The 72,089-nt window shown below is 45.4% G+C and overlaps 2 protein-coding genes across 2 annotated transcripts; both read right to left on the reverse strand.

The window, feature by feature from the left end:
- Positions 1 to 30,067: 30,067 nt before the first annotated feature.
- Positions 30,068 to 30,787, reverse strand: LOC147975344 (uncharacterized). The gene has a single exon (XM_087520369.1). The coding sequence runs from the start codon at positions 30,785 to 30,787 to the stop codon at positions 30,068 to 30,070; it is 720 nt and encodes a 239-aa protein (XP_087376495.1).
- A 21,676-nt stretch (positions 30,788 to 52,463) lies between these two features.
- Positions 52,464 to 54,370, reverse strand: LOC147975345 (protein FAR1-RELATED SEQUENCE 5-like). Its single transcript, XM_087520370.1, has 4 exons — positions 54,354 to 54,370; positions 53,143 to 53,525; positions 52,572 to 53,029; positions 52,464 to 52,469 (listed from the first exon to the last, which is right to left on the reverse strand). Exons 1-4 carry the CDS (start codon positions 54,368 to 54,370, stop codon positions 52,464 to 52,466), a joined length of 864 nt encoding a protein of 287 aa, XP_087376496.1.
- Positions 54,371 to 72,089: the final 17,719 nt, after the last annotated feature.

The raw sequence follows: 72,089 nt of genomic DNA on the forward strand, positions 1-72,089 counted from the left end.
CCTTAGTTTGAGTAGAGATTGAGATAAGTGCTTGCAAAGGAATTTGTCAAATTGATGCCATTGAGGATATTATGCATAGACCAATTCACCAAAATTGCAAAGTGAACTTATGTTTTGATTGGGTGTGCTTTGGCTTGTTAGTTTTCAGAACTTACGTAAGGCCAAATCATGGTTGATTTTATTATTGAGATCATATTGACATCATGCATAATATATTTTTAGCTTGATCTCTCTAGTACCATGGAGATTATATATTGATGGTTAAATTTCTAACAATGGCCAAGGTGTTGGTGTTGTTTATTTATCTCCATATGAAGCTATTTTGTGAAGCCTCATGCCGCTTAAAATATTTTTGCACAATGATCAAAGCCGAATATGCATTGTTATTCGGATTGGCGCTTTGCCTTGCTATAGGTGCTATACATATTGAGGTTTTCGGTGATTCGTTATTAGTAGTGCAACAAATATACAAGGGTTATGAATGTTTTGATGAATCACTTATAGTTTATCTTTTGGTATGTCTAGATGCAAGATTTACCTTGGGTTGCTTTAAAATTGTTCATATATTTAGACATGACAATTCGAAAGAGTTGGCACAGCAAGCATCCGGCTACTATGTTAACCATGGTGTATTACATTTCTATCAATAGCCGATGCTAGGTCTTGTCAATATAGGTAAGGCCGAACCGAAGCCCACAACTTCGGCCACTAATGAAACTTTTATGCAGGCGAAGTAAGGATTGGAGGAAGTTCATTCTTGATTATCTGCAAAATCCTAGCGAAAGGGAGAAGAATATGGTTCGGAGGATGGTTTTGGTCTATGGAACCTTATCATCGGATTGTTATAGAAGCTGAGAAGTTCTCGCCCAAGTTTTCCCCAATAGGTTCAAACAAGCAATGGCCAATATATACTTATCGTCCTAAGAACATACAATCGACAAATCAATATATCTTCTTTTACATTTAGTTTTATCTTCTCCCTTGTTCTTCTTCTTCCTTGTTCTTCGTTCGTTCTTCTTCATTGCAGGGCGGCGAACCTCGAGGCCCTAGGAGCGATAGGTCGACCTAGGGCAGCCCATAGCCGCCGCACGCCCTAACGGAGTCCCTCCCGGGCATGTGGGGTTTCGGGTCCTCAAAAGCACCCACAGAATTGTCTTGCGTACCGCGCTTCCGGCGGGTCTCCTTCGACATGAGCTGCGGTGCATCACCCCCGGCTTCGGAGGTACACGGTGACTTGTTCGTGTGCAAACACACTTTTTGGTGACTCCGTTGGGGAGTGTTGACATCGTCCTTAGAAAAATCATCGTGCAAGTTATTTTTCGGCACACAAGTTTGCCGAAAAACAAGGGGGCATGTGTTGACACCAGATTTTGACACGGCCAAGAACTTAATTAAGATGGCCTCAAATGGAGAAGGGCTCAAAGTGAGAAAGTTCCGTATCGTCAAAAGGAGAAACTTTCATATTTGGTACATAGCCACCCGGTCTCATCTCTACGGCCGAAGTTGTGTTTGAAGTACTCAGATTTTATATTCAGAACACTATTCAGCTGATTACACCCCCAAAGTGGACTCATACGAGAAATGTTTCTACACGGATTGTCTTCATCTCGTCGGGACGATCGATTTCGATATAAGAAACGTCTAAATCGGAGTTTGTATGCAAAAGTTAGAGCCAAAACGGTGTGCTTCATAAGTTTGCCCCGGAAGTTCCGGGCAAAACTTCCGGAGAGGTTCCGGGCTAAACCGAAAGTTTGCACGCGGTGCGCCCCGAAGACTGGAATTTTAACATTGTTTGCAATTTTGTGGGGCCGATTTCGACATCAAGATGACCTCGGATGAAAAAGTGATCAACTGAAGAGTTTTTCACCATTGCAAGATCTACAACTTTGCTTTTGGGACCATCGTCATCCGAAGTAGTATGCGGCCTTCAGATTCAGTGCAAGACGGCTACTTGATATAATTTCAGCCCGGAAGTTCCGGGCCAGACCGGAAATTCCGGCCCTCGTAGTCCGAGTTAGGGTAACTTTTGATGATTTGGACATGATTTGAGTCTTTTTATTGTATGGGAAGTCCAGCCGCCTCATATATATGTAAGCGGTGACGGCCGTTTGAACAACACACAATCGAACTATCAATATATCATCTTTTTACCTTTACCTTTATCTCTCTCCCTTGTTCTTCTTCTTCCTCGTTATTCGTTCATTCTTTGTTTGCAGGGCGGCGAACCTCGAGGCCCTAGGGGCGATCAGATCGACCTAGGGCAGCCCATAGCCGACGCACACCCTGACGGGGTCCCTCCCGGGCGTGTGGGGTTTCGGGTCCTCAAAAGCACCCGCCGGATTGCTTGTGTACCACGCTTCCGTATGGGTCTCCTTCAACGTGAGCTGCAGTGCATCACCCCCGGCGTCGAGGGTACATAGTGACGTGTTTGTGTGCAAACAGATCCATGCAATTGAAGGTTACCGGCCCTAGTTTATATTGTGGGACGGCTAGTTCCGTTGAGTCGCCGTCCCTAAAGGTGCATATCTGGTTCGAGTTGGCAATTTGGGTGGTATTTACCACATTCACCGATTGAATATGGGGGGATTTCTTTTGCCCTCCTGTGTTTGGTGATCTGGGCTCTTCGTCGCTATCGTCGCTTTGAGACCCCTCTTCGTCTTTGGCACCTGCCTTGCCGGCTTGTTTGAAGACCCAACATTCTCTGTCGGTATGGGTGGCTGGCGTTTCTAGGGTGCCATGAATTTGGCATTGGTGATCGAGTATGTGGTACAGACTAGATGGACCCGGATTTTTATTTTTGGGTGGCCCTTTCCACTGACCGGACTTTGAGCCCCTGAACCCGGCATTAACTGCCGTATTTTCGGTGTTTTCACCATATTTGCGGCGCTTGTGTTTGTTGCGTCGTGGTTTGCCGTTGCTATCCCTAGCTTCTGATATGCCAGGTTTGCTTGCTGTATTGGTACTACGAGCCAACCAGCTATCTTCGCCTGCACAAAAGCGGGTCATAAGTGTCGTGAGGGCTGCCATGGATTTTGGCTTCTCTTGGCCGAGGTGCCAGGCAAGTCATTCGTCATGGATATTATGCTTAAATGCCGCTAAGGCCTCTGCATCCGGACAATCGACAATTTGGTTCTTCTTGGTTAGGAACCGGGTCCAGAATTTCCTGGCCGATTCCCCTAGCTGCTGAGTTATATGACTTAAATCGTCAGCGTCCGGTGGTCGCACATAAGTGCCCTGGAAATTGTCCAGGAATGCCTCTGCCAGGTTCTCCCAACTTCCGATGGAGTTTGCCGGCAAGCTATTGAGCCAATTTCGAGCCAGCCCTTTGAGTTTTAGCGGGAGAAACTTGATGGCATGTAGGTCATCCCCGCGGTACATGTGAATGTGGAAGAACACGTCTTCTAACCGTACCGCGGGGTCTGTAGTATCATCGTATGATTCGATGTTTACGGGTTTAAACCCTTCTGGGAACTCGTGATCCATTACATCATCAGTGAAGCATAAGTGGTGTGCGGGGCCTCTATGCCAGGCTATATCACGACGCGGTTCATACGAGTCTTGTCTGCCGTGTTCGGCTCGGCCGGATTTGCTTTTAGTGTATCCGGCGTGACAATCATCGTCGCGTGTTGGTGCGCGCCCCCATGATCCGTAGATCGATCTTGCATGTTTTGCCTTGTTTTCCAATACGTCTCGCATCGTGTTGCCCCTAGCCTTGGTATTTTTGTTTGATTGGCGGCGGGGTGCGGGCTGGACTTCGAGCTGAAATGCCTCTCTGTCTCGGTCACGAGGTGGCCCGTCAGCCGCATCATACGCTGGTGATGTGGGTTTCAATGCTTCCTCCTCGAGGTGAGGTAGCAACCTGCACTTTGGATAACTCTTGGTTGGGCGCTCGAGTTCATATTCCTTAGCCGCAAGGACTTCGCTCCATCCGTCTGCTAGCAAATCTTGATAAGCTCGAAGTTGTTGTTGCTTTTTCTTCAAGCTATTTGTTGTGGCTATAAGCCAGCGCTTGAAGTGCTCCTATTCAACGGGATCCTCAGGCACGATAAATTCTTCGTCGCCGAGGCTCACCTCGTCTTCGGAGAGAGGCATGTAATTGTCCTCCTCCGATTCTCCATCTGCTGCCGCTCTAGAGGGCTAGCTTGTTCACCCTCCCGCTCTAAATCGTGCTGAAGGGGATTGTTATGTTCGGCACTATCCGGAGTGTTATTGTCTCTTGTGCCGGTATCACTAACTTTGCTATGGCGGGACTTAGAGCGGCACCGCTAACGTCGGCGCTTGGGTTGCTTCTTGGAGGGGTCATCCTCCACTGTCTCGTCGCCATTGCCTTCTTTGGGGGTGTCCACCATGTATATATCATATGATGAGGTGGCGGTCCAGCGCCCTGTGGGCGGTGGTTCCTGTTCGTCTCCTGCATCATCGTCCATACCGTCGATGTCTTCGGAGCCAAAGTCGAGCATGTCGGTTAAATCATTGATAGTGGCTACTAAGTGGGTGGTGGGTGGGGAGCGAATTTCTTCGTCGTCCGCATCCCATTCTAGCCGAACATAGTTCAGCCAAGGATCTCCTGACAAGGAGAGAGACCTTAATGAATTTAGCACGTCACCGAAAGGTGAGTTGTCGGAGTCAAAACCGGTGGATCTCGGGTAGGGGGTCCCGAACTGTGCGTCTAGGTCGGATGGTAACAGGAGGCAGGGGACACGATGTTTTACCCAGGTTCGGGCCCTCTTGATGGAGGTAAAACCCTACGTCCTGCTTGATTAATATTGATGATATGGGTAGTACAAGAGTAGATCTACCACAAGATCAGAGAGCCTAAACCCTAAAAGCTAGCCTATGGTATGATTGTTGTTCGTCCTATGGACTAAAACTCTCCGGTTTATATAGACACCGGAGAGGGCTAGGGTTACACAAAGTCGGTTACAATGGTAGGAGATCTACATATCCGTATCGCCAAGCTTGCCTTCCACGCCAAGGAAAGTCACTTCCGGACACGGGACGAAGTCTTCAATCTTGTATCTTCATAGTCCAGGAGTCCGGCCGAAGGTATAGTCCGGCCATCCAGACACCCCCTAACCCAGGACATCCTCAGTAGCCCCTGAACCAGGCTTCAATGACGACGAGTCCGGCGCGCAGATTGTCTTCGGCATTGCAAGGCGGGTTCCTCCTCCAAGTACTTCATAGAAGATTTTGAACACAATGGTAGTGTCCGGCTCTGCAAAATAAGTTTCCACATATTGCCATAGAGAGAATAATATTTACACAAATCTAATCTGCTGACGTATTCTGTAGCATGACATCACACCACGGCCAAGTCTTTATTTGAATCGTTTTACTGTCCCACCTCAGTGCGTTTAGCGAGGCGGTTTCCTTGGCACGTCTTGTTAAAGCAGAGATCATGTCCCCTTATTCCGGGATTCTCATCAATACGGGTGTGGGTAACCCAACCGCGCCATTGACTACGGCGCTTGGGAGATAAGCGAGTTTTACCAGGCTGGTGGGGGCACATAGTCGCGTCCGCCCATGTAAGGGGATAAGGATCCACCTTTTCATCCACGCCTTCTTCCTCCTTTGCCTATCCATTTCCGCGCACTCGAGCTCCAGCGCCCAAGTCCGCACACCCCACCTCAACCTTCTCCAGCCATGTCCGGAGTGGGAGGCAAGTGGATGGTCTCCTCCGTCAGGGAGGGACATATCAAAAGACCGAGGAAGGCCGGATACTTGTCTAACGACATTGTGCACCGGCTTCCCGAAGAGGGGCAGCTCATCCCCACCCCTAGGACCCATGAGAGGGTGGTGTTCCTCCCCCATTTCCTCCGCGGACTGGGCTTCCCTCTCCACCCATTTGTCCGGGGGCTCATGTTCTACTATGGCCTGGATTTCCATGATCTGGCCCCGAACTTTGTCCTCAACATCTCGGCGTTTATCGTCGTGTGCGAGGATTTCTTCCGCATCCGCCCCCATTTCGGCCAATGGCTCAAGACTTTCAATGTCAAGCCGAAGGTGGTGCGCGGCACCCAAGCAGAGTGTGGAGGCGCCATGGTGGGCAAGATGCCCAACGTCCTATGGTTCGAGGGCTCCTTCATGGAGTCCCTAAAGGGGTGGCAATCGGGGTGGTTTTACATCATCGAGCCGCGCGACCCTGAATGGGTCGCAGCCCCCGAGTTCCGATCCGGACCCCCTACGCGGCTCGCCTCCTGGAAAGAGACGGGCCTGTCGTGGGGTAAAAAAGGAGAGATGACCGAACTCCAAACATGCGTCCAAACCCTGGTGGACAGGAAGCTCAAACTTGTCAACGTAGTCCAGGTTATGCTCATCCGCCGGATCCTCCCGTGTCAACAACGGGCTTTCAACCTGTGGGAGTTCGACCCGGCGCGGCACCGAACTCTGAGCAGGCTCTTCGACACGACATACGAAGATGCCTGGAAGGTGCTTTTCAAGGGCGCCGAGGCCCCCACATCCGCTACCGAGGATCGCGGATTCAGCACGCAGCGTCACGCTCGTGCGGTAAGCTGCTTTTACCTTTTACAGGGTATTAGTTTTTCATAGTTTGACTCCATGCGGGATCTAAGCTCCCTTACCTTTGACAGGATTGGCAGGAGACGTCCGAACAGATCAACTGCCCGGCTCCTTTGCCCGAAGGCCCAGCAGACGCTCGCTTGTTGAAGCTGCTGGTTCCGGCACCCTACGTGGTGCCAGAGAAGAAGGCCAAGAAGAAGGCCACGGGTACTCGAAAGAGTGCCCAGCGCCAGGAGGTGTCGGATTCATCATCCGACGATTCGAAGGCGCACTCCTCCCACGAAGACGAGGAGGAGGAGAAGAGACCTCTCCCCCTCCAGCGGGGGGAGGGAAGAAAAGGAAGGCCGCCCCAACCGGGGAGGCCGAAGGGTCCAAGAGGGGGAAGACCCCTCCTCCGGACTACTCCACCAATGCCGATGACGGCGAAGAGGAGTGGCCGCACAGGGCCAAGCCCCTGGCGAGATCATAAGTATCTGGATACCGGAGTGACTCATAGTATTCCCCCATTGCACAGCTTTTCCTTACGTCGAACATGATTGTGCAGTCCACCCAAGGCCGGGCTCGACGAGTCGTCGAGCGGCTCCCTTGATTCGTCGGATGTGAATTCGCTTCCGATGGCTTCCTCCCCCCACCCTACGGACGGCGCCGAGGTGGCGTCCCAACAGGTTCCAAGCCAGGAGGAGGTGGTCCTGGAGGCGCCGCAAGGCAACCTCCCGGACTCCAGGCGTAAAGGGGATAGAACCCCTAAGGGCTCCAAGTCCGGCCTTGAGCCGGACACCGCGCCAGAACCTTCAATGGCTCCAAACTCTAGTAGGCAGCCTCCTTCCAAGAGGAGCGAGCCTCCGAGCCGGTGACCTCCGTCTAACCGGAGGCACCGGACAATTTGCTGGAGACGCTTAACGGCGCCTCCATCGATAAGGAGCACTGCACTATTATAAGTGCGGTGATCCAGAAGGTCCAGTCCGCCAAGAGCGGACTGACTGAAGCCTATGCCAGCCTTCTAACAGGCTTTGAGGTACGTAAAGAATATGTAAAAATATTACCACATAGACAGTAGCCCCTGATGCTCTGTTCGGCGTTCGGAAAGAAAAGCCGAATAGAGGATCTAATAACATTCGTAGGAGTCTAACATAATCAAGTCAATATGCGTATGCAGGCTTCACTGCTGGCCTCCGCTGCACTGACTGCGGAGGTGGATACGCTGAAGCAGACCCTCGAGCGGTCCGAGCAAGAGCTCGGCCTAGCCAAGAACTACCTCTAGGAAAAGGAAGGTAAGAAATACCTTATTGAAATATGTGAAAGGTGCAAGTGCATAAAGTGATATGATTAACGCGGCTATTGTAGGGGCCACAACTGAGGTGGCGACCCTTAAGCAAGCGATGTCTAAGGCCGAAAAGAGGGCGGCCACGGAGCGCACCGAGCGGGAGAAGCATGAGACGCAGGTTGGCGAGGTGCGGCAAGAGCTCCAGGCTCTCATGAAAAAACATGAGAGTTTGGAGCTTGACTCGAAGACGCGAGAGTCTGAGCTCGCGGCGGCCATTGAAGATGCCAAGTCTGCCAAGGTCGAAGCCCAAAAGGCCCTCTAGGAGGTTGAGGCAATAAAAAAGATAGCGGCGGGTAAGGCATTCTTTATGCAAAGCAAGCACGTAAAAGTGAATTACTTGTCACTTACCCGAATCCGGAGCTCTCCAGGAGCATTCGCAGACTTCCCCATAGCGTGTCGGATGCCGCCGCCTTCTATCGAGCCGAGGAGGGAAGATCGACGGAGAAGGTGTTCTGGTCTCAGTATGCTGAGGACGAACACCCGGTGCCCTTAAGCGACCAGCTGAAACAGCTGGTCGAGCTCCATAAGGTGGTCGAACAGGCCATGAAGGGCCTCATAGTCCGGCTGTGGCCTGGAGAGGCCATGCCTGGGAGCTACTTCAGGCTGGTGAGGCGGCTGGTGGAGGCCTGTCCAAGGCTCGAAGTCATCAAGCGCTCTGTATGCATCGAGGGTGCCCGTAGGGCGCTTGCCCATGCGAAGGTGCACTGGGGAAAGCTGGATGCTGAGAAGCTTGTGAAGGACGGGCCACCGCCGGGCAAGGAGCATCGCAAGCCCGAGATGTATTATGAGGGCGTTCTGAAGGGTGCCCGCCTTGTGGCGGATGAATGTTCCATGAATGTAATTTTTCAGTGAACTCGCTCGTTTTGTCCTGTGCGCTGAAAACTTGTTCATGTGCGCTAAGCAATGCTTTTTGAATTTAAAATATTACCTTTTGTGCGGCCGTTTATCAAATTTGAGAGATGGCGAGTCGTCGACTTCTGCCCCCATGGCACGAGTGCTGGGGTGTTCGGGATAAACATGAGCGCTCTTTTTCCCATTCTTGGGTCCTTCGAGGGAGGCGCTCAACACAACGAACAAGGCAATCGGACTATAATGCTTGAACACTCTCACTTAGCCATAGAATTCTATAATTTTAAATTTCGGCGAAGCCCCTAGTGTTTGGAAGACCGAGTTCGGGGCGCTATCCACGCCTAGGCCGGACAAAGCCGACTCTTCGCTCTAAGTGGCATAACTCTTTAGGGACTCGAAAACCTCTCGAACAGCGACCAGCTCTCGCCTCATCATGACGGTCAGTTTTAGCTTTCTCTACTGAGGTGCTTAGCCCAGCTCAACTAGGGCACAATCGCAGTAGTTCTCCTAGTGCTACCTTAGCCGATATAACGGAACATAAGGTACCAAAACATAGGAGCCGGGCAAACCCAACTATTGACCCAAGACATGATTCGGAGCCGATGCATATAATGCTATAAGTTCGGGGTGCCGCACGTGTGAAAGTGTTCGAACTTCTCACACCATGTTGTGGGGTACTTAAGCCCCTGGCGTATTGGCCGTACCAAAGTGTATGGGTGCAACATGTCATTAATGAACATATATTCATAAAAAAGAGGTAATGCAATAATAGGCGGAAGCTATGCATTGTGCATTTAAAAAAGTTGCGATCAAAGCAGAACGATACAAATAGTGCGATAAGCAAAAGATGGGACTATCAAATATGTCCTTTCCAGGGGCGAGCTGCGGAATGTTATGCGAAACAGGCATACTGCTCATTATAGAGACCACCTTAGAGTTCCATAGTGCGGCGTAGCTTTCTGCTTCCCTGGTTATATCGTTTGTGCGGCAATTGTACTGCTGGATAAGCCTTACGAAGAATGGAGTCCTGAAAATAAGAGAAAATTAAGAAATCGACAGCCCCTAGTGCAGTTTAAGCCGCGTTTCGGGCGTGTCGTGATGGTGCCCCTCCCCCTGTGCCCATGGTATTTCTAGAGCGTAGTTATGTACGTGCAACACTGGTTTCGCAGGTTCGCGAGGGCTGGGGTTGGGGCCGCATTGCTACGCTTGCTCGGAACGTGCCAGGCGGTCTAGTTGTAGGTTACTCCGGGCGCGCTTGAAAGTGTTCGGACGTTTAATGGCCGGACTGGAGAATTGCCTTGAGAGGCCGCTTTGTACTTCCGCTGCGATAGCCGACGTATGCTCCTCCGTTCGGAGAGAGCGTTCGGTGTTTCCATTGACCGTGATGACTCCTCAAGGGCCTGGCATCTTAAGCTTGAGGTATGCATAGTGCGGCACCGCATTGAACTTGGCAAATGCGGTTCGCCCGAGCAGTGCATGATAGCCACTGCGAAACGGGACTATGTCGAAGATTAACTCCTCGCTTCAGAAATTATCAGGAGATCCGAAGACCACTTCAAGTGTAACTGAGCCTGTACAGTTGGCTTCTACACCTGGTATGACGCCTTTAAAGGTCGTTCTGGTGGGTTTAATCCTCGAGGGATCGATGCCCATTTTCCGCACTGTATCCTGATAAAGCAGGTTCAGGCTGCTGCCGCCGTCCATAAGGACTCTAGTGAGGTGAAATCCGTCAATAATTGGGTCTAGAACCAATGCGGCGAATCCGCCATGACGGATGCTAGTGGGGTGGTCCCTTCGATCAAAAGTGATCAAGTAGGAAGACCATGGGTTGAACTTTGGGGCGACTGGCTCCATCGAGTATACGTCCCATAGCGCACGCTTCCGCTCCCTCTTGGGGACGTGGGTTGCGTATATCATGTTCACCGTCCGCACTTGTGGGGGAAAACCTTTCTGTCCACTGTTGTTCAGCGGCCGGGGCTCCTCCTCGTCATCGCTATGCAGCCCCTTGTCTCTGCTTTCGGCATTTAACTTGCCTGCCTGCTTGAACACCCAGCAATCCCTATTGGTGTGATTGGCTGGTTTTTCGGGGGTGCCATGTATCTGGCATGAGCGGTCGAGTATTCGGTCCAAACTGGACGGGCCCGGAGTATTACTTTTGAATGACTTTTTCCACTAACCGGGTTTAGAGCCTCTGAATCCGGCATTAACTGTCGTATCCTCAGCATTGTCGCCGTTAATGCAGCCCTTTTGCTTGTTGCGACGCGACCTGCCACTGCTGTCCTTGGTATCCGAATTACCAGGGCTCTTGGTCATTTTATTGCTGCGAGCTAGCCAGCTGTCTTCTCCCGCGCAAAAGCGGGTCATAAGTGTCGGGAGGGCTGCCATAGATTTCAGCTTTTCCTGTCCTAGGTGTCGTGCAAGCCACTCGTCGCGGATGTTATGCTTGAAGGCTGCTAGGGCCTCTGCGTCCGGACAGTCAACGATTTGATTTTTCTTGGTTAGGAACCGTGTCTAGAATTGTCTGGCCGATTCCTCTGGCAGCTGAATTATGTGGCTTAGGTCATCGGCGTCTGGTGGTCGCACATAAGTGCCCTGGAAATTTTCGAGGAATGCGGCTTCCAGGTCCTCCCAACAACCAATTGATTTTGCTGGCAAGCTGTTAAGCCAATGTCGGGCTGGTCCTTTAAGCTTGAGTGGGAGGTATTTGATGGCGTGTAGGTCATCACCGCGGGCCATGTGGATATGAAGGAGATAGTCCTCGATCCATACCGCATGATCTGTTGTGCCATCGTATGATTTGATGTTCACGGGTTTGAAACCCTCGGGGATTTGATGATCCATTACTTCATCTGTGAAGCATAGTGGGTGTGCGGCACCTCTGTATTGGGCTACATCACGATGCAGCTCAAACGAGCTTTGTCTACTGTGTTTGGCCCGGCCGGATTTACTGTATCCGGCGTGACGAGTACCGTCTTGTGCCGTGGGGAGCCCACGTGATTCATAGATCGATCTTGTTTGCCTTGCCTTGTCCTCCAATATATCTTGCAGGTCTGGCGCATTTTCCCATGCCTTGGTGGTTTTTGAGCGGCGCCGGGGTGCGGCTTGAGTGGAGGGCCGAGAGGCCTCTCTGTCGCGGCCACGGGGTGGCCTTTCGGCCACATCATGCATTGGTGATGTAGGTTTAAGTGCTTCCTCCTCTAATTGGGGTAGCAACCTGCGCTTTGGGTAGCTCTTGGAGGGGCGTTCGAGTTCATACTCTTCGGCCGCAAGGACTTCAGTCCATCTGCCGGCTAGCAAATTTTGATCAGCTCTAAGTTGTTGCTGTTTTTTCTTGAGGCTGCTCGCCGTGGCCATAAGCCTACGTTTGAAACGCTCTTGTTCGACAGGATCCTCCGACATGACAAATTCGTCGTCGTCGAGGCTTGCCTCATCTTCGCAGGGAGGCATATAATTATCGTCCTCGACCTCTCTGTCTGCCGCTCTCTCATGAGGGCTGGCTTCTCTATCCTCTTGTGCTGAAGCTTGCTAGAGGTGGTTGTCTTCGGCACTGTCCGGGGTGTTATTATCCCCCGTGCCAGAATCACCGTTTTTGTTTTGGTGGGATTTAGAGCGGTGCCGCTGACGGCGGCGCTTAGGCTGCTTCTTGGAGGGGTCATCCTCCGCTGTTCCATCGCCATTGCCTTCTTTTGGGGTGTCCACCATGTATATATCATACGACGAGGTGGCTTTCCAGTGCCCTATAGGCACTGGTTCTTGATCGTCTCCTGCATCGGCGTCCATAACATCGATGTCTTTGGAGTCGAAGTCGAGCATGTCGGTTAAATCATTGACAGTGGCTATGAAGTGGGTGGTTGGTGGGCTTTGAATTTCTTCATCATCCGCATCCCAAACTTGCTGACCATAGTCCAGCCAGGGCTCTCCTGACAAAGAGAGAGACTTTAGTGAATTCAGAATATCGTCGAAGGGCGAGTGCTGAAAGATGTCCGCGGCGGTGAACTCCATGATCGCAGCCCAATCGGGTTTGATCGGTCGGGGCGCGGAGGGCTCAGAGTCTGGAGAGGAGTCTGGCTCCTTGGAGTCACAGGCTTCGCAGAGAATAGGGTTGGTGTTCGGCTTGATCGCCATAGAGATTGCAGCCCCCGAGGTGGTGTCTAACCACCCATCCTCGGTTGGTGTGGTCGGCTCCGAGCTAGGGGTCGGAGCGAACACAGGTGCGGCCTCCAGGGCACTGTTCGGCGGCAGAGCTAAATCATGCCCATCGTGACAGTGCGGCACGCTCGGCTGTGACTCGAATCCGTCGAAGATCAAGTCTCCGCGGATGTCGGCCGTGTAGTTCAAACTTCCAAATCTGAGCTGATGGCCAGGGGCGTAGCTTTCTATCTGCTCCAGATGACCAAGCGAATTGGCCCGCAGTGCAAAGCCACCGAATACGAAGATCCGTCCGGGGAGAAAAGTCTCACCCTGGATCGCATCGCCGTTGATGATCGGAGAAGCCATCGGGCCTAAAAGTGATGACACAGAGGAACTCTCAACGAAAGCACCAATGTCGGTGTCAAAATCGGCGGATCTCGGGTAGGGGGTCCCGAACTGTGCGTCTAGGTCGGATGGTAACAGGAGGCAGGGGACACGATGTTTTACCCAGGTTCGGGCCCTCTTGATAGAGGTAAAACCCTACGTCCTGCTTGATTAATATTGATGATATGGGTAGTACAAGAGTAGATCTACCACGAGATCAGAGAGGCTAAACCCTAAAATCTAGCCTATGGTATGATTGTTGTTCGTCCTACGGACTAAAACTCTCCGGTTTATATAGACACCGGAGAGGGCTAGGGTTACACAGAGTCGGTTACAATGGTAGGAGATCTACATATCCGTATCGCCAAGCTTGCCTTCCACGCCAAGGAAAGTCCCTTCCGGACACGGGACGAAGTCTTCAATCTTGTATCTACATAGTCCAGGAGTCCGGCCGAAGGTATAGTCTGGCCATCCGGACACCCCCTAACCCAGGACTCCCTCATGAGTGCTGAAAGATATCCGTGGAGGTGAACTCCATGATCGGCACCGCATCAGATTTGATAGGCACGGACGCAGGCGGCTCGGAGTCTGTGGCCGGAGATGAATCCAGTGGTTCGGCAACACGGCTCTCACAAGGGGTGAACTCAGTATCCGGCTCCATCGCCACTGAGAGTGCGGCCTCCATGGCGGGATCTATCCCCCTGTCCTCGGATGGCGCAATTTGCTCCCGATTGAGGGTCGGAGTAGTTGCGGGTGTGATCTCCCGAACACTATCCGATGGCGGAGTTACGTCATGCTCGTCGTGATTGTGCGGCACACCTGACATGGGCTCGAATCCGTCGAAGATCAAGTCTCCGCAGATGTCGGTAGTGTAGTTTAAGTTTTCAAACCCGACCTGATGGCCAGGGGCGTAGCTCTCGATCTACTCCAAATGGCCAAGCGAGTTGGCTTGAAGTGCGAAGCCGCCGAATATGAAGATCTGTCCGGAGAGGAAAACCTCACCCTGGACCGCATCGTTACCGATGATCGAAGGAGCCATCAAGCCTTACGGTGACGGCACAGTGGAACTCTCGATGAAAGCACCAATGTCGGTGTCAAAACCGGCGGATCTCGGGTAGTGGGTCCCGAACTGTGCGTCTAAGGCGGATGGTAACAGGAGGCGGGGGACACGATGTTTACCCAGGTTCGGGCCCTCTTGATGGATGTAATACCCTACGTCCTGCTTTATTGATCTTGATGATATGAGTATTACAAGAGTTGAACTACCACGAGATCATAGAGGCTAAACCCTAGAAGCTAGCCTATGGTATGATTGTCTGTTGTCCTACGGACTAAACCCTCCGGTTTATATAGACACCGGGGGGCTATGGTTACACAGAGTCAGTTACAAGGGAGGAAATCTACATATCCGTATTGCCAAGCTTGCCTTCCACGCCAAGGAAAGTCCCATCCGGACACGGGACAAAGTCTTCAATCTTATATCTTCATAGTCCAACAGTCCGGCCAAAGGATATAGTCCGGTTGTCCGGAGACCCCCTAATCCAGGACTTCCTCAGTTACAATCACTATAAAACCAAAAATATTACTTTTGCTACCGTTACCACTACTATCATATTACTTTGCTACTAAATACTTTACTGCAGATATTAAGTTTCCAGGTGTGGTTGAATTCACAACTCAGCTGCTAATACTTGAGAATATTCTTTGGCTCCCCTTGTGTCGAATCAATAAATTTTGGTTGAATACTCTACCCTCAAAAATTGTGGTGATCCCCTATACTTGTGAGTTATCAGTGGCACTCCTGGAGGTCTTATCCCTTGGTACGGTGCATCTTGCAGTATGACCCGTCGGACTTGCCATCTTTCTCTCCTGCCACGGCAACCTGGCAATCAGTGCATGTAGCTGCTTCCTTGCTGGTACTCTCTGTTTTGGGTTTCTATGCGGGGCTAGAGTTGCCGGATCCTCCTATGGCCATAACTGACTTGTCTTTGCGCTTCCTGTTGTGTCTTTGACCTTTCTTTTTGGGAGTGACCGCATCGTCATCATCAGAGTCGACTTCGACATTGGCCTCCTCCCCAGGAAGCCTTCTTCCTTCCTCTGCACGTGCGCACTTGTCCACCAAGGTGTAGAGCTCGTTGACGGTCTTTGGCAACCGAATATGCATCATCTCCGTCATCTTGTGATTGCGCACATTCATGTGGAATGCGACAATCACAACTGTAGGATGGATATCCGGTATACTATGATGCACACAACTGAATCTCTAGATGTACTTGCGCAGATCCTCTCCTTCCTTCTGCGGGATCACTTGCAAATCACTGGGTACCCCTAGACCTTCTATCCCCCAGTAAAGGCACAAACAAACTCATTTCAAAGATCAAACCACAAAGAAATGGAGTTCTCTGGCAGGTTCATCAACCAGGACCTCATGTTGGGCTTAAGCTCCAATGGGAAGTAGTTGGCTAGTACTTTCTCATCCCTTTCCCGGCAGCCTGTATCGCGATTGTGTAAACACCTAAGAACTCTAGCGGGTTTTGACTGCCATTGTACTTTTTCGGACCTCAGGTCTAAACACGCAGACGGACGGCGAGTGGACTTGCCACAGCTTACATGTGAAGGCGGGGTACCCGACCTTGTGCGGTAAGTGCCCGCCAATAAAAGGCACTAGCTCATCGCTGACTGAACCATTGTGCTCGTTAGATTGACGATGCGCCTCCAGGCGCCCTTGGATGGTAGTGTGAGTGTCTTCCGCTCGTGTGACCAGCAACACTTGCTTCTGATGTCGCTGTGTCTGCGGGGTCTGAAGAAGCCATCAACGTGTCATTGAGCTGTGCGTCCTGTTGGGTCCGCTGGAATGCTAGTGTTGCCGCTGAGGTTGTTGCCGAGGAGGTGATTGCACTGTGGCTACGCCGCCTGCCACACGGCCCTCGGATTGAGGTGCAGGTATAGCTGGTGTATGCCGCAAGGGCTCCATTAACTAGGATCTATTTGCATCAGAAAACTTGATCAAACTCCGTATAGTCGCTCTTCATCCGTCCATCTTGTCGGCCACTAGAGGGAAGTCCAGTAGCATATATGCTCGCCCCATTGCCTCTTTCACCATCAAAAGAGCGTTGGAACGTGAAGAGTGTGACGCCGGTCGACTCCTAGCAGAACCAGCATGAGCACTGTTGCGATCTTGTCACTGTTCCGCGGGGGCGATGACGAGTTGGCATGGCGGGAGCGGCGCCTGAAGATCTTGGGCCTGATCAACGGGCGATTTGCCATGCGGGCGCTGTTGTGGGGGTACAACAACGTCACTTGGCGTCACGTCATGCCCATCATGCAACGGACACGGCGTGTACCTGGATGCCATCTCCCCTGTCTGGGCGGGGTTGCTCCAGTGGATGTGTTCACCATCGCGCAGGGGAAGCGAGAGTTGAGTGTCTGCATCGCCCACGCCATTGCTGCTGCCGCCGCCAGAGGGTCGAGAAAGTCGACCAGCTCCGACGTTTCCATTGTCTGCTCCCGCTGCGGTTGGAACGGAAACCGCACCTCCTGTGCCGGCCACGCCCCCCATGGCGCCTAGACCATTCACCGTGGCAGTGCCGCGTGCGCCACCCGCAGGCGAGTGTGGTGGGAGCTTGGATGAGGAAGGTTCCATTTTCATGGAGCCCTTCTTCTTGGGTGCTTTGGATGACGAAGAAGATGCTGAACTCGATGAAGTCGACGTGCTACTCGCTGTCTTGGTTCGCAATGATGCACCCCCTACCTGGCGCACCAAAGATGTCGGCGTGGAACCGGCGATCTCTGGGGCAATGCAGCCCCCTTCCTAGTTCGGCAAGGGGGAACAACAATGCAAAGAGCAAGGGCAATGAGAGGCACCACAGTTTACCCAGGTTCGGGCCACTGAGAAGCATAAAACCCTACTCCTGCTTTAGTGTATTGGGTTAATGTCGACGAAAGTACACGGAGCGCTCTCCCCGGTAAGTCGCTAGGACAAGGTAGCTGGATGGTTACATATGTGTGAAGATTGGAAAGGGTTCGAACCCATGTGAAAGTTGCCCCGGCCCTCCTTTTATATCTAAAGGTGTTATCACAGTGTCAAAAAGGTCATTACAGGGTGATTAGACTGATACAAAACTATCATACCTAACTCTGCTAGTTTGGACAAAAACACATTAAATGCGCTGTTAGGTGTCATGTGGAGGAGGAGCCTGATACATCTCCAACGTAACTATAATTTTTGATTACTCCATGCTATGTTATCTACTGTTTTGGGCAATATTGGGCTTTATTATCCACTTCTATATTATTTTTGGGCCTAACCTATTAACCTGAGGCCCAGCCCAGATTTGCTGTTTTTTGCCTATTTCAGTGTTTCGAAGAAAAGGAATATCAGACGGAGTCGAAACGGACCGAAATCAACTAGAGAAGTTATTTTTGGAAGGAAAGCTACCGGATGGACTTGGACCCCACGTCAGCAGCCAAGGGAGGTGCTCACGATGGTGGGGGCGCCCCCACCTAGGGCACGCCCCCTGCCTCATGGGGCCCCCGAAGCTCCACTGACGTACTTCCTGCACCCATCTATACTCACGTACCCTAAAACTTCCAGAATAGACAATAGATCGGGAGTTCCGCCGCCAGAAGCCTCCGTAGCCACCGAAAACCAATCTAGACCCGTTCCGGCACCCTGCCGGAGGGGGCAATCCCTCTCCGGTGGCCATCTTCATCATCCCGGTGCTCTCCATGACGAGGAGGGAGTAGTTCTCCCTCGGGGCTGAGGGTATGTACCAGTAGCTATGTGTTTGATCTCTCTCTCTCGTGTTCTTGAGGTGATACGATCTTGATGTATCGCGAGCTTTGCTATTATAGTTGGATCTTATGTTTCTTCTCCCCCTCTACTCTCTTGTAATGGATTGAGTTTCCCCTTTGAAGTTATCTTATCCGATCGAGTCTTTAAAGATTTGAGAACACTTGATGTATGTCTTGCCGTGCGTATCTATGGTGACAATGGGATACCACGTGATTCACTTGATGTATGTTTTGGTGATCAACTTGCGGGTTCCGCCCATGAACCTATGCATAGGGGTTGGCACACGTTTTCGTCGTGATTCTCCGGTAGAACTTTGGGGCACTCTTTGAGGTCCTTTGTGTTGGTTGAATAGATGAATCTGAGATTGTGTGATGCATATCGTATAATCATACCCACGGATACTTGAGGTGACATTGGAGTATCTAGGTTACATTAGGGTTTTGGTTGATTTGTGTCTTAAGGTGTTATTCTAGTACAAACTCTAGGGCTGTTTGTGACACCTATAGGAATAGCCCAACGGATTGATTGGAAAGAATAACTTTGAGGTGGTTTTGTACCCTACCATAATCTCTTCGTTTGTTCCCCGCTATTAGTAACTTTGGAGTGACTCTTTGTTGCATGTTGAGGGATAGTTATGTGATCCAATTATGATATTATTGTTGACGGAACTTACACTAGCGAAAGTATGAACCCTAGGCCTTGTTTCAACGCATTGCAATACCGTTTACGCTCACTTTTATCACTTGCTACCTTGCTGTTTTTATATTTTCAGATTACAAATACCTTTATCTACCATCCATATACCACTTGTATCACCATCTCTTCGTCGAACTAGTGCACCTATACAATTTACCATTGTATTGGGTGTGTTGGGGACACAAGAGACTCTTTGTTATTTGGTTGCAAGGTTGCTTGAGAGAGACCAGCTTCATCCTACGCCTCCTACGGATTGATAAATCTTAGGTCATCCACTTGAGGGAAATTTGCTACTGTCCTACAAACCTCTGCACTTGGAGGCCCAACAACGTCTACAAGAAGAAGGTTGTGTAGTAGACATCAAGCTCTTTTCTGGTGTTGTTGCCGGGGAGGTTAGCGCTTGAAGGTATATCTTTAGATCTTGCAATCGAGTCTTTTAGTTTCTTGTTTTATCACTAGTTTAGTTTATAAAAGAAAACTATTAAAAAATGGAATTGAGTTTGTCTCATACGCTTCATATTTTTAATATCTTTCGTGAGTATGATGGAAAGGAAAATTGTGCCAAAGTGTTAGAAGAAGAATGCATTAAAATGTTTGGCACTAAATATCTGAATGATTAGCATGATTGCAATGTTGTTAGTATGAATTCCTTGAATATCCATGATGCTAATGATATGCAAAGCCACAAGCTTGGGGAAGCTATGTTTGATGAAGATGATATTTTTTGTCCCCCAAGCTTTGACGAGAAAATTTACTATGATGAAAGCATGCCTCCTATCTATGATGATTATTGTGATGACACGTATGCTTTAAAGAATAATGATAACCATGAAACTTGTCATCTTGATCTTAATTTTCAATCACATGATAGTTATTTTGTTGAGTTTGCTCCCACTATTATTCATGAGAAGAAATTTGCTTATGTGGAGAGTAGTAAATTTTCTATGCTTGTAGATCATGAAAAGAATACTTTAGGTGTTGGTTATATTGTTGAATTCATTCATGATGCTACTGAAAATTATTATGAGGGAGGAACTTATGCTTGTAGGAATTGCAATAATATCAAGTTTCCTCTCTATGTGCTTAATGTTTTGAAGTTATGGTTGTTTTACCTTCCTATGCAAGTTAATTCTTGTTCCCACAAGTTGTTTGCTCACAAAATCCCTATGCATAGGAAGTGGGTTAGACTTAAATGTGCTAGTCATATTCTTCATTATGCTCTCTTTATGTTACAATCCTTATCTTCTATATGAGCATCGTTGAAATCATCATGCCTAGCTAGGGGCGTTAAACGATAGCGCTTGTTGGGAGGCAACCCAATTTTATTTTTTTTCCTTGATTTTTTTTCCTGTTTAGTAATAAATAATTCATATATCCTTTGTTTAGATGTGGTTTTATGCTTTTAATTAGTGTTTTTGCCAAGTAGAACCTTTGGAAGACTTGGGGAAAGTCTTGTTGATCATGCTGTAAAAAACAGAAACTTTAGCGCTCACGAGAATTGCTGCCATTTTTATTTGGAGAGTGCTATTTATTTAATTATTTTGCAGATGATTAATATATAAATTCCTCAGGTCCAGAAAGTTATTTGAGAATTTTATGAGTTCCAGAAGTATACTTTTGATCCAGATTACTATAGACTGTTCTGTTTTTGACAGATTCTGTTTTTCATGTGTTGTTTACTTATTTTGATGAATCTATGGCTAGTAAAAGAGTTTATAAACCATAGAGAAGTTGGAATACAGTAGGTTTAACACCAATATAAATAAAGAATGAGTTCTTTACAGTACCTTGAAGTGGTGATTTATTTTCATATACTAACGGAGCTTACGAGTTTTCTGTTATGTTTTGTGTTGTGAAGTTTTCATGTTTTGGGTAAGGATTCGATGGACTATGGAATAAGGAGTAGCAAGAGCCTAAGATTGGGGATTCCCAAGGCACCCCAAGGTAATATTCAAGGACAACCAAGAGCCTAAGCTTGGGGATGCCCCGGAAGGCATCCCCTCTTTCGTCTTCGTTCATCGGTAACTTTACTTGGAGCTATATTTTTATTCACCACATGATATGTGTTTTCCTTGGAGCGTCAATTTATTTTGTTAGTATTTGCTTGCTGTTATTTAGAACAATTTTTTGCATCTTTTATAAAAGTGGCATTGATAGTCTTTACTATGCCTATTTTAGAAGTCCACATGTTGCTGTTTGAAAACAGAAATTTTACCGCTATTGCAATAATTCCCTAGAAAAGTCAGAATGTAATAAAATGTTGAAACCTTTTGCATATTATGATCTAATAACTTTACTACGGTGGGAATTTTCTTTCATAATTTTTGGAGCTAGGGAAGTATGGATGTTGCTGCATTCTTTACAGACTATCCTGTTTAGGCAGATTGCTGTTATGTTTGCATATGTTTGCTTCTTTAATGATTCTATTTGAGGATAGGACTATTAAATATGCAGAGGAATTTAGTATGCAATGTTGAATAATAATTTTAGTGATTTGCTACAGTAGAGTATGATAAGGTTTTTGCAATGGTTTATACTAACTTATCTCACGAGTCCTCGTTGAGTTTTCTGTGGATGAAGCTTTTGAGATTTAGGGAGACCGTGATATGAGAGGAATTAAGGAGACACAAAAGCTCAAGCTTGGGGATGCCCAAGGCACCCCAAGATAATATCTCAAGAAGTCTCAAGCGTCTAAGCTTGGGGATGCCCCGGTTGGCATCCCACCTTTCTTCTTCAACAACTATCGGTTAGTATCGGTTGATCCTAAGTTTTTGCTTCTTCACATGATGTTTGCTATTCTTAGATGCCATTTTATTTTGCTTTGCTTGCTGTTTGAATAAAATACCAAGATATGAAATTATTAAATTTTAGAGAGTCTTCACATAGTTGCATAATTATTCAACTACTCATTGATCTTCACTTATATCTTTCGGAGTAGTTTGTCGATGCTCTAGTGCTTCACTTATATCTTTTAGAGCCTGGTGGTAGTTTTATTTTGAAGAAATAGATGAACTCTCATGCTTCACTTAGATTATTTTGAGAGTTTTAAATAGCATGGTACTTTTCTTAAATAATCCTAATATGCTAGGCATCCAAGAATAGTAAAAACTTTCTTATGAGTGTGTTGAATACTAAGAGAAGTTTGATGCTTGATGATTATTTTGAGATATGGAGGTAATAATATCAAAGTCGTGCTAGCTGAGTAGTTATGAATTTCATAAATGCTTGTGTTGAAGTTTGCAAGTCCCGTAGCATGCACGTATGGTAAACATTATGTAACAAATTTGAAACATGAGGTGTTATTTGATTGTCCTCCTTATGAGTAGTGGTCGGGGACGAGCGATGGTCTTTTCCTACCAATCTATCCCCCTAGGAGCATGCGCGTAGTGCAGAGGTTTTTGATGACTTGTAGATTTTTGCAATAAGTATGTGAGTTCTTTATGACTAATGTTGAGTCCATGGATTAAACGCACTCTCACCCTTCCATCATTGCTAGCCTCTTCGGTACCGTGCATTGCCCTTTCTCACATTGAGAGTTGGTGCAAACTTCGCCGGTGCATCCAAACCCCGTAATATGATACGCTCTTTCACACATAAACCTCTTTATATCTTCCTCAAAACAGCCACCATACCTACCTATTATGTCATTTCCATAGCCATTCCAAGATATATTGCCATGTAACTTTCCATCATTTCGTTCATCATGACACATTCATCATTGTCATATTGTTTAGCATGATCATGTAGTTGACATAGTATTTGTGGCAAAGCCACCGTTCATAATTCTTTCATACATGTCACTCTTGGTTCATTGCATATCCCGGTACACCGCCGGAGGCATTCATATAGAGTCATCTTTGTTCTAGTATCGAGTTGTAATCATTGAGTTGTAAATAAATAGAAGTGTGATGATCATCATTATTAGAGCATTGTCCCAAGTGAGGAATAAATAAAAAAAGAGAAAGGCCGTAAAAAAAGAAGGCCCAAAAAAAGAGAAAGGCCATAACAAATAGAAGGCCCAAAAAAATGAGAGAAAAAGAGAGAAGCGACAATGTTACTATCCTTTGCCACACTTGTGCTTCAAAGTAGCACAATGATCTTCATGATAGAGAGTCTCTTGTTTTGTCACTTTCATATACTAGTGGGAAATTTTCATTATAGAACTTGGCTTGTATATTCCAACAATGGGCCTCCTCAAGTGCCCTAGGTCTTCGTGAGCAAGCAAGTTGGATGTACACCCACTAGTTTCTTTTGTTGAGCTTTCATACATTTATAGCTCTAGGCATCTGTTGCATGGCAATCCCTACGCCTTGCATTAACATCAATCTGTGGGCATCTCCATAGCCCATTGATTAGCCTCGTTGATGTGAGAATTTCTCCTTTTTTGTCTTCTCCACATAACCCCCTTCATTATATTCTATTCCACCCATAGTGCTATGTCCATGGCTCGCGCTCATATATTGTGTGAAAGTTTATAGGTTTGAGATTACTAAAGTATGAAACAATTTCTTGGCTTGTCATCGGGGTTGTGCATGATGAGAGCATTCTTGTGTGACAAAAATGAAACATGACTAAACTATATGATTTTGTAGGGATGAACTTTCTTTGGCCATGTTATTTTGAGAAGACATAATTGCTTAGTTAGTATGCTTTAAGTATTATCATTTTTATGTCAATATGAACTTTTGCCTTGAATCTTTCAGATCTGAATATTCATACCACAATTAAGAAGAATTACATTGAAATTATGCCAAGTAGCACTCTGCATCAAAAATTCTGTTTTTATCATTTGCCTACTCGAGGACGAGCAGGAATTAAGCTAGGGGATGCTTGATACGTCTCCAACGTATCTATAATTTTTGATTACTCCATGCTATGTTATCTACTGTTTTGGGCAATATTGGGCTTTATTATCCACTTTTATCTTATTTTTGGGACTAACCTATTAACCGGAGGCCCAACCCAGATTTGCTGTTTGTTTGCCTATTTCAGTGGTTTGAAGAAAAGGAATATCAAACGGAGTCGAAACGGAACGAAATCAATTGTAGAAGTTATTTTTGGAAGGAAAGCTACCGGATGGACTTGGACCCCATGTTAGGAGCCAAGGGAGGTGCTCACGAGGGTGGGGGCACCCCCCCCCTAGGGCGCGCCCCTGCCTCGTGGGGCCCCCGAAGCTCCACCGACGTACTTCCTGCACCCATATATACTCACGTACCCTAAAACTTCCAGAACAGACAATAGATCAGGAGTTCCGCCGCCAGAAGCCTCCGTAGCCACCAAAAACCAATCTAGACCCGTTCAGGCACCCTACCGGAGGGGGCAATCCCTCTCCGGTGGCCATCTTCATCATCCCGGTGCTCGCCATGACGAGGAGGGAGTAGTTCTCCCTCGGGGATGAGGGTATGTACCAGTAGCTATGTGTTTGATCTCTCTCTCTCTCTCTCGTGTTCTTGACGTGATACGATCTTGATGTATTGCGAGCTTTGCTATTATAGTTGGATCTTATGTTTCTTCTCCCCCTCTACTCTCTTGTAATGGATTGAGTTTCCCCTTTGAAGTTATCTTATCGAATTGAGTCTTTAAATATTTGAGAACACTTGATGTATGTCGTGCCGTGCGTATCTGTGGTGACAATGGGATACCACGTGATTCACTTGATGTATGTTTTGGTGATCAACTTGCGGGTTCCGCCCATGAACCTATGCATAGGGGTTGGCACACGTTTTCGTCATGATTCTCCGGTAGAACTTTGGGGCACTCTTTGAGGTCCTTTGTGTTGGTTGAATAGATGAATCTGAGATTGTGTGATGCATATCGTATAATCATACCCACGGATACTTGAGGTGACATTGGAGTATCTAGGTGACATTAGGGTTTTGGTTCATTTGTGTCTTAAGGTGTTATTCTAGTACGAACTCTAGGGTTGTTTGTGACACCTATAGGAATAGCCCAACGGATTGATTGGAAAGAATAACTTTGAGGTGGTTTCGTACCCTACTATAATCTCTTCATTTGTTCCCCGCTATTAGTGACTTTGGAGTGACTCTTCGTTGCATGTTGAGGGATAGTTATGTGATCCAATTATGATATTATTGTTGAGGGAACTTATAGTAGTGAAAGTATGAACCCTAGGCCTTGTTTCAACGCATTGCAATACCATTTACGCTCACCTTTATCACTTGCTACCTTGCTGTTTTTATATTTGCAGATTACAAATACCTTTATCTACCATCCACTTGTATCACCATCTCTTCGCCGAACTAGTGCACCTATGCAATTTACCATTGTATTGGGTGTGTTGGGGACACAAGAGACTCTTTGTTATTTGGTTGCAGGGTTGCTTGAGAGAGACCATCTTCATCCTACGCCTCCTACGGATTGATAAACCTTAGGTCATCCACTTGAGGGAAATTTGCTACTGTCCTACAAACCTCTGCACTTGGAGGCCCAACAACGTCTACAAGAAGAAGGTTGTGTACGAGACATCAGAGCCCTGGCAAGCCTACCGCACCACATGCACAAATACCTCCTATTAGCTTGACACGCCATTAGGACAGGTGTCAATAAAGATAATTTTCCTTCCCGGCAAGCTGACATGTACGACCTGTCTTCACCTAACCACCTGCAGGCTCAACAACTCACTGATCAGCGACCTGCTGGCCAGAGAGGTGGAGCGCTGACGAGCTTGCAGGGCCTTTTCTTGGCAGCTCATTCTTGCCGTCGTCGGCTGCTTCTATTGTGAATCTTGTAGCTTGTCCCAAGCTTTCGTCTTCCTAATTTGCTCTTTGATCTCATGATGAGCAGCTTCTCTGGTCTGGTTGCGTATGAGTTTGATCCTTGCCATGGGAGCTGCAACACGTCTGTGCATAGGTCAGGATAGCAAACACCCATGTTTGCTGCACCGACAGCGATCTTTTGGTGCACTGGAAAAATCACTTCTTTTTAACTAGAATGTCACAACGAAACCGTTGGTTGATTTCAGTGGAACTACACAAATATAGATTGGTGTTCCAATCTTCATCCACCATATTGGCACTCTAACCTTCCCTTAGGTAAGATTGCGTGGTCAGCGGCAAGTTGGCCCTGCAATTATGTCGACGGTGCGGCGCGGTGAGGCAGAGGAGGGGGGGACGCGGTGCGACCCGGTGAGGCAGAGGGAGGAGGTGGCGTGGTGGGGAAGAGGGGGCCGGTGGTGCGATGGGGAAGAGGGGGCCTACGCGTGGTGGAGGGTGGTCGCCGATGCGCTGGGATGGAGGTCCATGGCGGCAAGTTGGAGGTGGAGGCGTGCCGACAGTCCGGGGTGGACGCGCGTGGTGGTCGGGAGGTGGAGGTGCGGCGGTGCACGGGAGGTGGAGGTGCGCTGGTGGACAGAAGGTGGAAGCACGCGATGGCCGGGAGGTGGGAGGCGCGTGGCGCCCGGAAGGTGAAGGCGCGCGGCGGCCGGGAGGTGGGAGGCGCTCGGCGGCCGTGAGGGGGGACTCGGTGGCCGGGAGGGAGAAGGTGCGAGGCGGGTCGTGGGGTGGGGCGTGGTCGCATGGGGTTGTGGATGAGGATGATGATGGGCTTGAGGAGTTGGGCTCCCGTGTTTTCTTTTCTTTCACTCCAGTACCGCTGGTTCTGTCGCTCCTCTATATAGGGCTGAGGAGTAACAGAATAATATTTTGTTACTAGTAACAGAATAGCCCTATCCTATATATATTGGCAGATCTATTCTGCTAATATTGGCAGAATAGTTATTTTGACAACACTTCCGCATTGCACGCTCAACAGAAGCGAACTACATCGTCTTTACATTGGGAACTGCAATGCTTCACTTGAGAACTGCTTCATTTTCTGGTGTTCCGCCCGCGTTTTCTGTGTGGAATCGGGTGTTGCGGGATGATTTAGTTTGTCTTTGCATCTCATTTTACCCTTATTATTTCTAATTTACAGGAAAATCTACTAGAGTGCTTGCAAATCGAGGGATTTGGCGGACGAGCTTTCTCTGTTCGTTCGTGTTCGCGTCAGATGCGATTTTTGTGTGCTCGGATGTTGTTTTTTAGTAGGAATTCTTTGATTGTGTTTGTTTTAATCGGTCCGTTCACTCTATAATTTGCTAATTTTTAGGAGTTAGTTTTCAATTCCGGTTAAATTGATTGCGCGGGCGAGTGAGCTTGTCCGCTCGTCTGTTCTTGTTGATTTTTTGGATTTTGCGTGCCCATGCGTGTTTGAATATTGTAATTACTGTTGCTATAGGTTTGAATTCATTGTATTGCGGGTATAATTGTCATTTTTTGAATTGAATTTTTTAAATGAAAGCTGATGATGTTCGTCCAGTTGCCATGTTTTCCATGTAATTTTTTGCGGGGGTATTTTTCGAGAGTTTAGTGGTTGGACAAATTTTAGGCGAGTTAGGGAAGTGCGAGTGAAATTGACACCTCTGTTAGTCTACCACATGTCTGGAGTTCTACTGCTTTAATTTTATTTGTTGTAGTTGTGGCATACTTTGTAGTGCACTGCATTTTCGTTAGTAGTGTACTTCGTTGTAGCTGCATTACAGTGGTTATGGCTGCTTATGAGATTTCTCTTTTCTTGAACTGCATTCTATGTTCTAGAGGACTGCATAATATGCACTTTCATACTGCATTATTATTGTGGTTAATGTTCTATTCTGCTATTAGAATGGATGGTCCATTATATGCTTGTGGTTAGCTGAATAGTTATTATAAGAATTTTTTTGAACTACATATTATGAGAATTGTTTTTGAACATCATATGTTAACCGCAAAGTTTCGACCATTAGCATTTCCTTGTTACTGTTCAGAGGACTAATTTTTAATATTTATTAGTACCACACTATGTGTTTGAGAGAACTGCATTACTGTGAACAGCAACTTGTCTAAAAAGGATGATAAAATGATGCAGTTGAGGTTGCATACTTTAAATAGGCATCGTTCAAAGTGTTTGATGGACATAATTTTAAAAGCATACAGCATAAGCAAAGCATTAGAAATATTGGTTGCTTCATATTAGACAGCCTAGAGTGCAAATATTGTAAACTTGAGGGAGTCTTCTTCTTTGTAGAAAAACACCATGGCCACTTCTCCAACCTCAAAGCCATTCTGGGAGACAAAATCTTTCCAACCAGTAGTTATGTTGATGTAGTCTTCAGAGTCGATGTGGTAGTCAGCTTGCATGTCTGCATACCCATTCTTGTGTTGTGTCTCCAAAGTAACCTTCCCTGAACTTGGAGCAGGAAATTTTGTTGTGGATGGCAGTTTCTGCATATTGGAATGGGTGGAAAAAGATTTTTATAAGTAAACAGCAGATGTTTTTCTTTATACTTAGGATGATCTGTTTATGTTGACTTAAATACTTACATATATATGACTGCTATTTTCTGAAGTAGTTGCAATGTATGAACAAACTTATATACGGAATTGACCTCTAGTTTTACTAGGATATATATTATACTGCAACATGCTTGTACTGGAAGGTCAGTTATAGTGTACTTCGCCAGCATGTTAAGAGAACTGCAATGCTGATCTACTGACCCTTTTTATTGTTCATGCGTTGGGGTTCTGATCTAACTAGTGTCGATACCTGGTGTGGTACTGAAGAAAAATAGGTGGAAGCATCTGGTCTTAATAGCTAACCAATCTGAACAACAATACAAATTTTGTTTTGTTTTTTGTTAACACTACTGAACAAATTGATTGAACTATACATTCAGATGTGGATTTGCAGGCTAGATTATGTCCAAAATTGTCAGGGGAGAAACATACCCAACTTTCCTGCAGATCTGCGGTTGTGAGGCGATGAAGAAATGGCGCCCGAAACCCCCTGTTGGGTATCATCAGGAAACCGAGCATGATGTGCCACTCGGTGTTGGTGAGCTCTAGACCTTCTACGTACACGCATGTGTCCGCTACCGGCACCATCCTTGCCAAATACCCGCAGTTACAGTCCATGGCGGGTTCAGTGGAATTCCATAGAAGAGCTGGGGATGGGATGAACCCTAGATCTACGATTTGAAGAAAAAGAGGAGGGGGAGGAGTTGTGTTAGTCTGGAGCACGAATGGATATGTTTTTATGCAACCAATTGAGCAACGGACGTAATAAATGTTTGTGGTTGGTGTTAGGTGGTGGTTTGGTTCTGTTTCAGTGTACGCGAATGCATTTGAGAAGCAAAAGGACTGCTTACTTGAAAATAGCGAACTACATTGTCATATCACGACGAACTGCGGAACATGTGGTTGGGCCTGTGTTTGTGTATGGTATGTGGGATTTTTTTAATTTTTAGTGGCCTCTCTTTTTTGTGTTGGGCCTGTGTTCGGGTAGTGAAGACGCATTGGTCCCAAGTCGGTCTGTGAGCATGGCTGGTTCCATGTGCGTTGTGTGCGGCCTAATGTTTAGTCCCACCTCGCCCGTGGAAGGCGCGCCTGACCTGTTTATAAGCGCTGGCGAGGCAGCCATGTCGAACTCCTCTGGTTTCTTATTTGGGCGCTTATACACGGCGCTTGCTACTCTATCCTCTCTGACCTGTGGGCCCATGCGTGCCCGGACCCATGCATCGTGGCTTAGAATGACTCGCCTGCTGTGGGCGTAGATCTACTATGAGACTGGCTGGGGCCGGTTGCACCGGGGTGGTCAATTTTTTTTATATTTTCTGTCATGTATTTTTTTTTCATTGTCGGGGCGTGCACTGCTTTAGTAAATCATTCATGCATTGCATTGATCAAGGTTCTGTATTGCATGTGCACGCATTCCGTACTACATGTACTGTTCTCATTTTTGTTTTCGTGTTTTTGCTCTTATGTAATCTTTTTTCCAATGTAGGGGAGTGCACTGCTTAGTAAATCATACGTGCACTGCATTGATTATGTTTTTGTACTGCACGTTCATATATTTCCGCACTACATATACAGGTCGCATTTTTCTTTTTGTGTTTTTGCTCTTATGTATTCTTTTTTCAAATTTAGGGGCATGCACTGCTTTGTTGGGTATGTGTAAACTTCATTGGACAAAGTCTGTACTGCATTCATACACAATTTGCACTGCATGCATCCTATTTGCACACTGCATCTTATTTCGTTTTGTGCACTGCTCGAATCTAATGATACATAAGCAAAAAACAGAAAACAAATTATCACAAGCATTATGTATGACAAGTTCATCATCAGCAAACTAAGTTGAACAGAAAGCAATCTAACATAATCAAAGCTCATCATTACAAGCGATTCTGCATGGCAAGCAAACTAAGTTTAGCAAAAGCAAATGATCACAAGCAAACTAATGATACATAAGCAAATAACATAAAGCAAATTTGATGATAATTCTAAAACGACACTGGCATTGTTGGCTCTTGGCCGGCACCATCTCCTTCTTCACTAGTTGGCGTCTCCCCATCCCCAGCTGCTCCTGGCGTGCTTCTTGGGAGGCTCCTCCTTCTCCAGCTTTGCACGGCGAAGCCCGTCCTGGGTGAGGGTGATGTGGTTCCATATCTCATACTTTGTGTAGGCGTCCTTTGCCGCGTACTCGATGTACCACATGGACAGAGGCAGGGTGGCCCAGCGCTTGTGTTCATCGTCGGTGATCTTCTTCTTCATGTTGTTGTAGTAGTCGTCGATGAGCATGCCGGAGACGTCTCCAAGGTAGTCCAACTCCTTGGTTGCCTCGGGCACCCTCCACTCCTCCTGGATGTCGACGAAGTTGGCGACCTCCAGATTGGCGCGCTCTATCCTGGTTTTGTCGCCGTCGATGGAGAAGCCTGCAAGGGTGTACCTGGGGTCGGCGAGGAAGTTGTCGAAGTCGGTGCACCTTTCAGCGGTGCTCAGTTGGAAGAGCAGGACCGGGTGATTCTTGCTGATGGAGAGTTGGTAGAGGGCGGGTTTCTGCGTCACTTCAGGCTCGTTGTTGTACTCGAGATCAATGCCGACGATCTTGTGGTGCTGGAGGCTGAGGTGGCGCTCGTACTGTGCGAGGGAGATCGACATCTGCTTCTTGTCGTTGGTGTGGATGACGTGCAAATTGGTGTTGTTGTGGGCCTCCACGCCCTTGTACTCGTCGGTGAACGCCGTCGCCGATAGTAGGGCTTGGTGTTTTTGCATGGATATCAATGTGATGGAGCGATTTGGTGGCAGCATAATGGATACTTGTATTGCTGTGGATGAGAAGGCCTTTGGTAGGGGTCTGAATTTAAGGGGATGGCACGGGGTGGGATGTCCGCATCAGATGAACTACACGATCTCGCTGACGATGCGGTTGTGCAGATTGTGGGTTGGTGTTGCGTCTGTGATCGTGGGCCTGTGGCGATGGAACCGCTCCGATTTGGTGGTTGTATGCGAACGGGCATTTTGTCACGTTTATATGTATCCTCCGTGATAAAGAAACTACATTGGTTATAGTTCTGTACTGCATCGTCTACAATACAGAACTACATTTTGTCTACACGTGCGTACTTCACCGTTTTTTACGTGTCCTTGCTCCAGCCCCTGAAAAAAGTGTAGCGTATTCCGCAATTTTACGAGTTTTTCGCTGTGTTCTATACCGTGTATTTATTCATGTAGGTAATCCGAAACTGGATTGCTATACCGTACTTCATCGTGTAACGAAATGCACTGCATTTTTCTAGTGCTACGTACTGCATTTGTTTGTTACATGTACTTACTGCAGTCACTGGTACGGGAGGGGTAGGGGGGTTGGGGGAGGGCCCACTTTTTTTGGTGTGGCACTTATTTTGAAGGTAGACTTTTTTTGGATGCACTTTCATAACACGCGTGTTGTTTTTTATTTTAACTTTTTTTACGAACTGTATGTATTTTATTTTTGTTTTACTGTCTGAACTTCATTGTTCTTCACAGAGAACTGCATCATGTGCGTTTTGATGTAGTCTATCTTATTTTAGCCAGGCCGTTTTTGGGCCGGCCCGTTTTATGTGACCCTTTGTCACACGTGGGCCTCCTATGTGTCCCTTCCAGGCGATCCCACCGCTCTGCTAACACGGAGAGAGACCAAGAAGAATCCCCTCTCCTCTCTTGCACTTTCTCCCGAGGCATCTCTCCCTCGAGCAAAACCGCCGTCGCCCGCAGCAACCGCCATCGCCCGAGGAACGGCCGCCCTCAAGAGGTTCTTATTCCTGCATTCCGCGTCATCGCCCGCTCCGCGAGCCCTTGCCGCTGCGCTCCCGCAGCCCTTTCCTGTCCGTTCCCGTCACTGCTCCCTCCCTACTCCCCGCCGCCATGGCCACAGCCTTTTTTGTGGTACGTTCCGCTTGGCCTCGGTCTTGATCGTCCCCTTGTCTTGTTTTGTGATTCTCGTAGTTGCTATTGCTGTTTTTTCTTGTGTAATTTTTCCATAGGAAGTCGATTTTATTTTGATTCTGAAGTCGATAGTCGTGTGTAGCAAGGTGGATCTAGGGTTTCGTGAGATTTTCGGTGATTTTGTTGCTTATATTTGTCACTTCGTCCTTGTGCTGCAGGCAAACGCAATGTCTTCACCGAGCAGAGTGTGAGGAGGAGTTCAGGGTATGTGGAGTGCTTATTTTAGGCTTTGCTTATTTTGTTTGGTGTTTATCTAGTTTCCTAATTCATCCTGCATATTGGGTTATGCTCTGTTAGTTGTCAGCATTCGTTTGCATTATTTTGTCATGTGATGTTTTGTAATTTCTGTTTCTGGTTCTTTTTGAATCCAGTAGGTGATTGCGGTGCTCATAATGATACACCAATTGGCTCTCGTTGTCCTGGTGGTAATGATCATGGTGTTGAGGGAGGACATGAAGTGAATTCGCCGATTGAATCTTCTCTCATAAGTATGGCTCCTCCTTCTGGTATGTGATTGATTTGTTTATTTTTGTGTATGCTGGTTACTTGATGTTGTACAAATTGGCGTTTCCTTGCTGTATCTAGTCCGGCATTTTGTTGGGAACAAACGTGAAGTTAGTGTGTGCAGCACTGCATTTATTTTTATATGTGAACTCCACTATATGTATGTGTGAACTGCATTGTTGTTTTATTCAAGTTTTTTGTACAATGCATTATTTTTTGTTTCGAGCTTATGGTTGGAGCACTGCGTTTATTTGTCTAAGTGTACTACATTTGTTCTTTTTGTGCTTTTTTTAACGACCATAGTCAAACTTCATTTTGACGCAGTGTCTGTTTTCCATGCTGGGGCGCCTGGGTTTGAGGAGGTTACTCAATTGATTGACCATTATTTTGCTGAGGGTAATGTTGGTGTGAGCTTTGACCAGATACGTCCCGTGTTGTCTGAAACACAATCGCAGTCTGTTCATGGTACAGAGGAAGTTACACAGGATTGGATGGTCTTGGAACAGCTTCATGAATATGAGTTGAAACAAAGCAAGAGGAAGTTGAGATTTTAAAGTGACTCAAAATAGTTTGCGGAGAAGGAGAAGCAGAGGAGAGCTACAGATGGTGCCAAGGGTGACAAATTTGCCAAGGTGAAGCAGCCTTCTTGGCAAAAGAAAAGGCTGAGTATTGTTGCCTAGGAAGGTGGTACACCTCGGCGGAGTCCATGTGTTGCTGACATGAAGAATAATCTTGGCAAGAGAACTGCTGAAGCTGGTGGAAAGGATGATCCTCAGCGCAAGCGACTACATGTCACTGAAGGTCCCAACTCTGATGATGATGACTTTGTGCTTGCTGATTTTGTGAGGGATGTTCATACTGGTAGACGCAAAGACTGTCGTTCATCTAAGAGTCTACCCAAGTGTGCCCGTGATGATGTCGATGAAGATGTTGGTGGTGACTCTGGCGAGGAGGTGGATGTTGTTCCAAAGGTTTGTTGAAGTGGGCTGCATTTGTTTCCTTCATTGTTATTCTATCTGTGTTTTCTCTATCTCTTTTTTATGGCTAGTCTTCTAATGTGGATTGCATTTCCCTTTACACAGAGGAAGAAGTCTAGTAAGAGCAATGCAACTGAAGATGATGCTGAGGGAGATGATTCTCGATTTAACAAGACCATACTTTGTCGCTTCCCAATGTTTGCAAGGCTGCTTCTTTGTTGAAAGAGGCACACTGTAGTCGTGTTCGGGATGATGGATTCGGTGTTGTCTTTGAACTGAAAATAAAGAAAAATGTGTCGCGCATTCTTATGTGCTATCTGATGGTAGTCATTGACCCTGCCACCATGATAATGGACTTTGGGAATGGCAGGGTTCTTCGAATCAATCGTGATGTAGTTCATCACATTTTTGATTTACCTATGGAATGTCACACTGCACCCATGCCTGCTGCCAGCGGCCATGATGACTCGTTGACTGCCCTCAAGGATGAGCTTGGCTTTGGCCGTTCAAAAAGTATAGGTGTCAAGGACTTGCTTGAGAACTTGAAGGTGTTGGTGGAGGAGGATGATCATGAACTGTTGACCTTGCTATGAAGGTGTTCTTTCTGATACTTTTACCAGAATTTGTTGTGCCCCGGGCCTGCAGTTCGTTTGGGTAGAGTTGCTGCAATGGTAGAGAACATGGATTATGCGACTATGGCTCAGATGGACTTCTGCCAGCTTTTTGTTGATGAGTTGCAGGCAGCTGTGGTGAGGTGGCAAACAGAAGGCAGCAAGCAGAATTGTACAGAGGGTTGTGCCATTGTCCCCCTGATTATGTATCTTGACTGCTTGAAGCTTCAGAAATTTTCAATCATGCACAGGTTGACGCCACGTGCGTCATACCTGACGACCAAGGACGTGATGAAGTTATACAATGAGGATGTGCTTGTGAAGGGAAAGATTTACTTGGAAACTTACAAATTTGGGAAGCTGCCGGTTAGTGCATCTGAGTTTTTAATATCACATTTTTTCAAAGGTGCAGCCATTATAAATCTGAACTTTTCTAGTACTCACATGTGTACTTCTCTTTGCCTGTTGTCTTTTTTTGCAGTGGAAGGCGTCAGGTGATATTGTGTACAACTGTCCTGCTGCAGTTGTATGCGGCAGCTCTGATGCGGGGCCTAGAACTCATGCTAGGTTTTATGAGCCTATCTGTAGCCAGCTTCCTGCCTGTGATGATGAGGTTCCGCGTACTCATGGTTTCATGGCTCGACAAATGTTTGATAATAGAAGCTCTTCTAAACAGACATTTGTTGGCGACAAAAAACACAAGGAGATTGATGAGCTTCTTCTGAAGGTTTGAAGTTGACTGAAGATTTGCCAACCTCTGGTGACAGGTTGAGGACAGTTGTTGGTTTTTTCCCTGTTGGCCATGGCCCACGAGATGAAGATATTGTTGTTGCTCACAATTTTGATTGTGGCATGATTGAAAGCCTGAAGATTTCAGTGACGAATGTTCGGTCTTCGTATGCTCAATTGAGACAATCACAGGAGGAAAAATGCGGTTGGTATGAGAAGGATGCTAGGCATATTTTGGATAAAATGAACCGTCAGGACGCTGGCGTTGGCGATGATAATGTATGTTCTAGGTTTTTTGTGGCTTTGAACATCTTTTGTGTATTATGTGGACTGCTCCTCACTATTTTTGTTTTTTGATAGGCTGGAGTAGAATCTTCTGGTGTCCGTGGAACTAGGGACGATGGAGTTGGTCAGGTACAAGTACTTCTGCCATGTCTGTTCTGCCATGTGTCCCTCTTCTTGAACTTGCATTTGTTGCTTTTCAAGTTATTATATTTTTTGTGTAATTCACGGTTGTAAAGTGTGTACTACTTGTGCATAGTTGAAGTTTTTTCTTTTTTGGTCGTTACCATCTTATTTTTGTTTTTGGTTTGTTCTATGCTCGTAGAATGGTGTTGCTGCTTATGATGTGCACAAAGAGTCCTATGATGGCTCTAGAAAGAATGAGGTCTTGGCTGATGCATCGTCCCCTCCGGATGTTGTAGCTGAAAAGGTAGTTGTATTACTTGTTCTGTTGGTGCGTTGTAATCTAATATTTTATTGTTGTTGTTATAAAGTTGATGTACGCTGTTATGTTCACTCATATGCATTTTCATTTACATATGTTATCTGCAATAGTTTTACATGTGTGAGCTTCACTCTTTGACAGAAGTGAATTGCAGTTCTTTTCGCACGCGTGGTCCATAGTGTTTTACATACATCAGCTTCAGTATTTAGCATAATTGAACTGCAGTGTTTGACAAAGTGAACTGCAATTCTTTTTTACATTTATGTGGGTTGCAGTTGTAGTTGTTTTTACACACGTGGACTGCAGTTGTTCTGTGCATGTTGTCAGCAGTCTTTTTGACATAAGTGTCCTGTGTGTTGTTGTGTTAATTATCCTCATGCTCATTTTTGTGTTATTGTGTGTTTTTTAAACTTTCCATAGCCCGGAGAAGAAAACGTGGAAGTTCACGTTGATCTGAATCAGGGCGGTTGTGGTGTTGATGGTGGTGGCAGTGTTGATGCTTCTGCATCGGTTGCCGTCGACTCTGCAGATCCCTCTGTAGCCCAAGAATCCCATGATGTTGTTTCCCCTAGTCGGCATGACGATTCTGATTTTGGCATTGAAAAGCCGCTAGAGAATGTCGTCCCTGCTGTTAGTGTTGTTGCTTCCCCTGTTTGTCTGGCAGCCAACGATGTTCCTGAAGTATCGAGAGTGGAGACTCATGTAGCTGAAGTATCTAAGGACGCTGCGGTTGACCAGACTGTTGTAAATCCAGAGAATGCTAATGTTGCTGCAGAAGGGCAGTCTAGTGAGGTTGTGGTGGATTCGTCACAACCTAGCCAGGAAAAAAATTGTCACCTCTGAAGAACAACATCATGAAGACTCTTGACACTGAAGGCAAGAGTTTTGTTTCGAACAGTGCAGTTGAAGTTTTTCTCATTCATTTTGTTTAATTACTATGGTATCTGCATTAGATGTTTAATGATAAGTGAAACTTGATCTTTTGTTGATGATTTTCAAAATAGCTAGCAGAATTTCCTTATCTTAATATTTGAACTTCATTCTTTGGATAAGGGAACTTCAGCTTTTTATTATAGATGACGAACTTCCTGTTGTGACACCGTCGAGCATTGATCCAGCTCTTCTGAAAAGATACAATGAGTTGTACGCTGCTGTTACGAGGGTTCGGAAGGACGAGAAGAAGAAGTATGGTTTTTTAGAAATTGTTTTGTTCATATGTATTTTCTAATTTTGGTATTTACCCATTTTTCTTTGTTGTTATTTTTTAGTATCTTATGTTTCAGTTTTTCATGAAAAATTCAGGGACATGATTGCTTTTAAAACTGAGATGGCCGATATTACCATTGGCGAAGTTGGTCAATCCTTTTGGGATAAAGGGATGCTCACTACAAGCCTTGTAGATCTTAGGGTTTCTTTGCTGATAGATAAGTTTAAGGGATCTCTGACAATGGTTGCCCCATACCATATTTGTGTAAGAATGCAGAATTTTTTGTTTTATTTTTTGATTTTCTTTTCTGATTTTGTGCGATGACCTGTTTGCTTGAGCACTATTTGATTTTTGGTTTTTTTTTTGGAAGACAAATATTTGGAATGGTGGTACTATATGCATGAGTGTTAAAATGATGTTCTCTTCAAAAGCCGAGGAGCGTGTTGATAAAAAGGATATGGTGAGTAACGTTTTTATGTGTCGAAAACTATATTTTGTGTGTTTGTTTTTATAGTTTTCTGTTTCTTCTTCTTATAATAATTTTATTTATTTATTCGTACTTCGATCAGGTCCTTTTTGCAACTTTTGATCCGCCAGAGACGAGAGATGGTGTTGGTCATTATTGTGTAGTTGCGTTAAATGTGAAAGAAAGGCGGTTTGAATTTCTTGACTCGCTCAATAAACCTGGCAGCCCTGATGCAATCAGGGTTTTTAGGAGGATGGTTAAAAATATCAAGCGCGCATGGAAAGAAGGAAGCTCAAGTTCTGATGAGCCGCTAAATCCTCCTACACTTGATGGATTTGTGTTGAAACATGTCATTGTCCCAATGCAGCCAAATGGGTGTGTTCTGTACAACCCCTCTCCACCATACTGCTCAAGTTTTTTTATTTCATTTTGTGAAACTGATGTTTTTTATTCTTTTTATTGCAGGCATGATTGTGGATTCTATATGTTTCAATTCTTGCAGACTTGGGAAGGTGTTTGAGTTGCTCAGTTTGGGGTGGAGCACATTGGCTACATCAGAAAGGCCATGCTCTATAGTTGGCTCACATCGATTAAGTGTTGCCTTGATTTAACATCACTTTTAATATTTACAGATAAAGGTTGTTTTAGTGAACTTCTTTATCCTCCCTTTTATTTATTTTTTGTCTATTGCTTGCTTCCGCTTCTTATGGGCTTTTTTTACTACTTTGTTTAGTTAAGTTCATGACTTAGAATGGATGTGTATATTTATTTGTTGTGTTAGTGAGATGCATTTTATTTTTTGGGCAAGTGAGCTGCATTGTTCTTTATAAGTGGGCTGCATTGTTGTATACAAGTGGGCTGCATTGCTGTAGACAAGTGGGCTGCATTGCGGTAGACAAGTGGACTGCATTCTGTTCTTTAGTGAACTGCAATTTTTTATATTATTGAGATGTATTACATGTTTTTTGGTTTTGTATTTTTGTGCTGAGTGTTTCCATGTTTTTTGTACACCTTTTTAGGTTTTGATAGGGGGCTTCATGAAGGCTGTACGTCACTGTTTGAGTCCCAGGATTCTGAGGTGGTTATGGAGGATTGTGTCATTGAAATCTCTCCAGATAATTCTGGTTCTTTGGCTGGAGATGGATTGAGCACAGATGTGGCGTCTGGAACTGATGGTGGAAGTGTCTCTCGACTTCTCTCTCCACACGATGTATTTGATGTTGATGATGATTTTGTTACGCTGTGTCCATGCGTCACTAGGACTAGGAGTGCAGCAATTAATCGTCCTCCTGTGGGTGAGGTTGAAGTATTTTCGAATAAGAGGGCAGGTGAGAGGGCTTTTAAGTTGAGATGCTCTATAGAGAAATTGAAGCCTCCGAGGTTCAAATATATTGATGAGGCGAGGAAAATAAAGGCTCTTGTTCTCAGCAAAGATTTTGTAACCAAATACCACGAGTAAGTTTTATGTTGGTGCCCTTCATCCTTTATGTGTGTTTTGTTTTAAATTTTAATTTTATTGATCCCATCTGTGTATGTTTACTGCAGAAACGCGTTATTTATGGTGAATAGTCCTTTTAGTGATGTCGATACTTACACTGTTGACTATATCTATAATACATTTGGCAAAGGAGATTTAATGGATTCGTATCTCATGGATTTTGTCATCAAGTACTGGAAGCAAGACCCTGAATTGGGTTTAGTTTATCATTCTGGTGAATGTGTGCTACTTTCACCTTTATTTGTCATGGTAAACGTGTATTGTCATTTTTTTCCTATTGTACTGGTTTTTTCATGTCCATGCCTGCAAGCATTGTTTATCCTTTTTTCATTTCCTTTTTTTGTTCTTTTTTCCGTGCAGTATGTTCTTCAAATGGAAACCTTTGTGACGACAGATGATGATTTAAACCCTATGTTGTTAGTTGTGCATAGCCCGTTTGTTTTAGAAGATGCAGTTAAGTAGTTCAAGGTTTTTGTGAGTGACGACGTAAACCTGTTGGATGCAAAAGTGGTAAGTTCATTGTTTTCTGTCATTTATTTTTATGGCTTCTTGCATTTCTTTTTATAGTTATTTTCGGAACATTGGTCCTGGTGCTACGTGTCGAAAGAACTTTCATTTTCATTTTTATTTTTTTGATGTGAATAGATTATGATGCCGCGCTCCAAGGATGGTCATTATTCCTTATACACGATGAACCAGCATCGCCACACAATTGATATCCACGACACTAGGAAGTACACTGGCCATCCTGATGTCACGACAAAGTGGCGCGGGACTGACTACCACGCAGATTGCACTCAACTGGTATGTCATTTTTTCTTGCCAAGTGCAAATTTTTTTGTGTTTCTCCTACTACATTTTTTTATAAAATGCACATGCAATGTTAGCACACATAGAACCACACTTGTTTACGTAGTGCACTGCAACATATGCATGACAGAACTGCATTTTCTCACACCCCCCATAATCTGTGTAAAAAGGATAAAAGGAAATGACCTCGCGTGCATTTAAAAGAGGGACTGTCTATACGTTGAGAACAACTTTTGTATTTTTGGTTCATCTGAATAGTAACTTGATCTGTGATGTGTGTTATTTTAACCTTGTCCTTCCTTTTTTTGCCAGATGAGGAGGATGACTCGACTACTTAAGGCGATTTATGATGAAAAATGTATAAATCGAAGAACCACCCTGACTGGGTTAAATTGGCAGAGAAGCCCTCTTACCCGGTCGTGCCAGCGCAGGGAGCAAACCAGTGCGGAATCTATGTTCTAAGGTTGACACAGTTGTATGAAAGCCAACGTCTAGTTGACAGAATTATCAAATCTGACGTAACACCTTCTCTATTTTCCTCTTTTTCTTGTTACTTTTTTTATTATTTTACTTTTTCACTTTTTGTTCTTTATGACAACTTTTTTTAATCACTGTTCTGCATTTTTTAAATTTTCTTTTACAGCCTGCTGTTGAAGAGTGGAAGGCGGAGTACATGTTCTAGCTACTGTTCAATCCTTCAAACATGTTGTGTTATGAAGACATGTTGCTTGAGCTACGAAATCTGATTGCGGACCTCGGGCTTACTTCCCTGTGGCAACCGTAGACGCAGTCGCAGACACAGTAATAGTCATTTTGGCATTGTTTCTACTGGGTAAAAGCCTGTGTAGTGGACAAGAACTAGGAGTTCATGTTGTGTATTGTGTGCTGTCTAAGGTAGATAATGTATGAAAAAGACTTTTTTTCTGTTGTCGTGTTTTCGTGTGCTTTTTGCAGCAGCATATATGGACGAATTTGTATGTGTATGTGTATTTTATATGAATAACTCATACAGTATATATATGCATATATTTTTATTTTGATGACGACCACGTTTTGTGTGAACTGGAATTTTTCACGCTTATATGTATCGTATGTGTCCCATAAACTGCATAGCATGTGATGCCGAACTTCTTCGTCCAACAAAAAGCACTGCATTTGTCTACAGGCTTTTGTCTTGCACCTGTTTTTTTGCTGCACTTGCTGCAGACCCTGTATTCATGTGTGTATCCCGAAACTACATTGCTTCATGATTCTGCACTGCTTTTTGCATAACCAAATGCACTGCTTTGCCTAAAAGATGCGACCTACAGTTGGTTTTCTTTATTGTTTGTATGGTAAGGTGGGGAGTTGGGGGGCCATTTTTTAGTTGTCTATAGATTTGTATTGCTCCTGTATTCTGTGTACTTAACGCACTGTGTGCGTTAGCGCGAGGCCGGGCAGGGGGTGGGAGGGGGGTCGTGACCCCCCTCCTCTCCCCCTGCGAGGACGAGCCTGGAATGAGCCGGAGCAGGCGGCGACGCGGCGTGCCGCAGCGCCGCATGCGTAGGCGAGTCCATCACACCCCGTCGCCTCCCTGTCTATCTTAGGGGTGTGGCTCTAGGGTTGCGTGCGTCCTATTGTTGGAAAAACAGAATGTCGGCACTGCTCCGGTCAACCAAGCGCACTGCGTGCGTTAGCGCGAGGCCGAGCAGGGCGGTGGGAGGGGGTCATGACCCCCCACCCCCATGCGAGGTGGAGCCTGGAACAAGCCGGAGCAGGCGGCGACGCGGTGTGCCGCGGCGCCGCAAGCGTAGGCGAGTCCGTCACACCCCGTTGCCTCCCTGTCTATCTTAGGGGTGTGGCTCTAGGGTTGCGGGCGTCCTATTGTTGGAAAAACAAAATGTCCGCACTGCGCCTGTCAACCAAGCGCACTGCGTGTGTTAGCGCGAGGCCGAGCATGGGGGTGGGAGGGGGTCGTGACCCCTCCTCCCCACCTGCCTGTGAGGCGGAGCCTGGAACGAGCCGGAGCAGGCGGCAACGCGGCATGCCGCGGCGCTGCAAGCATAGGCGAATCTGTCACACCCCGTCGCCTCCCTGTCTATCTTAGGGGTGTGGCTCTGGGGTTGTGTTCGTCCTATTGTTGGAAAAACAGAATGTCCGCACTGCGCCTGTCAACCAAGCGCACTGCATGCGTTAGCGCGAGGCCGAGCAGGGGGTGGGAGGGGGGTCGTGACCCCCCTCCCCAACCCCCAGCGAGGCTGAGCCTGGAACGAGTCGGAGCAAGCGGCAATGCGGCTTGCCTCGGCGCCGCATGCGTAGGCGAGTCTGTCACACCCCGTCGCCTCCCTATCTATCTTAGGGGTGTGGCTCTGGGGTTGCGGGCGTCCTATTGCTGGAAAAACAGAATGTCCGCATTGTGCCTGCCAACCAACCGCACTATGTGCATTAGCGCGAGGCCGAGCAGGGGGTGGGAGGGGGGGTCGTGACCCCCCCTCCCCACCCCCCTGCTAGGCCAAGCCTGGAACAAGCCGAAGCAGGCGGCGTCGCAGCGTGCCGCGGTGCCACATGCGTAGGAGAGTCCGTCACAACCCGTCGCCTCCCTCTCTATCTTAGGGGTGTGGCTCTGGGGTTGTGTGAGTCCTATTGTTGGAAAACAAAATATCCGCACTGCGCCTGTCAACCAAGCGCACTGTGTGCGTTAGCGCGAGGCCGAGCAGGGGGTGGGAGGGGGGTCGTGACCCCCCTCCTCACCCCCTGCGAGGACGAGCCTGGAACAAGCCGGAGCAGGCGGCGACGCGGTGTGCTGCAGCGCCGCATGCGTAGGCGAGTCCATCACACCCTGTCACCTCCCTGTCTATCTTAGGGGTGTGGCTCTAGGGTTGCATGCGTCCTATTGTTGGAAAAACAGAATGCCAGCACTGCTCCGGTCAACCAAGCGCACTGCGTGCGTTAGCGCGAGGCCGAGTAGGGCGGTGGGAGGGGGTCGTGACCCCTCCTCCCCACCCGCCTGTGAGGAGGAGCCTGGAACGAGCCGGAGCAGGCGGCGACGCGGCATGCCGCGGCGCTGCAAGCGTAGGTCGAGTCTGTCACACCCCGTCGCCTCCCTGTCTATCTTAGGGGTGTGGCTCTAGGGTTGCGTGCGTCCTATTGTTGGAAAAACAAAATGTCTGCACTGCGCCTGTCAACCAAGTGCACTGCGTGCGTTAGCGCGAGGCCGAGCATGGGGGTGGGAGGGGGTCGTGACCCCTCCTCCCCACCCGCCTGTGAGGCGGAGCCTGGAACGAGCCGGAGCAGGCGGCGACGCGGCATGCCGCGGCGCTGCAAGCGTAGGCGAGTTTGTCACACCCCGTCGCCTCCCTGTCTATCTTAGGGGTGTGGCTCTGGGGTTGCGTTCGTCCTATTTTTGGAAAAACAGAATGTCCGGACTGCGCCTGTCAACTAAGCACACTGCATGCGTTAGCGCGAGGCCGAGCAGGGGGTGGGAGGGGGGGTCGTGACCCCCCTCCCCAACCCCCAGCGAGGCCGAGCCTGGAACAAGTCGGAGCAGGCGGCGATGCGGCTTGCCTCGGCGCCGCTTGCGTAGGCGAGTCTGTCACACCCCGTTGCCTCCCTATCTATCTTAGGAGTGTGGCTCTGGGGTTGCGGGCGTCCTATTGTTGGAAAAACAGAATGTCCGCATTGTGCCTGCCAACCAACCGCACTATGTGCATTAGAGTGAGGCCGAGCAGGGGATGGGAAGGGGGGTCGTGACCCCCCCTCCCCACCCCCCTGCCAGGCCAAGCCTGGAACAAGCCGGAGCAGGCGGCGTCGCAGCGCGCCGCGGTGCCACATGCGTAGGCGAGTCCGTCACAACCCGTCGCCTCCCTGTCTATCTTAGGGGTGTGGCTCTGGGGTTGTGTGCGTCCTATTGTTGGAAAACAGAATATCCGCACTGCGCCTGTCAACCAAGCGCACTGTGTGCGTTAGCACGAGGCCGAGAAAGGGGTGGGAGGGGGGTCGTGCCCCCCCCCTCCCCACCTCCTGCGAGGCTGAGCCTGGAATGAGCCGGAGCAGGCGGCGACGTGGCATGCCACGGCGCCGCATGCATAAGCGAGTCCGTCAAACCCCGTCACCTCCCTGTCTATCTTAGGGGTGTGGTTGTGGTGTTCCGTGTGTCCTATTGTCGGAAAAACCGAATGTCCGCACTGCGCCTGTCAACCAAGCTCACTGTGTGCATTAGCGCGAGGCCAAGCAGGGGTGGTGGGAGGGGGGTCATGAGCCCCATCCCCACCCCCCTGTGAGGCCGAGCCTATAATGAAGCGGAGCAGGTGGCGACGCTGCGTGCTGCGGCGCCGCATGCATAGGCGAGTCCGTCATACCCCGTCGCCTCCCTGTCTATCTTAGGGGTGTGGCTCTTGGGTTGCGTGTGTCCTATTGTTGGAAAAACAGAATGTCCGCATTGCGCCTGTCAACCAAGCGTACTACGTGCGTTAGTGCGAGGCCGAGCAGGGGGGTAGGAGGGGGGTCGCGACCACTGCTCCCCACCCCCCTGTGAGGCCGAGCCTGGAACGAGCCAGATCAAGCGGCGACGCGGCATGCCGCGGCGCCGCATGCGTAGGCGATTCCCTCACACCCCGCCGCCTCCCTGCCTATCTTAGGGGTGTGGCTCTAGGGTTGCGTGCGTCCTATTGTTGGAAAAACAAAATGTCCGCACTACGCCTGTCAACCAAGCGCATTGCGTGCATTAGCGCGAGGCCGAGCATGGGGGTGGTAGCGGGGTCGTGACCCCTCCTCCCCACCCGCCTGTGAGGCGGAGCCTGGAACGAGCCGGAGCAGGCGGCGACGCGGCATGCCGTGGCGCTGCAAGCGTAGGCGAGTCCGTCACCCCCCGTCGCCTCCCTATCTATCTTAGGGGTGTGGGTCTGGGGTTGCGTGCGTCCTATTGTTGGAAAAACAGAATGTCCGCACTGCGCCTGTCAACCAAGCGCATTGCGTGCGTTAGCGCGAGTCAGAGCAAGGGGGTTGGAGGGGGTTCGTGACCCCACTCCCCACCTCCCTGCGAGGCCAAGCCTGGAACGAGCCGGAGCAGGCGGCGACACGACGTGTCAGGGCGCCGCATGCGTAGGCGAGTCTGTCCCACCCCGTCGCCTCCTTGTCACACCCCGTGCGCCTGTCAACCAAGCCAGTGTGTGACGTGGGTTTGTGCCGTTGTAGCGAAGTGAAAAGATTCGCCATGGTAGTGTTCTTGAATGGCTGGAAAAAATAATCGTCTAAGCAAACTGCAATGCTTTATTGACAGCACATCTTCCGTCCCATACCGGACTGTACAACGGACTACATTTTTTTAGGTGAGTGGGGTACTGGAATTACTTGCTAGTTGTGCGTCGTTGGGCTTTGTTTGTTTTTGGGCTCTGAGAATTTGTTGGGTTCGTTGGGGCGTAAGACGCATTGGGCCCAAGTCGGCCTGTGAGCACGGCTGGTTCCCGGTGCATTATGTGCGGCCTGATGTTTAGTCCCACCTCGCCCGTGGAAGGCGCGCCCAACCTGTTTATAAGCGCTGGCGAGGCAGCCATGTCGAACTCCTTTGGTTACTTATTTGGGCAGTTATACATGGCACTCGCTGCTCTATGCTCTCTGACCTGTGGGCCCATGTGTGCCCGGCCCCATGCATCGTCACTCAGAACGACTCGCCTACTATGGGCGTAGGTCTACTACGAGACTGGCTGGGGCCGGTTGCACCTGGGTGGTCAATTTTTTCCTTACCTGAAGCATTTTTTTCTTTTGGAGTATATATATTTTGTGGTAGTACAAATGGTGTCATTTTTACTGCTTGCACTAATATTGAGTATTACACTGCGCGTACCAAGTCTGTGTGTTGTGCACTGCACAAAAGTTGCTACAGCCCCTCTCGTTCTGCATTTATGCATGTACAACACTTCATGTATACACTTTGTGAACTGCCTTGTATTTGTTATGCGAACTGTGTTCACGCTTGTTTATAATGGTCTGCAGATTATTATTTTTTAATAAATATTAATATTAATGTTCTTTTTCTATAATTACTATTTTGCGGACTGCATGTGTACAAATGTGTAATGCTCATTTTTACCATTGTGAACTGCATTAATCTTTCCTTTTTAGGTATTAATCTTTCCATGCGTAATGCGGATTATTTAATTTTTTGTTTAACGTTGTTTCTGAATATGTTTTGTATGTGAATAGTATGTTTTGGTATCACAGATTAAATTTTTCAAAGTTTTCTGGATACTTGTTCTAACACAAACTAATTTCAGCGAAAGCAATTGATCACAAGAAAACTGATGATACATCAGCAAACAACAGAAAGAAAATTTGATGATAATTCTAAAACGACATTGTTTTTACAAAAGAAATGTTCAATATGAAGCAATGGACATAATGAAAAGCTTGCATACATGAAACAAAGAACAACACAATGACTAAAGTAAAGTGAAACTAAACATAGCCTTGATTATTTCTAGTTGCTGTATTGGATTATAGCCTTGTTCTTCTTCTTCTTTGCTTCTTTGTCTCTTTTGCCCTGTCCAGTCCCATTATGACATCGTAGATGATTCTGCATGACTCATATGTTGCGAATGCATCTATTGCTGCATACTTGATAAGCTTTTCTAGCAGTGGGCAAAATCCCCACAGCGTATGGTCCTCCTTGCGGTTAATTTTTTTCTTCATGTCATGGTAGTGAATGTCTATCATCCTACCGGCAACATCAGCCAAAGATTCAAACTTCTTTCTGTTGTATGGGTCTCTCCATTCCACCTGAATATCAATGTAGTTAACGGAGTTGATCTCCAAACCAGATAGCTTTAGCTTGCTTTTGTCTCCTTCAATGGCGAATCTGACGAAGGTGTACTCAGCATTCATGAGGAATTTGTCTAGTTCCATTGGCATGCAAGATGTTTGTATAGAGTGAATATAGTTTATTTTCTTAGAACTACCAATGTTTTTTTGTTTTTTCTAAAACTGAACTGCAATATGAATATCTGAATCTGGTGCAGTGAGTAGTTGCTAATACTTTGTTCAGCATAAGTAGTAAATCTGATAATATATTTAATAAACAATGCATGTTTTGTGCATGCTTGTATTCTTGAACTGAATTTCATACATGTTTTGTATAGTAATGTTGCAGTTTTGTATTATTCAGTCAAATAGTTTGTTTTTGGTAAAACAAAATAAAACTACGTGTATTGCTATATCATATAATTCAAGAATTGAACACACGAGTGACATACATGGAGCCAGATGAAAACTGTCAATAAATTCATATGCCATGCTTTTCAAAAACGAGAACCAAAGTTTAAATATTGGCAATTGCAGTGAAGAAAATTTAAAGTCAATATTGACAAGCAATAGTACAGATTGATAGTTATTCTGACATGTCTTTAGCTGTAGAGATGTGGTAGACAAGGCATTCTTTTTCTACGCATAGCTGGAGCACTGCTGCCCGCTGTGGCTTCACGTAGTGCGTGTACTCGACATCAACGCCGACTAGTTTGACGGGCATTCCGCCGAGCTTCCTCCTGAGCATGGACAACATCTTGTCCATGTCTTCACCCTTGCTTGTGCAAACGACGTGGAGCTTGTGGAGGTCCACATCGTGGAGCTCCCTGTTGTACGTGCGGCGCTACTTGTACATAGGTGCATCCGCCATGACTCTCCTCTGCTCTCTCGTGTTTGTTCTGGCGAGAGAGAGAGGTTAGTGAAAGGAAATGTGGAGAAGAAGATGCAATGGGGTTTTGGGGGGACGAAGCAGTTGTGTTTTCTCCTCTGCTCTCCTCTGCTCTCCTTGACAGGACGTGGGAGAGGCGGAGTGGGGTGGTAGCATGGTGGGGCTCTGTTTTTAGTTACATGGCAACTGCAGAGAGGTTCTGCTATGAGGAGGCTCTGCTAGTGCGTTGGAAATCCGGAATGTCGTCGCCTCTTTTTTCGTGACTAGTTCAAGGTATTGACGCAACTGTCAGAAAATGTGATGATTGTGTTTTCGGTGAATTTTCCAAGTAAGTGCACTTCTTTGCTATCAAAACAGAACTTCGTATGTCCACATAGTGTACTGCATTGAAGTGAAATTTATTGTTCGTACACTGAATTATATCAGATTAGGATTCACACAGATGTACGCACATTTAGTATTTTGATTGAGTTCTTTCTTTTTCTCTCTCTTTTTTTGATGGTAATGCAGCTTTTGTGTGGATGGAGGGTAGTGTGGGTAGGGGTATCGGACTGATTTGCTTAAGTAACAGGGCTGCATTCTTCATTTTAGCCATACTGCATTGCAGTGTAAAGAGAACTGCATTTTAGAAAAAGAATACTTCGTGCTTCCATGTGGAGAACTGCATTGTTGTACGTCGCGGACTGCATTTGTACGTTGACTTCGGGCTTCCTACATTTTATTTATTAATAGCAAACTATAGTTTCTGGCTGTGCCCACGCCCATTTTTTTTGTTGTTATTCATTTAAAAAATGTTTCTCATTTTTCTTTGATCTTTTATTTTTGAACTTATTGTTTTTTCCTAGTGGGCCTTGTTGGGCCTGTGTTCGGGTAATGAAGACGCATTGGGCCCAAGTCGGTGTGTGAGCACGGCTAGTTCCCGTTGTGTTGTGTGCGGTCTAATGTTTAGTCCCACCTCGCCCGCGGAAGGCGCGCCCGACCTATTTATAAGCGCTGGCGAGGCAACCGTGTCGAACTCCTCTAGTTACTTAGTTGGGTGCTTATACACGGCGCTCGCTGCTCTATGCTCTCTGACCTGTGGGCCCATGTGTGCCGGGCCCCATGAATCGTGGCTCAGAACGACTAGCCTGCTGTGGGCGTAGGTCTACTATGATACTGGCTGGGGCCGGCTGCACCTGTGGTGGTCAATATTTTTTTTCTTTGTATTTTTCTCTCTTAAGTATTTTTTCCAATGCAGGGGCGTGCACTGCTTAGTAAATCATCTGTGCACTGCATTGATCAGGGTTTTGTACTGCATGTGCACACATTCCATACTACACATGTTTGCACTATATTTTTGCGCACTGCATGGGTAGCATTTTTCTTTATTGTTTTTGCTCTTACGTATCCTTTTTCTAGTGTACGGGTGTGCACTGCTTTGGTGCCTCTATGTGCACTGCATTCGCCATAGTCCTGTGCTGCAGGTGTACACATTTTGCACTGCATGCATCTTTCATTGCGCCAAAGTAGTGACTGGTTATGTCAACGCTGCGGACTGCATGACTTACATTTAGGGACCACATCAGGTGCACTAATTCTGCTTTGTGCACTGCGCGAAAGTGCTTCTCTCTGTGCTTCATTTTGAGCATGTACTGCACTTCATGCACACATATAGTGTAATTCCTGGTAAGACTTTGGAGAACTGCACACATAAAATGGTCTGTGGATTATATTTTTTTCGAGAATTATTATTTAATCATCTGCGGTTAGTTCGTGGGAATTGCTGCAATCAAAGTACACCTTCTTTTTTGGTTCCTTTTTCTTTGGTAACATAAGCCTTTATTGATTGTCCTTCATTCTTGGTAACATAATTTTCATTAACTCCCCTTTAATTTTCAGTTTTGACCTTTTTGCATTCCTCTTCTATAAATGTAGGCGAACTTCTACCCTTCCTTTATAGTTCATTTCTCCTCTAGCCACAACTTCTCTCCTTTCTCCAGCCTCTCTTTATTTTTTCCCTTTTCTAGGTCTTTGTTGCGATGGCTCCAGGCCCCTGTGCGAACCTCTCCTGCTGCGGCCATGGTTGTGGTGTGCCGACGCACTGCGATTGCTCAGCTTGCTCGCAGGCCTGTCGTGCTCGTCGTGGGGGGAAGGTATTGTGCCGAGCTGGGCCAGCGGAGCAGCTTGCATATGGCACAATATTCACGGAAGGATTGGATATGGGCCACATCAATGTTTCTGCGTTCTATTCCACGCTGCTTCGCCATGGCCTTGGCCGCACAAGTCCTTTTGTCCATCAGCTTACGCCAATAGATGTGGAGACTCACTACAAGATAGTATTTTTCGATTGATCTGATTTTTTCTTTGTGTTTTCTATTTTTTTGTATAATTCCATACTAGTGTGAACTTCTAGTTTTTTAGGAACGCACTTATTTTGTTTTACTAAAGTGTACTGCACTTTGTACTTATATCTTGTTTTTATTTTTTTGCTTGTGTGCATGGAGCTCGTGTTTTATTTTTGCATGGTTATAATATGTTAGCTCCTTAGATACTAGATGAGCAGTAATAGTTTCTACAATTTTCCCTGCTTGTACGGTGTGTACTACATGAAGATAGTCTCAAGAACTTCATAATAGTTATAAGCGTACTGCTTGTTTGCAAATTCCGTACTGCACATTAGATTGCGTTTAACCTGTACTGCTTTTTGGACGGTTGTACACTTCATCTAGCTCGTGTCTGTACTGTGTGTAGGTTTTTACTGGTCCGTGCAAAGTATGAGAATTGTACTGCTAGTATCGTTGCCAAACAGTTTTAATTTTTTTTGCAGAAAATTCCCCAACGAGCTGTTAGGTATCTCCGGCTCAAGAAGAAGGGAATTCTCCAGGTTGTTCTTGGTAATAGCCAAGTACCGTGTAGGCGTTGATGGGCGGCTATGTCTGCAGAAAGGGTGGAAGGAATTTGTCATTGATAGTGGCTTGAAGTCTGAGCTAGTTGTTGTCCTCAACTTCTTTGAACTCGAGGATCATACGGTTAGAATCACGTTGACATGATTGGTTAAGGTTATGAGGTTGATTTGTAATAAGTACTTTTGCGTGTCGAACGCTTCATCTTTTCGATGTGTTTTCTAATAAGCACTTTTGTGATCTGAACTGCTTCAATTATTATTCTGAACTTTGTGCTGCCAGTGAGCTAACTGCATTTTGACATGGTTTTTGGATCAAAATGTGTCAATGTTTTACTCTAGACTGCTATATATATGGTATACTCTATACACCATTTCTCTTTACATGGTTTAGTTGAATAACTCATAGTCAGCGGGAAATTTGTGTTTACACAAAATTTAAACCGATACATAAGTCATACAGATAAGCAAACTGCTTTGCATATGATTAATTTATTGAAGTTCATCTATTTGGTCGTTAACCTGCTGCTTCCCCGCGGTGACTGGAGCGTGTCTAATGTCGCACTTTCTTTTGTTTTCTGTGGCGGTGTTGTTGGTTCATGTCTCTGCACTGTTGTGTTTGTAGCCCCTCGCGTGCTGGTTGATGGCTGCTTTTGTTTTTCAGTGCTATGAACTGCATCCTTCTTTGCTCCCCGCGTGCTAGTTGATGGCTGCTTTCGTTTTCCAGTGCTGTGAACTGCACCCTTCTTTGCTCCCCTCGTGCTGGCTGATTGCGGCTTTTGTTTTCAGTGTTGTGAACTGCATCCTTCTTTGCTCCCCGCGTGTTGGTTGATGGTGGCTTTCGTTTTCCGGTGTTGTGAACTGCATCCTTTCGTGCTCCTACCTTGTTTTTTGAAAGTGGTGTCGTTCTCGGTTGTTTATGTACATCAGCATTCCCTTGTGGTGGTCTTGTTGGCATTGTTTCTTCATGCTCTTCATCTTCTTCACTCTCTTCACTCTCTTCTTCCTCTTCCTCATGTTCCTCATCTATTTCTTCATAAGCCAGTGGTTCTTCGGTTTCTTCATGTTCTTCGTCCTTTTCACTCTCTTCTTGTTCCTCCTCTTCTTCATCTGCTTCTTCATAAGTCATTTCTTGTTCAGTTGTATCACCATCTTCTTCTTCGATTTCATCTTCTTCGTCTTCCTCATTTTCTGATCTTGTTCTTTTGGGGCGGGTTCTTGAATTGTGTCTCTTCCTATTTTTGTAGATGCTACAACATCTTGGTTTCGTCCATTTCTTAGTGTTATGAGTGTAATTTCTATTTGGTTGTGCATCGCCATGTCCTCGTTTTTCTTGTTCATGTCTTTTTGTGCATGTCCTAGAATTGTGGCTGCTGATTTCATTACATGTCTTGCACCTTCTTATTCCCAGTGGGTGACCATCACTGTCCAGCTCAGGCTGTGGCTTACTGTTTTGTCATCATTTTTCTCCTTGCATGCAACCTTTTTCTGGGTTGCGTTGCCCCCTTTCTTCCTTCCTGTTGTGTTCGAAACAGGAGCTGGAAGAATTGTTTCTTTTTTGATAGCACCAGTTCCGTTGTGTTCAGTATTTTGTACTTGCTCGGCATTATTTTCATGTTGGGATTTCTCTGCTTGCTTTAGTTTTGCTGCTTCTTCTTTGTTGAGCACATCAACTTCCTCGATCAGTGCCCTCATACCAGACAACGCTCTATGGCACCCAGCGTCGGACCTTGTCGCTCTGTTTGCAAGGTCCATTGCTGTTTCTGTCAGCAATTTTCTATGACAAAAAAGCAAGGTTCCATGTGGTGCTGTTTGTTCGTAGTCTCTTCTGTCAAACGTTGCATTTGATCTTGCGTTACGGGTGTATCTTTTGATGATGTACACCTCAGGAATCTTGAGTACTCTCAAATGAGAAAGCATGCATAACACATGGACGCAAAAGAGCCCGGCAGACAAACACATGATTTCCTTTGTTTTGTAACTGAACTGCATGAAATTAATAAACACATATTTTGTTCGCTATTTGTTCATTTTTAAAGAAGTGAACTTCATTTGGTTTTGTGAATTTCTCATGCATGTGGACTTTTAAAGTTCAGTAAGTGAGCTTTCATGCATGACTATCAGAAACTAGATTTTTTTTTTGCTAGGAGTCTCACTTGTGTGGAGTTTGCACTCACATTCGTAGATCTCTTTCTTTTCATCGGCGACCACTTGGAAATTATGCCTTGCCCAGTCAAATGCATCTGATCTACTGTAGTGGTGTACGAGATAATTTGTCGGGTTCTCAGGGGACCGTTCTGCTACCATAGAGTGTTTCTTTGAAATATGCAAACACTGCCCTTGTATACACTTTTGATAGCTGAACTTCGAACCAAAACTGGGTTGTTGTCTTCACCTCTGAATGCATGATCAGAAATGCTCTGTTACGAACCAGAGAAATGAAAAACTTGTTTGTTTTTGTAGTTATTTTTAGCAGTTTTTGATTGACATTTTGTTTACCTCATTTGCTACTGTCTCTGCGTGCTCGACGGCCTTCCTGGTCTGAATGCACTTGTCCACCTGCTGAGCAAACACATGGAGATCATGCTTCTCTTTGACAAAAAATTTCTTCAGTATGCGGTTCATGCTCTCGCTTCTCTGTGTGGAAGTCATCCGAGTACATAAAATTTCCTTGTAGTAAGCCGAGATCCACTCGTGCATGCCATCCCACAGCGAATTCATCACTTCGTCGTCTTGCAAGTTGTATCTCTGAATGAGGTCCTTCCATGCTTGTTCAAATTCTGACGGCATTAGTGGGTGGTTCAGCACCGCATTGAGGTCATCCTTGAGTTTCTTGTGCGCCTTATACAGCAAGGCGAGGTGGTCTTTGTACTTCTTCATGATATGCCACCGACACAACTTATGCAGAGTATGTGGGAGGATAGTTTTTAATGTTGCCTTCATTGAAGAACACTGGTCTGAGAAGGCACAAATAGTGTTTTGTTATTAAGTTGTTTGTGTGTGTAAGATAGATGGAAGAAATATAAGTGCACCAAACAAACGTAAGTATTTAGGTGTTATTTTTTTGTACCTGTGAGCATGCAGATTGGCAGCTTGTTGTTCATACACCTCAGAAATGTTTTGAAAACCCACTCGAAGGATGATATTGTTTCAACTTGCACGAGGGCAACATCAAATATGGTGCTTTGTAGATGATTGTTCACTCCCACGAAGACTCCTAGCGGCATGTGGAATTTGTTAGTTTTATACGCCGTGTCAAATGTAACGCAGTCTCCAAAATCTTCATATGATCCTTTGCAACTTGCATTGGCCCAAAAGACGTTTCCTACACGGTTATCTGCATCAACGTCATAATCATAAAAGAACTCTGGATTTATCTTCTGCATCTTCTCTAAGAAATCCATAAGTTTCTTGACATCATCTTCGGACTCTTCTCTGGCAAACTTCTGTTTCCTGCATTTTCAAACACAATGCAAACTCATCTCATCAAATAGGGAATAATTACCGACAGAATGCTCAAGTGATATGCTCTGTGACGTGCTTACTTGTTTACCCAGTCACGGCTAGTATGTCCCGTGTACTACAGACTACTAGACATACGCGACAGCATTGACATCATTTGAGCATGTGTGTGGTTGTCCAATCGCATGTCTTTCACTAACTGGTCTATCAAAGGATCGTCTTTTTATTGCGATCACTTGTGGAAAAGCATCCCAGGGCTTTCCAGCATCTTGTGATTGTGGTTGAGTTCAACCATTTCTATCACAAATTTGCCATCCTTCCTTTTTTTGACTCTAATCTTTTCCCTGCAGCCAATCCCTTTTTATGTCTTCTGACATTTCCGGTGATAATCTGACACAGTCTGCTTGTGCATCCCTTCTCTTGAGCAGACAATGTAGGCATTTGTCATGTGTTTTGACCTCTTGCGTATGCCAAACCCTGCATATCTTGCATAATTGTTGTAAAAGTCCCATGCCTTTTTGTATGTGGTGAACTTCATACCAGTGGCATGTTTTTATCCTGCATTTAAGTGCAATGCTCTATGATATAATTTGTTTTGTTATGTTTTTAAATATGAGGAGTGCATACGAGGTTAATAAAGCATTGCAATGTTCCTAAGTTTTCAGAAGAATCGACTGTATTAGATGTTAGGTCAAACCTCACAAGAAATATCAATGTGCACTGCAATGTTATCTGAATGGACTACAAATATTATTATTTTTTCAGGACATAAACTTACATGTGTGTAGAGTCGCACACCCGATGGTGTTTGCAGCTCACCGGGTTGTATTGGACATGGCGGAGTTATAGCAGATTTGTGTAGTTGAGGATCTCGCGGCGGCAATAGTGTGGAGGACTTGTACCTGCCGTTGACTTCTGACAGAGGCACCGTCGGTGGTCGTGGTGTCGAATTTGATGCAACAGGTCTACCTGGAGCTCTGTTTTTCGGTGCAGCAGGTGGACGCCGAGCTCTATTTTGGGGTGCAGCAGGTGGACGTTGAGCTCTATTTTGGGGTGCAGCAGGTGGATGTGGTGGTAATCCAGTGTTGTGACGATGTCTCAGTGGATTGGTTTGAAAATTTTGGAGTGGCGTTGTAGCGACCCGACCCGAATGGATCAAGTCTCTGTGCTTAAGTGTCATCCCTGGATCGGTATGCTGACACACACAGTACTCGAGGATTTATAACAGAGGTAAATCACATGTAAAAGTAACGTAAATACTATTACCTCAAATCCAAAATAGCGGAAGTAACAAGGTTGTGGATTCCCATCAACACCAATGGCAAAGTTGAGTGTAGAAATCATAACCTAACGTATCACTTACTCGTCGTAAGATAATCCTGCAACATGAGACGTTGCAGCCATAGAGGGTCAGTACATTGAATGTACTGGCAAATTCACACCATAGAGAATGATGAATAAAGGCTATCACTACATGCATATTTGGCTGGTGGAAAAGCTCTATGGTTATAAGGTTTTTGTGAAAAGCCAATTTTTCCCTACTGCAAAGGAGTAAATTTTATTTAACTATCATGGTGGTTGTTGAACATTGAGAATGGTTGACAGCATTCTCAATCCTAATTAAGTAACATCATTAAACCCAACAATATTCATTTAAAGTAACATGATGAGATCAACAGGATAATCCAAGAACTAGATACTCAAGATGTCCATAACCGGGGACACGGCTAATCATGATTAGTTTATACACTCTGCAGAGGTTTGCACACTTTTCCCCACAAGACTCGATCGCCTCCGTTAGATTTCTCGCACTACATGGTGTTTGAGAAACGGATGACCGAGACACAGTCTTTCAGAAGCGCTAGCACCTTACGATGGATAGACCGGTGCACCTACTTTCCCCTACATCTGCTAGTCTACCCTGTAAGAGTTCGCACGACTTAATCAACTATGCCAGAGCCCATAATGGCTTGTGGCTGCACACGGAAGTTTCTAGTATGAATAATCTCATGATCCCTTTGAGCCTGGGTGGCGGTCCAAAAGAAAACAGGCAAGTCCTGGATTACCCAGGTGCCTAGACAGGCAATCCTAGAATAACCAGGTGCCTCAATCCACCCAGATGTGTGTTTAAGTTGCCACCTTAAGTAAACCATTAATTAACAATCGCACATCTGTCATGGATACTCTCAAAACCCAATCCACGTCTACTAGCATAGCATGGCATAATAAGCAAACGTAGAAGTAACTCCCAAAGGTTTGATAATAAACAGGTAATAGGTACTACCTCATCTACTTCCCATCCCACAGTTTAATTAGATCCTAATCATGCAATGTGTGAAGATTGATCTAATGCAAAAAAACTGGGTATGGAAGGGGATATGATCAAAATGTGAACTTGCCTGCAATGTTGATGAAGATGATTCGCACTCAAAACTCTTGATAGATCTACTCGTCACACTCCGGTCAATCTATCGTAAGCAAGCAATAGTAACCACACATAAGCAATCACTCAAAAGATCAAAAAGAACGAAGAAGACGATTCGGAAACATCAAGACCAAGCAAATAACTCTTGCAACATAAAACAATTTCTAACAGTACCAAAATTATGTGAATTTGGCCTTATGATAATGTTTAGGTCAAGAGCTTCGATTTGCAAAAAGAATCAACTCAAACGGAGCTACGAAACTCAAGTTATGATTAAATGAAGTTTGAATACAAATCTGATCTAATTCAAATTTAAAACTTTTCAAAAACATGTTTGAGTTGGATTAATGGATAGAGGAGATCGTAACAAAGAAGTGGGCGTTGGTTTCATTGGATTTGGACTAACGAGCAAAAAGTAGTGATCGTTTGAAAATCAGGGACTTATCTGTAAATAATTTCATCATAGATAGGTCCCGGGGCCGAAATTAAAAAGAAAAAGAAAAATCCTATCGAACAAACGTTCGCTACAGAAGCATATGTGATGAAAACCGTTCACTACGGAGGCCTAACCAGTGAATGTTCGCTATATAATAAAACCTAAAACAAACCAGATCTAGGGTTCGAAGAGAAAATAACGTAAGAAAACCGGGGAAACCAGTCGGTTTATTTACCGATTCGGGACGGCGGTTTATTTATCGGTTCAGGACGTTTTTTTTCGTTGAAAACCATCGCGGAGGTTGGCGACGAGCAGCGGCTGGCTCCGGCGACGAGGCGAGACGCGGGCGGCGGTGGCGGCTCTGGCGTGTGGCGCACGGCTGCGGGAGGCGGCGAGCGGCGCGGGGCAAGATCCGGCGGCGGCGGCGGCGGGGCGTGGGGCGGGGAGGCGGAGCTGTGGAGCTACGGAGCTGCGCGGCGGTGACGAGACCCGGCGGCGGCTCTGCGGAGCTGCGGCGGCGGGGAAGAGAAGGGAAACGGGGCCCGGGGCTCCGGTATTTAAGGGCGGAGGGGAGGCACGGCACCGACTTGGGGAAGGGGCAGGAGGAGGAGTCCTCCTCGGCCACGACGGTGGTGGCGGCGTACGCCGTCCGGTCTCCTGCTCGGGGAGAGAGACGGCGCGAGGGGCTGGGCCGCTGCTGGGCCGAAAGGCTAGTGGGCCGGTGCGGTGAGGAGCGGTGATGGGCTTCGGCCTGGCACTGTTCTTCGGTTTTTTTTAAAAAACATTTTCCAGACAACATAAGAAAAATAAAACCATAAAAAAATACTATATAGGCATATAATATATCAAAATTTTCAGAAAAAGATTTTCTACAAGTTGAACATTTTTATAATGCCAAATAAAATCCACACAAATTTAGATAATTCAAAGAGTGCTACTGGTCTATTAAAATCCAACAAAAATCATTTTAAAAATACCAAAATGATTTCAAATAAATTTTTCTCCAATTTTCTAATGTAGGGAATCATGTTACCCTATTTTCCATGTATTTTTATTTTGGAGAAAAATAATTTGAATAAAACTCAAATAAATCCAAATTGAAAATAAATTCAAAAGAACTTTGAATTTAATTCTTTGAAACTCCCAACTCATATTTCATATAATTTGAAGAAGTCATTTTATCTTCTCTCGTGAAAATCATTGAGTTGCATAAAGTTTCAGAATTGAAAATATTTTCAAATGAAATTCAAATATTTTCAACAACCCTTTTCATTTAATTTAAATGGAAGAAGTCATGTCATCTTCTCTCTAGGATTTTGGGTTGAAAAGAATTTGAATTCGCGGAGATCGGAAAGCAAATATGAAAGTTTGGGAAAGTCCTTTTATTCCCTCTCATTTAACTTTCAAAAGTTTCGAATTCACTCACTTTCAGTCAATCAATCAAACAATCAATCAAATCTATCTATTTATTATAACATTCCAAAATTTAGAATTTTGGGATGTTACAGGCGTCACATCATCATAGCCATAATCATCATCTGCTACATCATCATTGTCTGTTCGGACATGATGTCCAAATGTAGTGAACTCGTGCTTATAGTCTGGGTTGAGAACTGTTATTGGCTCATTTCATCGTCATGATTTTTTCTCTTCATCATCTTGTTGGTGAGTGCCCTCCCACACGAATGTGACATCATCGTCATCTTCGACTACCTCTTCTTCCTGGAAAAAATCCTCTCCCGGAGAGTACTGCACCCTGTTTGTTGTCATGAAGAATCCTCGAGGAATCTCAGGGGTAACCCAGCCAGTATCTCTTTCAAAAGAAGCTTTACTCTTCTAAAAGTTGTTGTTCTTAGTGTTGTCAATTATGTGTGGCATTTTGTATCTGCTGAACGTCATTTCCTGCACAAAATGACCGAGCTGCATTGTCAGGTTAAATGAACTGAATCATGCGAACTGTAATGTGTTTGAAATGGTACTGCAAAGTATTACACGCTGACTGCATCACCCCGCAAGGTGAACTGAAGCAACTACACTACATCGTTATCTGTAATGAACCTATACAAACGTACTGCATAACCGAGCGAGTGCACTGCATTTTTCGCCACGACGAACTGAAGCAACCACACTGCATCGTTTTTGGAGGCGTACTGTACTGCTTATACTGCTTTGTATGGAATAAGTAAACTGAGATAGTTGAGGGAGTGTACTGCTTACCTCGTGTTACAATGCTTTCTTGCGTTTGCATGAAGAAGTTCCCCTCTCGTCCGTTTGCAAAACTTTTGCATTCACCCGTGCAGTCCACTTGCCCTTCAGAAGTTCATGAGCGGTCTGGACGTTGCTCCAGGTGAGTGGTGACGGAGGATTTGCTCTGAAGGTCGTTGCAGACTTATTCCAAGAAGCTGTCGTTGATGAAGGAACCTTGCGCACAGTCCTCCTTGCTCGAATTGGTTTGATGTCGAGGCAACACCAATCCACATCTGATGAAGTACAGCTAATGAATGCCCGGAGGAGTTCGGCGGCGGTGCTACTGAGCTGCTGCAGTGGAAGAAGGCCGATATACTAGTGAGGGAGGTGTTGCTCGGGTGCTGCCGTGGAAGAAGGCCGAGAGGCGACAGGCGGCATCGCTGCTTGGCCGCTACCGCGGAAGAAGGCCGGGATCGGAGGGGCGGCGTCGCTGTCGGCCGCCACCGCGGAAGAAGGCTGGGAGGGGAGGGAGGTGGCGCTCCCAGGCCGCCGCCGCGAGAGAAAGCGGGGAGGGGTGGGGTGGCATCGCTCCCAGGCCGCTGCCGCGGAAGAAGGCGGGGAGGGGAGGTGCGGCGGTGCTCCCGGGCCGCTGCCGCGGAAGAAGGCTGGGAGGGGAGGGGTGGCGGCGCTCCCGGGCCGCTGCCGCGGAAGAAGGCGGGGAGGGGAGGGATGGCGGCGCTCTGGTGGCGGATGTGCAGAATAAGGCCGGTGTTGTTAGAATAAGGTCTTAAGAGGTGTTGTTAGAATAGACCCACCCTATATATATAAGGGTGCTTTCGGGTTTGCGAGGCAGGTGCCACGAAAGGTACGCATTGTGTATTTAAAGTTTTAAACATCCCCATTATTCCGACATATATTTGGCCACTTCCACGCGGTTCTTGACTTCTGGCCCCTCTCATCGATCTTCGACGACGCGCCCAACCGTGGGCCCTCGCAGTCAAAGTTGTGCATTGGAATTTTGAACATCACAGACCACCCTTTTCACTCATATATATTTGGGCCACATGTTGGTGTGGCTATCTTCTGACCCTCTCTAACGTTATTTTTTGCTGCAAAGACTCTGATGACGCTCAACGGACACGGGTATAATGTCTTAACCATGTGCAATACAAGTGCACCGTGAATCACCACACCTGCGCAATCACGAGCAAATTAAGGTGGAGGTACTGGCTCAATCATGTGCGATGCAAGTGCGATGTAAAATGACCACGACCGCGCAAGCGCGAGCAAAGGGTGGAGGTACTGGCTTAACTTTGTGCGATGCAAGTGCGTTGTAAAACCACCACCTGTGCAAGCTAAAGGCGGGTAAGTTTATTTAGAAATTAGGATGGACCGTGTGCCATAGACCAGCTAGCTAGAAATATAAAAACAAACTACCAGCCTTGAGCATTGCAAAAATCGGCGGTTCCGTGCCACTTTTTCTTATTATCACGCACGCATATTGTTATTGGACCGTGCGCGATCTTGGTCACTCCCGCCCCGCATCAATTCCTTTACCCAAATTTTAGTAGCCGCCATACTTCAACCATCGCCCACACTCCTCCAGCACCGACCTTATAGTAATATTACAGTAGCCGAGGCATTTGAACCGTCGCCCTCCCTCATCCACCACCATCTCCACCCACCATTACTATAATTTTTAGTAGTCGCGGTGTATCCTCAAACACCTCCCCTCCATAGTTCCCACCAGCCCCCTCCCCCCTCGAACCCTAGCTCGCGGCAGCCGCCGGTGCTGCCGGCGCTGCAGCCAACCCCTGCTGGTCTGGCTATTCCTCCTAGCTTAGATACTAAAGTTCAGGTTGCCCAGCGATTCCCATATTGTCGCCCCACTCCACCGAGTTTTTAGATGAGGCATGCGGTGTCCCTCCCCGCCTAATCCACATTCCTTGCTCCAGAATGTCGCACCCTAACCTCGACCACGTATCCTAGGGAGCCCGACGAGCGTTTAGCCAAGAAGAGGTTTATCATGGCCTCTCCGGCGGACGTTGGTGAGGTAGCCGCCGTTCGCCCTGACGTGTCGATCCCGGAGCAACACATTGTCAGGGAAGCCGGCGAAGACGTTGACTACGTCGCCATGAGGAAGGCTTCATGTCAGCGGGCTAGCGTATTACTGTATCTTGGGAAAGCTGGCTATGACATCAATCTTGTCCATAGCGACGTCTTCATGCGGGCCATGTCACAGGTTAAGTGGTCCATCCCCAACCCCCCTGGTTCAACCATTGTCGATCTCTTCGACGGCCCTGCCACTGATCTCCTACGCGAAGCGGTCAAGGATTTGCGAGCTTTATACGCCATCGAACCCAGTTTGTCATTTCTAAAGGACACGTTTTACGGTGGCGGCTTGGGATCCTCAATTGCCAAGTCAGATCTCACCGACCACGACCACAAGGAGGGCACCCATGAAGGTTCTTCGAAGGTGAAACAGCCCATCTGTGACATCTGAGAGCGCACCATGGGTCTGTGCTCTTCCAACTCGAAGGATCCCGTCCATGAAATGTGAGGCAACATTCTATCAGCAAATATTACCTTTTCTAGCTTGCCAACCCATACCCTTTGTTGTTGTAGCATTTGCTGTGTGGTACTTTAACTGTGCCGTGTTTAATTATTTTAGTTATGCAAAAATGTATTGTTCAATAGGGCTATGTGATGTTTAAGTATGAATTGTCCACTTGAGTTTCACGAATGGCTATATTTGGTTGTTTATAGTGAGTAGATGCCTTGTTTATCTGTATTTGGTTGTTAGGTTGGTTGGAGTGAGCATTTTTCCAGTTATCGAGCAGATGCCTTGTTTATATGTATTTGGTTCTTAGTTTGGTTGCAATGACCATTTGTCCATCTATCAAGCAGATTCCTTGTTTATCTGTATTTGGTTGTTAGGTTGCTTTTTTAGCATTTGTCCAATTATCAAGCAGATGCCTTCTTTATATGTATCTGTTTGTTAGGTTGGTTGTAATGAGCATTTGTCCAGTTTTCAAGCATATGCCACGTTTATCTATATTTGCTTATTAGGTTGGTTGCAGTGAGACTCTGTCTAGTTTTCAATGGCTATATTTGGTTTTTATACCGGTCATTTATGCCTTGTTTATTTCAGTCATTCACAATGTGTTGTTCATTATGTGCAAGTCAAAACTATGCCGCTCGACAACATCAATACCAGTTTAAATGACTATATTTGGTTCCAGTTATTCCTAGTGTAGTTAACACATGCCCTTTATTTCAGTTTTACAAAGTTATCCAATGTGATGTTTAAGCAGTACCTACGTTCTATTCATTTTCAACAATACCAGTTTGAATTGCAATATTTGATGGCTGTTAAGCCTGCTGTCGGTAACATTGCCATCCATTTTATATCTGCTTTGACAGCATGCTGAAACCAACACATTCAAGCTATCATTTGGAGATGATGTTGTTTACCTTTGCTATATTTGTTTGATGTTAAGGTTGTTGTACTTATCATGCCTTTCCGCTACTTATGCAGGACAACAATGGGAGTGGCCACCATTTTCCGCCGAGGTTAGCTTCATCCCTCGGCTTGTACTCTCCCTGTCTTTCCATAATGTAGTGCATATAGATCCAGGCCTGGACACTTGTTAGCTTCTAATATTGACTTGTTGCTTGTAGGTACATATGCCCTTGGCAAGGATCCACGCATCGACCCTTTTTCCATATGGGGCAATGAGATATTCATGAACAAGCATCAAGTGAGGAAACTGATAAGGATTATTAGCAAAAAGATATGAATGGTAGCAAGAAAATTATTTGTTTATTCTCTATCCAACACAACAGTGACATGTAGGATGGTAACTACAAACTCTGCAGCCTTCTCTTTTTACTGCCCGTAATGAGTTGTTAGACAACAATGTCTGAATCTTTTTCGTCCGCAGTGGTTCCCGAAGCAGTTCACTCAAGATTACCTCGCAAAGTACATGATTGGTGGACATGGAATGAAGGTTAAAGTATTTCATCCAGACTACAATGAGCATCGAGAAGTCGTAATGAAGACAGTGAAGGATGGACGGGCAGCCATCACAAGGGGTTAGCCTAGAGTCGTGCACACATTACGCAAGCAGCAGGGCACAATATGAGCATTCCGCTTCACCTTCTCCAGAAACCAGAATGTCTTTCGCCTCTCTCTCTTTACAGTCTTTAGTACAATTGTGGTTCATCATTATTTACTTGGTGCTTTTCTAGATCTTCAGTATCTGTACCCGTGCATTGGTGGTTGAACCTATATTTGTAATAAACATGGTTGGATATGAAATAAGTGATTGCCTACTTTCAAATTCAAAACATGTGATTTTTAAATTAGGGATTACACCACACACGGTTTGCGAAAGCGAAACGTATGCGGTAGACGTGGAGATCAGAAACGTTTCTTGGATCCACTACGTGTGCGATCAATCTCCACTGCACACATGACATCCTCTTGAAAACTGTTTGCGTTAGGCCACCTTGGGCAAATGTTTACCATATAAAAATTGTGTGTGATGGACAACCTTTGCCACACAGTTTCTTCTATGCACCGTGTGTGATGCATTCAATAACGCAAACGATAAAATTGTTAATATCGTGTGCAATGGCAACGCTATCACAAACGATTTAATGGGGAAAATTGTGTGTGATGTACCTGTGAACGGAAACATTTTCCTTGGAGCGACTGTTGGGATGTACATACGAACGAAAACGCTTAGCGGGGACTGACTGTGTGGGATGTACTTGCGACCGGAAACAATTTCGTCTGTACAATTCTATTTTTTAGCTCTACTGTACGTATTTCCATATTTTAGCGCTCGCTAGTCGCACACGAACTCATTTGCCGAGCGTGTGTGCCAGGAGGGTATATCCCTGATTGTTTCTGGGTCGTGTGGGAAGGACCCCCCTATCGCCGTCACTCACTAGGCGACGGTTCCAAATATCATCGCGAAAAGGGGTTAAAAACCGTTTGTATAGCACTAACGCATACCAGTGATGAGAGAGAAGGAATGGGCGATTTTCGGATTCAGGGATCCGCAAAACCTTGGTAGATTCAAACTCTAGGGTGCATGCGAAGAACTCAAGCTCCCCAGTCTACCGACTTGTCGATCACTTAGCCTAGCCCGATTAACTAAAAGGAAATGGGACAAAGCCGTTTACCCAGGTTCGGGCCACTTTGCAGTGTAAAACCCTAATCCTGCTTTGTGGTGGATTGGCCTCGAGGTGGGCTGAGGATGAACTAGTACAGTGGGAGAACAACCTCAGGAGGTGTGTTCTTGTGTTTGTGTAAGCTAGTGAGGATGGTCTGAATGACTCTTCCCTCCAACCCCTGTCTAAGGTGGTGGCTAGGCTATACTTATAGTGGCCTTAGTCCTCTTCCCCCGAAATGAAGGCGGGAAGGGATCCCACAATGGCCAATTTCAAAGGGAGAGAACTAGTACATCTTATCCCGACGAAAGGTGGTCTTCGCCTACAAAGCTTCTAGTCATGATGCCATGGTGGGCTCGGCGATGACCTCCATCCAGCCGTCCTGGTGGTCTTGGTCTTGTTGCTCAGAAATTGAAACCTTGGGTTGATTCCTCGGGACTCCGCGCTTGCGCTTGTCTCTTTAGAACCAAAGAGGAAACATGCTGTAATGTGCCCGCTGGCGCCCGCCTGGCCTTGGTCATCATGGCTAGCGATATCCTAACCTCACGAGGTGAGGGCTCGCAAAGAAATGTCCGCTCCTCAGGAGCGTGATTGGTCTCCAATGTATCTACAATTTTTAATTGTTCCATGCTATTATATTTTCCATCTAGGATATTTTATATGCATTTATATGCTATTTTATATGATTTTTCAGACTAACCTATTAACCTAGAGCCCAGTGCCAGTTTCTATTTTTTCCTTGTTTTTTAGTTTTACAGAAAAGGAATACCAAACGGAGTCCAATGGACGTGCCAATTTTTGACGATTTTATACGGACCAAAATAATCCCCCGGAGTAAAAGAGTTGGGCCAGAAGAGTCCCGGGCTGTCCACGAGGGTGGGGGGCGCACCCTACCCACCCACCCCCCGGCGCGCCGCCCTATCTCGTGGACGACTCGGGGACCCCCCCTGACTTGTTCCCGACGCCAAAAATTCCTATAAATACTGAAACCTCCAGAAAATAACCTAGATCAGGAGTTTCGTTGCCGCAAGCCTCTGTAGCCACCGAAAACCAATATAGACCCGTTCCGGCACCCTGCCGAAGGGGGGAATCCCTCTCTGGTGGCCATCTTCATCATCCCAGTGCTCTCCATGACGAGGAGGGAGTACTACATGCTCGGGGATGAGGGTTTCTACCAGTAGCTATGTGTTTGATCTCTCTCTCTCTCGTGTTCTTGATTTGGCACGATCTTGATGTATCGCGAGCTTTGCTATTATAGTTGGATATTATGATGTTTCTCCCCCTCTACTCCCTTGTAATGGATTGAGTTTTCCCTTTGAAGTTATCTTATCGGATTGAGTCTATAAGGATTTGAGAACACTTGATGTATGTCTTGCATGTGCTTATCTGTGGTGACAATGGGATATTCACGTGGTCCACTTGACGTATGTTTTGGTTATCAACTTGCGAGTTCTGTGACCTTGTGAACTTATGCATAGGGGTTGGCACACGTTTTCGTCTTGCCTCTCCGGTAGAAACTTTGGGGAACTCTTTGAACTTCTTTGTGTTGGTTGAATAGATGAATCTAAGATTGTGTGATGCATATCGTATAATCATACCCACGGATACTTGAGGTGACATTGCAGTATCTAGGTGACATTAGGGTTTTGGTTGATTTGTGTCTTAAGGTGTTATTGTATCACGAACTCTAGGATAGATCAAACAGAAAGAATAGCTTCATGTTATTTTACTATGGACTCTTGAATAGATCGATCAGAAAGGATAACTTTGAGGTGGTTTCGTACCTTACGATAATCTCTTCGTTTGTTCTCCGCTATTCATAACTTTGGAGTGACTCTTTGTTGCATGTTGAGGGATAGTTATATGATCCAATTATGTTATTATTGCTGAGAGAACTTGCACTACTGAAAGTATGAACCCTAGGCCTTGTTTCCTAGCATTGCAATACTGTTTTCGCTCATTTTTATCATTAGTTACCTTGCTGTTTTTATATTTTCAGATTAAAAAACCTATATCTACCAGCCATATTGCACTTGTATCACCATCTCTTCACCGAACTAGTGCACCTATACAATTTACCATTGTATTGGGTGTGTTGCGGACACAAGAGACTTTTTGTTATTTGGTTGTAGGGTTGTTTGAGAGAGACCATCTTCATCCTTAGGGGAAATTTGCTACTGTCCTACAAACCTCTGCACTTGGAGGCCCAACAACGTCTACAAGAAGAAGGTTGTGTAGTAGACATCAAGCTCTTTTCTAGCGCCGTTGCCGGGGAGGTGAGTGCCTGAAGGTATATCTTTAGATCTTGCAATCGAATCTTTTAGTTTCTTGTATTATCACTAGTTTAGTCTATAAAAGAAAATTACAAAAAAAGTGGAATTGAGGGTACCTCATATGCTTCATCTTTTTAATATCTTTCACGAAAATAAGGATTACAATAATTGTGCCAAAATGCTAGAAGAAGAATGCATTAAAATGTTTGGCACTAAATCTTTGAATGATGAGCATGATTGCAATGTTGTTAGTACGAACTCTTTGAATATCCATAGTACTAATGATGATTGCACTAGTCATGATGAAAATGTCTCTTATAAGCATGTCAATTTTGGTGGAGTGCATAAGGTTTGCAAGTACACACCAAATAGGGAAGATAGATTTTGCAAGAGGCATAAGTATTTAGAAACTAAATGGTTGCAAGACAGGCTAGATGTTTGTGCTGAAAATTTAAATTTTCTTAGCCATCCTTGTGAACTTTGCAATGAACGTGGTCATTTAAATATCCAATGCAAATTGTTTCATGATCGAATCGTGTCCAAAAATTGTGATGACTTGATTTCCCTTGCGCATCATAATGAACTTAGTTTGCTTCTGGGTTATGAAGAAATGAAACGTATAACTAAGGATATTCCAGAATTTTCCCTTGATAAAGTTCTTGATTTTGATCTAGATGAAAATCCTTATATTGGCAGTTACATAAAGTCAAGAAAACAATTAGAAGATGAAGAGAATACTAATGAAAGGGAAGAGATTTCCCAATATCCTCCTATTTTTTCTTATGATGAATCAGGTAACAAGGAGGAGCCTTCTATCCAACCAACATCATTAATAAGGAGCTCCAAAAAGAGGGTTAAACCCACACATGATGCGAAGAAGAAAAAGAAAAGATGTAGAAGCAAAGGTAAAAAGGTATCCCTCCCAAATGATGTTGCTCCTATTACTCATTGTGATGATGATAATTGCTATACTATTGGTGCTATCCATAGTATTAATGATGAGAGTGATTATGCTTATGATATGAGAAGGCCCAAGCTTTGGGATGCTATGTTTGATGAGAATGACATGTTTGAGAATTTATTTGCTGCAATTAATGTTTTTCCCAAGCTTGGGGATGCTATGTTTCATTAATATGATATATTTAACCTCCCAAGTTTTGATATACAAATTTATTATGATGATAGCATGCCTCCTATTTATGATGGTTATATTGATGAAACTGGGTTTGGAAGAGTGTCAACTTGAGGAAGTAATGATCGCACTATTTTGGAGGGTGTTGAATCTTATTGTGACAATTATGAAAGTGGATTTGGAGAGGTCATGACTTTATTTATTAATGATTCCACTATTTTGGAAGAGGTTTCAATTGATTATGATGAGAACAAAGTTGCTACTTATGATGATTATTGTGATGACACTTATGCTATAAAAAGTAGTGATGATTATATTTACAAAACTTGTCATGATTATGATTACCCTTTTTTGAACATTACTCTTTTAATGTGGAAACCATTTATAGTATTCGAGTTTCTTATGATACTCCCGCTATTCCGAATGAGAAGAATTTTGCTTATGTGGAGAATAGTAAATTTTCTATGCTTGCAGATCATGAAAAGAATGCTTTATGTGATAGTTATATTGTTGAATTCATTCATAATGCTACTGAAAATTATTATGAGGGAGGAATATATGCTTGTAGGAGTTGCAATAATATCAAGTTTCCTCTCTATGTGTTGAAAATCTTGAAGTTATCCTTGTTTTACCTTCATATGCAAGTTGATTCTTGTTCCCACAAGTTGTTTGCTCACAAAATCCCTATGCATAGGAAGTGGGTTAGGCTTAAATCTGATAGTTATATTCTTCATGATGTTCTGTTTATGTTTCGATTCTTATCTTTTATGTGAGCATCATTGAAATCATCATGCCTAGCTAGGGGCGTTAAACGATAGCACTTGTTGGGAGGCAACCCAATTTTATTTTATTTCCTTGCTTTTTGTTCCTGTTTAGTAATAAATAAATCATCTATCCTCTGTTATGATTGTGTTTTTTTATGTTCACGAGAATAATTTTCGTTTTTTTCAAAAGAGAGATAAAATACCAATTCCACTTGAAGTAGATTTATAAACAAATTTCCTAGGACTTCCTAATTTCTCAGGATTTTTGGAGTTACATAAGTATTCAAAACCTACAGATTACTACAGACTATTCTCTTTTTGACAGATTCTGTTTTCTATGTGTTGTTTGCTTATTTTGATGAATCTATGAGTAGTATCGGAGGGTATGAACCATAGAGAAGTTCGAATACATTATATATTACACCAATATGAATTTAGAATGAGTTGAAAACAGTACCAAAGTGGTGATTTATTTTCTTATACTAACGGAGCTCATGAGATTTTCTGTTGAGTTTTGTGTTGTGAAGTTTTCATGTTTTGGGTAAAGACTCGATGGACTATGGAATAAGGAGTGGCAAGAGCCTAAGCTGGGGGATGCCCAAGGCACACCAAGGTAACATTCAAGGACAACCAAGAGCCTAAGCTTGGGGATGCCCCGGATGGCATCCCCTCTTTCGTCTTCGTTCATCGATAACTTTACTTGGAGCTATATTTTTATTCACCACATGATATGTGTTTTGCTGGGAGCGTCATTTTATTTTCTTTTGTTTTGCTTGCTTTTTGAATAAAATACCAAGATCTGAAATTATTAAATGTTAGAGAGTCTTCACATAGTTACATAATTATTCAACTACTCATTGATCTTGACTTATATCTTTCGGAGTAGTTTGTTGTTGCTCTAGTGCTTCACTTATATCTTTAAGAGAACGACAGTAGTTTTATTTTATAGAAATAGATGAACTCTCATGCTTCACTTATATAATTTTGAGAGTCCTAAACAGCATGGTAATTTTCTTTGGTTATGAAACTAGTCCTAATATGATGGGCATCCAAGATGGGTATAATAAAAACTTTCATATAGAGTGCATTGAATACTATTAGAAGTTTGATACGTGATAATTGTTTTGAGATATAAAGATGGTGATATTAGAGTCGTGCTAGTTGAGTAATTGTGAAATTACGAAATACTTGTGTTGAGGTTTGCAAGTCTCGTAGAATGCACGTATGGTAACCGTTCTGTGCCAAATTTGAAGCATGAGGTTTTCTTTGATTGCCTTCCTTATGAGTGGCGGTCGGGGACAAGCGATGGTCTTTTCCTACCAATCTATCCACCTAGGAGCATGAGCGTAGTGCTTGGTTTTGATGACTAGTAGATTTTTGCAATAAGTATGTGAGTTCTTTATGACTAATGTCGAGTCCATGGATTATACGCACTCTCACCCTTCCATCATTGCTAGCCTCTTCGGTACCATGCATTGCCCTTTCTCACCTAGAGAGTTGGTGCAAAGTTCGCCGGTGCATCCAAACCCCATGATATGATACACTCTATCACACATAAGCCTCCTTATATGTTCCTCAAAACAGCCACCATACCTACCTATTATGGCATTTCCATAGCCATTCCGAGATATATTGCCATGCAACTTTCCACCATTCCATTTATTATGACACTCTTCATCATTGTCATATTGCCTTGCATGATCATGTAGTTGACATAATATTTGTGGCAAAGCCACCATTCATAATATTTTCGTACATGTCACTCTTGATTCATTGCACATCCTGGTACGCCGTCGGAGGCATTCATATAGAGTCATATTTTGTTCTAAGTATCGAGTTGTAATCCTTGAGTTTTAAATAAATAGAAGTGTGATGATCATCATTATTAGAGAATTGTCCCATGTGAGGAAATAAAAAAAGGAGAGAAAAAAGAAAGAAAAAAAAAGAGGAAAGGCCAAGAAAAGAGAGAAGGCCCAAAAAAACAAAAACAAAAAATGAGAGAAAAAGAGAGAAGGGACAATGCCACTATCCTTTTACCACACTTGTGCTTCAAAGTAGCACCATGGTCTTCATGACAGAGAGTCTCTTATTCTGTCACTTTCGTATACTAGTGGGTATTTTCATTATAGAACTTGGCTTGTATATTCCAACAATGGGCTTCCTCAAAATGCCCTAGGTCTTCGTGAGCAAGCACGTTGGATGCACACCCACTTAGTTTCTTTTTTTGAGATTTCATACATTTAAAGCTCTAGTGCATCTATTGCATGGCAATCCCTACCCCTCACATTGACATCAATTGATGGGCATCTCCATAGCCCGTTGATTAGCCGCGTCGATGTGAGACTTTCTCCTTTTTTGTGTTCTCCACACAACCTCCATCATCATATTCTATTCCACCCATAGTGATATGTCCATGGCTCGCTCTCATATGTTGCGTGAAAGTTGAAAAGGTTTGAGAATACTAAAGTATGAAACAATTGCTTGGCTTGTCATCGGGGTTGTGCATGATGGGAGCATTTTCTGTGATGAAAATTAAGCATGGCCAAACTATATAATTTTGTAGGGATGAGCTTTCTTTGGCTGTGTTATTTTGAGAGGACATAATTGCTTGGTTAATATGCTTGAAGTATTATTGTTTTCATTTCAATATTAAACTTTTGTCTTGAGTGTTGTGGATCTGAATATTCTTGCCACAATAGAGAAGATTACATTGATGAATATGTTAGGTAGCATTCCACGTCAAAAATTGTGTTTTCATCATTTACCTACTCGAGGACGAGTAGGAATTAAGCTTGGGGATGCTTGATACGTCTCCAATGTATCTATAATTTTTTATTGTTCCATGCTATTATATTATCCATCTAGGAAGTTTTATATGCATTTATATGCTATTTATATGATTTTTGGGACTAACCAATTAACCTAGAGCCCAGTGTGAGTTTTCTGTTTTCCTTGTTTTTGAGTTCTACAGAAAAGGAATACCAAACGGAGTGCAATGGATGTGCCAATTTTTGACGATTTTTTATGGACCAAAAGAAGCCCCCGGAGTAAAAGAGTTGGGCCAGAAGAGTCCTGGGCCGTCCACGAGGGTGGGGGTGCGCCCTACCCCCCCCCCCCCCGGGTGTGCCGCCCTATCTCGTGGACGACTGGGGGACCCCCTGACTTCTTCCCGACGCCAAAAAATCCTATAAATACTGAAACCTCCAGAAAATAACCAACATCGGGAGTTCCGCCGCCGCAAGCCTCTGTAGCCACCAAAAACCAATCTAGACTTGTTCCGGCACCCTGCCGGAGGGGGGGAATCCCTCTCCGGTGGCCATCTTCATCATCCCAGTGCTCTCCATGACGAGGAGGGAGTAGTTCACCCTCGGGGCTGAGGGTATGTACCAGTAGCTATGTGTTTGATCTCTCTCTCTCGTGTTCTTGATTCGGCACGATCTTGATGTACCGCGAGCTTTGCTATTATAGTTGGATCTTATGATGTTTCTCCCCCTCTACTCTCTTGTAATGGATTGAGTTTTCCCTTTGAATTTATCTTATCGGATTGAGTCTTTAAGGATTTGAGAACACTTGATGTATGTCTTGCATGTGCTTATCTATGGTGACAATGGGATATTCACGTGATCCACTTGATGTATGTTTTGGTGATCAACTTGTGAGTTCTATGACCTTGTGAACTTATGCATAGGGGTGGGCACATGTTTTTGTCTTGACTCTCCGGTAGAAACTTTGGGGCACTCTTTGAAGTTATTTGTGTTGGTTGAATAGATGAATCTGAGATTGTGTGATGCATATCATCTAATCATACCCACCGATACTTGAGATGACATTGGAGTATCTAGGTGACATTAGGGTTTTGGTTGATTTGTGTCTTAAGGTGTTATTCTAGTACGAACTCTAGGATAGATCGAATGGAAAGAATAGCTTCGTGTTATTTTACTACGGACTCTTGAATAGATCGGTCAGAAAGGATAACTTTGAGGTGGTTTCATACCCTACGATAATATCTTTGTTTGTTCTCCGCTATTAATGACTTTGGGGTGACTCTTTGTTGCATGTTGAGGGATAGTTATGTGATCCAATTATGTTATTATTGTTGAGGGAACTTGCACTAGCGAAAGTATGAACCCTAGGCCTTGTTTCAACGCATTGCAATA

This window comes from Triticum urartu, chromosome 4A (assembly GCF_056163025.1).
Source record: "Triticum urartu cultivar PI428250 chromosome 4A, HENAU_Tu73, whole genome shotgun sequence".
Lineage (NCBI taxonomy): Eukaryota > Viridiplantae > Streptophyta > Magnoliopsida > Poales > Poaceae > Triticum > Triticum urartu.

Excerpts from the sequence above, each read along its gene's own strand:
- LOC147975345 (XM_087520370.1), bottom strand. Across the intron at positions 53,030-53,142 it reads GCCAATCTGCATGCTCACAG|ACCAGTGTTCTTCAATGAAG; the intron begins GTACAAAAAAAT and ends GTGCCTTCTCAG.
- LOC147975344 (XM_087520369.1), bottom strand. The coding sequence starts at position 30,787 with ATGCAAAAACACCAAGCCCTACTATCGGCGACGGCGTTCACCGACGAG.